General features: G+C 41.8%; 5 protein-coding genes across 8 annotated transcripts; 4 read left to right on the forward strand and 1 right to left on the reverse strand.

Annotated features, from left to right (window-relative positions):
- The first annotated feature begins 494 nt into the window (after positions 1-494).
- On the forward strand, positions 495-2,117 carry LOC122639424 (zinc transporter 11-like). Its single transcript, XM_043832280.1, is given in 3 exon segments — positions 495-1,017; positions 1,372-1,521; positions 1,523-2,117. Coding segments are annotated over 3 exon segments (1,170 nt in total). The 5' UTR covers positions 495-545; the 3' UTR covers positions 2,071-2,117.
- Positions 2,118-24,290: 22,173 nt separating this feature from the next.
- Positions 24,291-29,175, forward strand: LOC122639596 (transcriptional regulator STERILE APETALA). Its single transcript, XM_043832472.1, has 2 exons — positions 24,291-24,560; positions 28,022-29,175. The coding sequence occupies exons 1-2, from the start codon at positions 24,291-24,293 to the stop codon at positions 29,156-29,158; spliced, it is 1,407 nt and encodes a 468-aa protein (XP_043688407.1). The 3' UTR covers positions 29,159-29,175.
- LOC122639595 lies at positions 25,104-52,522 on the forward strand. 3 transcript variants are annotated; one of them, XR_006329540.1, is made up of 8 exons: positions 35,892-36,596; positions 39,690-39,784; positions 39,868-39,990; positions 40,075-40,899; positions 41,637-41,850; positions 42,627-43,212; positions 47,164-47,169; positions 52,511-52,522. XR_006329540.1 is itself a non-coding variant. In XM_043832470.1 (7 exons), the coding sequence occupies exons 2-7, from the start codon at positions 36,302-36,304 to the stop codon at positions 43,145-43,147; spliced, it is 2,073 nt and encodes a 690-aa protein (XP_043688405.1). In that variant the 5' UTR covers positions 25,104-25,114; positions 35,951-36,301; the 3' UTR covers positions 43,148-43,579. The 3 variants fall into 3 exon arrangements, 2 of the variants coding, with proteins under 2 accessions (XP_043688405.1, XP_043688404.1); XM_043832470.1 differs by lacking the exons at positions 47,164-47,169; positions 52,511-52,522 and adding an exon at positions 25,104-25,114 and having other exon boundaries at positions 35,951-36,596; positions 42,627-43,579; XM_043832469.1 differs by lacking the exons at positions 47,164-47,169; positions 52,511-52,522 and having other exon boundaries at positions 42,627-43,579.
- Positions 27,109-58,983, forward strand: LOC122639598 (30S ribosomal protein S10, chloroplastic). Of its 2 annotated transcripts, none has more exons than XM_043832474.1 (4): positions 27,109-27,130; positions 51,652-51,921; positions 52,108-52,167; positions 58,489-58,983. In XM_043832474.1, the coding sequence occupies exons 2-4, from the start codon at positions 51,691-51,693 to the stop codon at positions 58,798-58,800; spliced, it is 603 nt and encodes a 200-aa protein (XP_043688409.1). In that variant the 5' UTR covers positions 27,109-27,130; positions 51,652-51,690; the 3' UTR covers positions 58,801-58,983. The 2 variants fall into 2 exon arrangements, with proteins under 2 accessions (XP_043688409.1, XP_043688410.1); XM_043832475.1 differs by having other exon boundaries at positions 27,125-27,142; positions 51,649-51,921.
- Positions 44,177-46,226, reverse strand: LOC122639597 (pectinesterase QRT1-like). Its single transcript, XM_043832473.1, has 5 exons — positions 45,651-46,226; positions 45,263-45,452; positions 44,921-45,124; positions 44,498-44,733; positions 44,177-44,370 (listed from the first exon to the last, which is right to left on the reverse strand). Exons 1-5 carry the CDS (start codon positions 46,139-46,141, stop codon positions 44,223-44,225), a joined length of 1,269 nt encoding a protein of 422 aa, XP_043688408.1. The 5' UTR covers positions 46,142-46,226; the 3' UTR covers positions 44,177-44,222.
- Positions 58,984-65,407: the final 6,424 nt, after the last annotated feature.

The following is a 65,407-nucleotide window of genomic DNA, read 5'->3' on the forward strand; positions in this document are numbered from 1 at the left end:
TTTTTTTGTAAGAAGCAAGAAATACGTGTTACTGATTTTTTCGCTCGATTTTGATTTAGAATACAGTATGTATAAAGCTAAATCAAACCGAAATCGAAATTGGTTCGATTATATATGGTTTAATTTATTCAGTTTTGTACAATACAATGCATCAATTTGTACGAGACTTGGCTCTACTGTGCCTTGTAGAGTTTAGTCTTGAACAACCGGTTTTGGTTCGAGTTTTTTTTTTTCCGGTTTAAAATTGACACCGTTACATGGGTGTTGCCGTGTTGATTGCAATGTCCTTTTCTACCCTTTTGTCGTACTCGTACAGTCTGTACTATCTTTCTCTCTAATTTTCGGAGACTATAATATGCAATTCTGTACTCTTACCTTCCTCTTTTAAGTTTTTTCTCTCCGTGTTAATCGTGTTTAAAAAGTCTTGTGCAGTACAAACCAGATTTTTACCCCTTTTTTTTTTTTTTTTTACCAGACTCGACCGTCTTCCTCTTCTCTTTCTCTCTAATCTAATCTCTCTATGCATACCTTGTGCAGCTCCTACAATGACACGACCTCTCCTCTCCGTCGCAGTCCTTCTTCTCCTCGTCCTTTCCGCCTATGCCCACGGTGGTCATCACCACGATGACGACGAAGACTCCGGCGTTTCTTCTAATGAGTCTCCGGCGAAACCAGACCTGAGATCGAAATCCCTGATTCTCGTGAAGATATGGTGTTTGATTCTTGTGTTCTTCGCAACATTCGTGGGCGGGATTTCTCCTTACTTTATGAAGTGGAATCAAGGTTTCCTCGTGTTAGGCACGCAGTTTGCCGGCGGAGTGTTCTTGGGGACGGCTTTGATGCACTTCCTCAGTGATTCCGATGGGACCTTTAAGGATCTCGCTCCTACTAAGGATTACCCTTTCGCTTTCCTATTGTCCTGCGTCGGCTATTTGCTTACCATGCTCGCTGATTGCGTCATTTCTCATGTTTATTCCAAACAGGGGAGCCACGGTCATGGTGATGTTGAGCTCCAAGGTGATTTTTTTTTTTTTTTTTTTTTTTTTGGTGTTTAATTAAACGAGTTCTGGTCTGCATGGTCTTGACAAGCTATTAGAATAATTTATGTTTGACTAATAAATTTTAATGTTCTCCCAAAATTTTGGGGAAAACAGTGTTCTTCATTCGCTTGATTGGGTTGATTGATTCTATTCCAGTTTTGTGGTGTTCAAACTTCAAAAACATAATTATTATTGCTTGAGTTTTGTGGGAAAGAGGCATCTGTGACAATAAACAAACACTTTCCTCTGTTCAAAATAATCCTTGTCAAAAAGAAAAAGTTTTGCAGAGTCGTCCAGCTAATGATGACTTCTTATCGATTGCTCTTTGCAGGGGAGGTTCAGTCCGGGAAAAAAAACTTTAACGGCGGGGCCTCGCGGATTCAGGTGAGACATAGTAAAGGGAAGAAGAAGATGGATGAGAATTCTTTTACTGTTCCACTCCTTTTCTTAAAATTTCTCTGCTATTTTTATTGAATTTGGATTATAACGGGTTCAGGTAGATAAGGCCACGGATGCCCAATCGGTGGTGAAAGCGCCAGAGGTTTCGGCAGCCAGCTCGGTAGGGGACAGTGTACTGTTGATAATGGCGTTGTGTTTCCATTCGGTGTTCGAAGGTATCGCCATCGGAGTTGCAGAGACAACAGGGGATGCCTGGAGAGCACTCTGGACTGTTACCCTTCACAAGGTGTTCGCTGCAATTGCTATGGGAATAGCTCTGCTCCGGATTATCCCTAATCGCCCTCTCCTTTCCTGTGCGACATACGCCTTCGCATTCGCGATATCAAGCCCAATCGGAGTAGCCATTGGGATCATAATCGATGCCACTACTCAGGGCGTGGTGGCCGATTGGATCTATGCCATCTCCATGGGATTTGCTTGCGGTGTCTTCATCTATGTCTCCATTAACCATCTTCTCTCCAAGGGTTACTCCCCTCCCACACCTGTTCCAGTGGACACGCCTCATGCTAGGTTTTTCGCCGTACTATTTGGTGTTGGGGTGATTGCAGTTGTCATGATCTGGGATTCGTGAACACTCCAAATCTCTTTGCAATCAAATGGTTGAAACAAATTTGTAAACATAGGAAGTCAATAATTTTGGAAGTTTTATTGATGCATAGGTACTAATTTCAAGCCAAATCAAGAACAAGGTTTTTAATGCAGTCCCAAAAACCCTAAATGGACGGTTCGGAAACACCCAGAATTAGGATCGATCATGCCCAATTCAATCCTGATTGAGCTGTTAGACTTATCCATTTTCAATTTTTGAAACAGTGAGCAAGAATTAAGATTTCCCGTCGCGTGAGTTCTAAGGCTCCCCGGTGAAACCTTTTCCAAGCAAACCTTCACAATTATGGGCCTCGCCAAGTCTCCAACAGCATAACTTGGTTTATTAACCAATTAAAAATGGAGAAAGCGTTCCACCAATTTGATTAGCTGTTGGGGACTTGGCAAGGCCCATAATTGGTTAAAATCAAAATCAAATCGGTTTAATCCAATGTGACAGATCCCAATTTTGGATGTTATAGAGCAGTCGATTCAAGGGTTTTGGGACTGAATCACTTGGTTTTTAAAAATTTTTAGTACCGATTCCGACCAACTCTGATCCAAAACAGCAAAGACCAATTTGACTCCGATTCTTGGAACTCTGTAACTTGGTTTTTAGAGTTTTTAGGACCGATTCCGACTGACTCTGACCAGAATCAGCAGGGACCAATTCGACCCCGATTCCGAGTTAAAATCCTATTTTACAACCGAACTAAAAATCACAGGTATCCTCTGAGGGGGAGGGATTGACAAAGGGTACCTGTTGCGTCAAGAACTGGGGTGGAGCATGCTGTTCTTGCGAAGAAGAAAACAACAATAGAGGACTAGGCCAAGCCGGTTTAGTCGCTCTGATGCCTAAGTCAAAACTCTTTAACAACAGATAATTGTGATTGAATCCAGATGATCATAGAAGGAGGTTACCCAGTTATTTATAGGCGATTGGGAAAGTCCTGCAGGCGATGACGTGATTTAATAGGAAAGGGAGTTCTCTTGGCGTGAGTTTAGGAGACTAGGAGCCCTTTTAGGATTAGGGATAAGTACCCCCAACCCATTACACCCCGTCAGGCTGGATTGGCGCGTTAATTTAGGGCCGTTAAGGCCATCCTGCTTCATTTTCGGGATGTGATTTCATCGCTTTATCCGGATTTGTCATCGTGGCGTAGTCGGGCCTCTGCTAGGATCGGATCGCCATTTATACTAGATCAGTCTTTTTCCCACCTCATCCTTCATGGAACGACCTGGTCGAGTGCTCATACCTTGTTCTCTCCGTCCTCTCCCCTGAGAGGACACACGTGTCTTCCCTCTATTGGGTGTCGATTTTATGATGTATCAGTACCCAAGAATACGAACCTTAAGGCCAGCTCTGTCTGGGTTATTATGGTTGGGCCAAGTTTTAACCTCATACAGGGTATCTCTGAAAAGTTCGCATGTTGCATTAATGATTGCAACTCCTATGGAGGCAGGGTTCTAAAATTGGATCGGCCTTGGATCTGGCTCAGCCGGTTCTATACAGAAAAACCCTAGATACCTGGAATATACCGTTTTCGATTATCTCGAATCCGGGTTTTTAAACCCTATTAGGAGATGATCTGACCAGATGAAATTGCTTTAGCAAGCCCAGCCCACCCCCAACCTCCATTTCCTTTCCAGGTTAAAAAATAGTGACACTGTTTAACTGGAAACATAGAGTCAAACATGATGTGCTTACCAATCAATTGCCCTGCTGAAAGATGGGAAAGGGTGGCACCAATCTCACCTCCAAATGACCAGACACAACACATGTGAGAACTCCACAAAGGGAAAGGGGAGTGTCCAACAAAATAATAGCCCAACCTTTTCAGATTTCAGCAGAGGAATTAGAATTTCACTCCTTCCATTGAGATTAGAGTTACTCATCTACTTAACTTTCCAAACTTTTACATCATCTGTGGTTGACCCAGTTAGGCCACCACCAAGACAGGGGCATGCCTGGGCTAAGCCTGGCAAATATCCTTAGATTGCAAAAACTGGTTCATAATTTAGATAGTTTTATCTCAATAGCAAAGGAGTAGAAAAATTACAATATCCTAGGATAAATCGACCAACATTTAGGTTTTTAACATGAGTCAATTGAGACAGTAAGAAATAGAAAATAGTGTGAAAAAAGAATTTGGGGGGTGTTATGAATACTAAATCTGTACAATTTTCTTCATCAATATTCCTCATATTAACAGAGACTCATGATCGCAATGGATATCGCGAGGCCATTAACAACAATATACCAATTTACCAATTCTCTTCTTCATCAACCTTCCACATTGACTGAAATGATAATGCAATGGACACTGTCAGACAATTACAAGGCAAATTTTGAATACACAATGACAAGACTAGGATTTTGGGTCAATCCAAATTAGAGCTCAACACCAATGCCAAGCCAAAGCTATAAAAATTCCCTATTGTTGCCAACCCTTGATCCTAGAAATGTCAAACAATACCCCACCCCACGGCCAATTAAAATTTCAAATTTGAGTGCTTGCCTGGGTTACAAGGAAGCAGATATCGGTTGGTCATTGTCCAGCAGTGTTATATGGTGTCCCAAACAGCAGCATTCTCTGAATTTGTGCTTCTATGGAAAAGAGCACTGCCACAGCAGAACTTTGAAAAAATGAAGTTTCCCAGTTTCTTATATAATTGACAACAAGAATGATGAATCACACAAGTTTCACATCTACATCATTTGGAACATATCCTACATCTAGCAACAAAATAACCTCAATCTCAGACCTAGAATGATCAGTTCCCCAATCCCCCCTTCCCCCTCCCCCCTCCCAAGGGGGGGAAAAAGAACAGAAAAGATAAATTGCACTAGTAAGGTATCTACTCTTAATCAAATCTATGAGGGAAACAAGACAATATTGCTCTAAATAAGCCACCACACCAACGACAATTTAAATTTTCTTTATGTTGATCATCCTCTAAATAACAAATAAACATTTTTAGTGAACCAAGTTGAAACAAATACTAGCTCAAAAGAGAAGAATGAAGCCAATTAAGGAATAAAAATAAATAAATTGAAGAGATTTGATACATCCAATATTCACCGGGCCAATCAACGACCGCCACGTGTCACAGACGACCCGCTCCATAGCCAAGGGGAACGAACCGGGGTCCCAGCACCCGGGCGTGGCCAGCACCCAGGTGCGGCCACCACTCGGGCGCGGCCTCACCTAGGCGCGGCCACACATCAGGGCGCGGCCACACATCCGGGGAGCGGCCTCACACAGGCGCGGCCACCCCTCGGGCGCGGCCACACATCCGGGGAGCGGCCTCACACAGGCGCGGCCACCACTCGGGCGCGGCCTCACCTAGGCGCGGCCACACATCCAGGCGCGGCCTGCACCCAGGCACAGCATCGTGGGCACGTGAGGTGGGGGCTACCCACCTATGACCCGATCGTATCGCTAAGACTCATGTCACCAGCAGGACTCTAGACCGCCGCTTAGAGGTCACGTCACCCAGACGGATTCAAGCACCAAGGATGTTATCACCACACGCGGGTATCTATCCACCAAGGATCTTGATACCACTAGGACACTCCCTCCCGCGGGGAGATGATCAATCAGGATAGAGCCCCGTTACCCAGGGCCTCTATCCACTCAACGGGACAATCGCCATCAAACTGGGACTCTCCACACCACCATACGCTACTATAAAAGGCAAGGTACACAACCCCATCAGGGGACATCAAAACTCATACTGAATAATCACTATTCATCTATTTGCGCCAGGAGATCTAACTTTGGCATCGAAGAGCCCTAGGCCGGAACCACACCGGTTCTCTCTGTTGACCCCTTGGTCCACTTGCAGGTGACGGCACTCGCAGGACCGCTCGACGATTTCTTGACGCAACAGATTGGCGCCGTCTGTGGGAACGACGCTAGCCATTACAGCTACTAGCTCGCTTCCATATTCATTCAATGGCATGAAGGAAGACTACCACCACCAACAATGGAGCAAGGAATGGATCACCACCCCCAGAGTGCTCTCGCAGAGCCAACGACCAGGACCATGTCCCTCTGGAGGAAGAGATCCCCCTTAATGACCAGTTCGTGGTCGACGAGCCCAATAATGACGAGGCCGACGATGCGGGGGTAGAGGTGACACCTGACCCCAATGCTCCAGCCACTGTGGGTCAGATTAACGACCTGCAACGACAGATCCTCGATGAACAAAGTCTCTTTCAAGAATACTTGACGCAGCGTGCGACGTCTCACCGTCGAAGGACTTCACCATTAGCAAGGGTGGAGTCCGTACCTCGATAAGAGCCGAACCCTAGGAGATCATCCCCCAGGGGCGTGAGATCAGAGAGACTAGCGCGACAGGCAACCCCCACTCCACAGCGGGGGTAGCCTTCCCAGCATCCCAGGAGAACAAGAGACCTCTCGCCACGGTCAGAACGTGGGAGGACGCCAACACCCAGGGCGAGGGTGTCTAGCCCGCAGAGATCGGTCCGGAGGTCTGTGTTCGACGGACGACTAGAAGAAGGTCACATACCACGACGAAGCCGGACCTACAGAGAAGAAAGCCCCTCACCTTCACGACAGGGTTCATCACGGCGTGACCATTCCCCATCCCGCCAACACTTAAGGCGGGAGGGGACATCTAGGAGAGAGCGTGAACGGGGTTGCAGCGAACGTCCGGCCAGGCGTGGGGGGCAGACACGGGACGAGGAGCTCGATCAAAGACTCTGTGACCTGGATGAGAAGCTGGAAGGGTTGAAGAAGCAGACCAAAGGCGAGACGCATTCCATACCTGGACAACACCCCTTCTCGGCAGAGATCATGTCAGCCACACTACCTTCCAGGTTTCGACTACCCACCTTTGAACTCTACAGTGGTCCCACTGACCCCAATGACCACATCAACTACTTTAATGGCATAATGACGCTGTATGGGGGGTCGGACTAGGTCTCCTGTCGGGCATTCCCGGCATCCCTCAAGGGAGCAGCCACATCATGGTTCTCCAGGCTACGACCGAGATCTATAGGCTCGTTCACAGAGCTATGCGAATAGTTCGTCACCCGCTTCCAAAGCAGCGTCAAGCAGAAGAAGACCACCGTCAATCTACTGAACATGGTACAGAATTTTGGGGAATCTCTTAGGGAATACGTTACCAGGTTCACCAAAGAGTCCCTAGAGGTTCGAAACTTGGATGACCAGACACAGCATGCAGCCCTAGCAGGAGGTATTAGGGACCTGGACCTGATCAAGGACCTGGCACGTCATGAGACCAGGACTATGAAAGAGCTCTTGGAGCGGAGCAACGAGTTTGCAAATATGGCTGAGGTACTACAAGCTAGAACGAAAATAATCGAGGCCAAGCCACAGGATAACAAGAGGTCAGCACCTGATGACCGCAAAGAGGGTAAGAGGTCGAGGACAGAGCGCCGACAAGAGAAGAGCGACCGCCTATCCAGGAGGACAGACCGCCGCCCAGAGAGAAGTGAGAGGGCAAGTACCCCCGAGTTCACACCACTGAACACCACCAAGTCCCAGATACTTATGCAGATCCAGGACCGTGACCTACTCCATTGGCCACGACCCATGCTAGCAGGACCAGAGAAGCGGAACCCTAACAAATATTGCCTCTTCCACAAAGAGAATGGGCACGACACAGAGGAGTGCTATCAATTGAAGAGAGAGATAGAACAACTGGTGAGAGCAGGAAGCTTGAACAAGTATGTGAAGGGGAGACGTGACAACCGCTCAGGCCAAGGAGATAGAGGTCGCGACAGAGACAGAGTGGAACCGAGACGAGAAGAAAGAAGAGCAGATCAAGAGAGAGACCGCCCAGAAGAGCGGAGAGATGCAACAGAACCTAGTGGCACCAAGGGACCTCCTATCCTCACCATACTTGGAGGACCGGGGCAAGAGTCCACCAGAAAAGCTAAAGCTCATGCTAGGTTCGTGGGAGTGGCAGAGAAGCCCAGCAAGATAGCCAGGACCGAGGTGGTGATCTCCTTCTCGGATGAAGACCTGGAAGGACTAAACTTCCCGCATGAAGATGCCCTGGTAGTACAGGTGGAGGTAGCCAATCGACCTGTACACAGGGTACTGATAGACACAGGGGCGTCTGTTGACGTACTCTCCTTGGACGCCTATCGACAGTTCGGGTTTAGGGACGACCAGCTCAAACCAGAGCCCACTTATCTCCATGGATTCTCAGGTGCCACCGCCTCCATCAGAGGTACCATAGAACTACCCGTCACCTTCGGGGTACACCCTCAACAAGTAACCATCATGGTGAATTTCATGGTAGTCAAGTCCGTGGTGTCCTTCCATGGCCTCTTAGGGCGACCATCACTGACAACCCTTAGAGGAGTCATATCGCCACTTCACCTAAAGATGAAGTTCCCCACCGAGAATGGGGTAGGCGAAGTCCGAGGAGATCAGAAGAAAGCAAGGGAGTGCTATGCCACCTTCATGAAAAAGAACAATGGCAACACCCGTGGAATGGCACTCTGCCTAGAGAGCATGGTCAGTGACCAGAGAGATGAACTGACAGAGAGAAGGGGAAGGCCAGTGGAAGACCTCATCCCATGGCACCTCAGCCAGGACGACCCCTCCAAGGTCGTTCAGGTTGGCTCACTGCTAAACAAGGAACAGAAAGAAGGGCTTGGACACCTCCTCCAAGCGAACATGGATGTCTTCGCATGGTCAACCTCCGACATGCCGGGAATACCACGTTCCATAGCGGAACACCGACTACATGTCGACCCAACCAGGAAGCCCGTTCAACAGAAGCGGCATAACTTCACCCTCGATCGACAAGCAGCAATTAAGGAGGAGGCCGAGAAGTTAAACCGATCAGGGTTCATCAGAAAGGAGAAGTTCCCAACCTGACTCGCCAACGTGGTCATAGTACCAAAGCCAAATGGGAAGTGGAGGATGTGTGTCGACTATACCGACCTGAACAAGGCATGCCCAAAAGATGAGTACCCACTGCCCAGGATCGACCTACTGATCGACGCCATCGCCGGCCATGAGATGCTGAGTTTCATGGACGCCTACTCCGGATACAACCAGATCCTCATGTATGAGGATGATGAGTCTTACACCGCATTCCGGACGGACAAAGAGAACTACTGCTACAACGTCATGCCGTTCGGGTTAAAGAATGCAGGGGCCACCTATCAGAGGATGGTCAACAAGATGTTAGAGGAGCAGATCGGGCGCAACATGGAGGTATATGTGGATGACATGCTCGTGAAAAGCATCCACGCCAACCAACACCTGATCGACCTAGATGAGGCATTCGCAGTACTGAGGAGGGACCAGATGAAGCTAAACCCTGCAAAGTGCGCCTTCGGCGTAACGTCAGGAAAATTCCTGGGGTTTATGGTCTCAGTCCGTGGAATAGAAGCCAACCCATCCAAGATCAAGGCCATCCAAGAGATGGCACCTCCTCGAACGATCAGGGAAGTGCAGAGGTTGAATGGAAGGGTCGCCGCCCTTTCCAGGTTCGTGTCACGATCAGGTGATAAGTGCTTACCATTCTTCAAAACATTGAAGAACCTCCGAAGCCCTAAAGATTTCAAATGGACGGAAGAGTGCCAGAAGGCGTTTCGAGAATTGAAGGAGTACCTAGAGAGCCCACCACCGCTGGGCGACGTAACCTAACGAAGATTTGCAGCTCTACTGGCCGCCACACCTGTCGCGTCGCCATAGGATCGTCAAGGAAGAAGACAAAGTCCAGAGGCCCATCTATTACATCAGCCATATCCTGATCGATGCAGAGACCAGGTACACTAGGATCGAGAAGGTAGCCTATGCATTGGTAATGACAGCCAGGAAGCTACGACCATACTTCCAAGCCCATACCATCATAGTCCTCACAGACCTACCCCTAAAGAAGATACTGCACAAGCCGGATGTCTCCGGGCGATTGATAGCATGGGCGGTGGAGTTAAGTGAGCATGACATCAGGTTCCAACCAAGGACAGCCATCAAAGGCCAGGCTCTTGCAGATTTCATTGCAGAGTGTACCCTGTCTGAGATCGAGTCAGAAACAGGGGAGCCCAAAGAGAAGGATCACGGATCGTGGGACATGTTCGTGGACGGGTCGAGCAATGAGGCAGGAAGCGACGCGGGTCTCATATTAACCAGCCCCGAGGGATTTTGTATCCAATATGCTCTCCGATTCACCTTCCAAGCATCCAATAATGAAGCAAAGTACGAGGCATTACTAGTTGGACTCCGGGTGGCCAAAGCCATCCAAGTCACACACCTATCCACCCGGAGCGACTCCCAGCTCGTGGTGAATCAGGTGAATGGAGAGTATGAGGCGAAAGATGAGAGGATGGCATCATACCTAGCACGTGCTCAAGCGTTGATCGAGGGTTTCGTGAAGTTTGAGATGGTTCGAGTTCCCAGGGATGAGAACGCCGCCGCTGACGCCCTATCCAGGCTAGCCAATGAGGAACTCTGAAATTTGGCTAGCGCAGTCTATGTTGAGATCCTGCATGAGCCAACGTATAAGGCAAAGCAGGTTAACGAGATCGAGGAGGGACCTAGCTGGATGGACCCTCTACTCAACTACCTCCAGAACGATGTCTTACCAGAAGACAGGGCCGAGGTAAGGAAGATCAGGATGAGAGCTGCAAAGTACACCGTCCTAGATGGGGTCTTGCACAAGCTGGGGCAACAAGCACCACTACTCCGGTGCCTAGGACCCAAGGGGGCGAGTACTCCCTAGCCAAAGTCCATGAGGGGATATGTGGAAGCCACATGGGGACGAGCCCTAGCCTACAAAATCCTCCGCCTGGGACTATATCGGCCACGAATGCAAGAGGAGGCCATCCAATATGCCAAGAAGTGCGAGCAATGTCGGTTGTTCGCCCCAGCATTCCCATCTACCCGCCACCAAGCCGACATCAATCCTCAACCCCATACCTTTTGCCATGTGGGGACTAGACATCTTAGGCAACTTCACCGCAGCACCGGGAAACAGAAAGTACCTGGTCATCGCGATCGACTACTTCACCAAGTGGGTTGAAGCTAAACCCTTGGCCAAGATAATAGAGATAGAGACGGAGAAGTTCGTCCGCGACGACGTCATCTACAAGTTCGGGGTACCACGGATCCTCGTCTCAGATAATGGAAAACAATTCAACAACCCCAAATTCCAAGCATTCTATCACAGCTACAACATCGACTATCGGCCTGTGTCGGTAGCATACCCACAGGCCAATGGTCAGGTGGAGGTCACCAACAGAATGCTACTGGAAGGAGTCAAGAAAAGGCTAGAAGGAGCCAAAGGCAAGTGGGTAAAAGAGCTACCAAGCGTCCTGTGGGAATACCGAACTACAGTACGGACGCCCACAGGAGAGAGCCCATTCCGCCTAGCATATGGCACTGAAGCATTGGCTCCAGTAGAGGTCTGCGCCATGTCCCATAGGGTTCTGCACTTCAATGAACGTACCTATGTCGATGGACTGTGGGCGAACCTAGACTTTATAGATGAGGTCCGCGAGAGAGCACTACTAAGGAACGTCGCCTACCAGCAACGTACTGCCAGGTACTATAATGCCAGGGTCAAGGAAAGGCTATTCCACCGGGGAGATTTAGTACTACGGAGGGCAAGTGCATCACAGCCACAGAAGACAGGGAAGCTGTCACCCAACTAGGAAGGACCCTACATAGTCTCCAAGCAGATACGCCCAAGGACTTACCGCTTGAAGACTCCAGGGGCAAGAAGGTAGACCGTGCACGGAACTCGAACATCCGAAGAAGTACTACCAAGAGAAGCATAGCAAGAGTGGTAGTGATAATGTAGCGATGAGTGAGACGACATCACTGTTTCAAGGTCAATTTGAATTTCATTCAAAATAAAGAGATGTTGCAGGAATACTTGTCTTCTTCTACCACTCAATCGAATCACTACCACTACATTAAGGCGACATGCCCACACTGAGGCTTTATGCCTAAGGCGATATGCCAACACTGAGGCTTCATGCTTAAGGCGACATGCCAACACTGAGGCTTTATGCCTAAAGCAACATGCCAACACTGAGGCTTCATGCCTAAGGTGACATGCCAACACTGAGGCTTTATGCCAACACTGAGGCTTCATGCCTAAGGCGATATGCCAACACTGAGGCTTCATGCCTAAGGCGACATGCCAACACTGAGACTTTATGCATAAGACAACATGCCAACACTGAGGCTTCATGCCTAAGGTGATATGCCAATACTGAGGCTTCATGCCTAAGGCGACATGCCAACACTGAGGCTTTATGCCTAAGGCAACATGCCAACACTGAGGCTTTATGCCTAAGGCGACATGCCAACACTGAGGCTTTATGCCTTGAGGCTTCATGCCTAAGGCGATATGCCAACACTGAGGCTTCATGCCTAAGGCGACATGCCAACACTGAGGCTTTATGCCTAAGGCAACATGCCAACACTGAGGCTTTATGCCTAAGGCGACATGCCAACACTGAGGCTTCATGCCTAAGGCGATATGCCAACACTGAGGCTTCATGCCTAAGGCGATATGCCAATATTGAGGCTTTATGCCTAAGGCAACATGCCAACATCGAAGCTTTATGCCTAAGGCAACATGCCAACATTGAGGCTACATGCCTAAGGCGACATGCCAACACTGAGGCTTTATGCCTAAGGCAACATGCCGACACTGAGGCTTCATGCCTAAGGCGTCATGCCACCACTGAGGCTGTATGCCTAAGGCGTCATGCCAACACTGAGGCTCTACGCCTAAGGCGTTAACCCACTGAGGTCCGAGGATCACCAAGGCATGACGCCACTACCAAAATCCCATGACTATCAAGGGTCAGAGAGTATCAACGCGCAAACAATGACCAGGAGACAATGCAGTCAAAGAAAAGTAAAAGCGATCACATAGAAAAGTCATAGTAGTTACAAACTCAAGTTCAAAAAAGGAAAAAGGTTGAGACGTCTGCAGGATCGGTACGGCCGTAGGGTCAAGGGATCACAGAGTGATGGGTCACCTCTGACCCAGCTGGAGACATCATGTCCTCCTCAAGAGGACGCGCAGCAGCACCCCCTCAGGCAGGACAGCCTCCACCTCTGACACCGGAACGCTCTCCACCACAGCTACACCTGGAAGCGCCGCAGCAAACTCAGAGAACCCCAAAACAGAGAAGTCATAATCGGGGGTCACCTCCAGGACACAAGCGGCTAAGTCTCGGACCCCTCCCTCATAGGTGGGCTGAAGCTGCGCCTGATACAGCGTCGAGAATGCAGGGGATGCCTGGAACTCAGCCACAGCTCGCTCACCTGCAGATGACAGCTCCGCCTCATGCCTTCCCCTCAATGAATGAAGCTCCTCCTCCAAGGTAAGAACCCTAGCCGAGCTCTCGGCCGCACCAGCAGAGGTCGCACGCAGCTCCTCAGACACCTCCAGGAGCTTCCCGGATGCCATCGTAAGCTCCCCCGACACCCTCTGTGCGTCGGCCTCGGCTCTCTCACGGGCATCAATCTGTCCCTGGAGCTCCCTCTCCACGTCACGCAGGGTGCGCTGTATCTGCACCTCATGAGAAGCATGACCCTCCAATCGAAGCACCGCCTCAGTAATACGGTGATGGACCTACAATCAACATGGCAGGCGGTAAAACAATCTAAAAATAAAGGGAGCAATGAACATGACGAGACAAAAAAAGGGATAACTCACCGAAGCCATATCATGGTAGAGGGTCTGAGCCAGACAAGCATCGCTAAGCCTCTACAAGGCCATCCTCGCGGTAGGGAGCCTCCCTTATCCACCCACTCCCGCGACACATCGGCTTCGGCCAAGGTCGAGGCCTCTGGCACGCCCAAGGTGATCACCAGGGACTCACCCAGCATGGGAAGATCAGTGGCAGTACCGCCAGAGGAACTCACACCTTTCCCCTTGGAAAGGGGCAATACAGAAGATCCGGAAGGAGCGACAGAGGGAGGCAGAGGCAGAGGCACAGAACCAGAAAGGCCATCATCATCAGGAGAAGTACGAGGAAGGAGGACACGCACACCACAGCTCGTCACGCGGGCATGTCCTGGTCCACCCTTCCGCTTCGCTCCAACAACCACAGGCGCAGAAGCACCACTAACATCGGTCACTCCAGCAGATGGACCACCCTGAGAAGCGGCCTTCCTCCGCAGATTGCCACGGAGCAAACTGAAGTCCGAACGCGTATCCACTGCATAGACCGCCCAACCAATCAGATGACATATACATTTAAATACCAACATGCCAATCAAGTACAAAAGATAATGCTCTTACCAGGACTCAGCTTCCAGAGAGACAAGAAGGCCTCCGAGTCCAACTCCTGGACGTGGAACGGATTGCGACCCAGGCACAGCTTGAGGGAGTCACCCTCAAAATCACTCAACTCAAGCCCCTGATTGACCCTCTTGAGGTCAATAACTTCCCTAACAGTCCGTAATGGGCATCGGGGGACCGTGGCAAAAAAGAAGCGATCCCTCCAATACTTCACGTGGCTAGTGATCCCCGTGAGAAGCTCCACAGAGGCATAGGGCCCCTTGAGCACGCGGCGAGCAAAGTGATAGCATCCATGGTTCTCCTTCTTCAACAGATAAAAGTGGGAGAAAAGGGGAACAGTGGCGGCACGCCCCAGGCGGGCGAAGAAGACATAGAAACCCAAGATCACCCTCCAAGAGTTGGGCAACACCTGCCCAGGGGTGAGGTGCCAATGCTCTAACACTAACTCGACAAAGCGAGGGATAGGAAGACGAAGGCCCTGGAGAAAAAATGAACGGTAGAGACAGATCTCACCCGCACGGTGAGAGAAGGCATACTCGCCAGCCCAGGAGCACGCAACATGACCTCGGCAGGAATATGGAACTCCTCACGGAGGGAGAGCAAGTCAGAAGGTGACAAGATGCTACCAACAGGGCCTAACCTATCAGCAGGACCGGCGGCTGAGGATGCCGCCCCAGAGGGCCGACAATCCCTACTGGGACCGGAGACACTAGAAGGTCCCACACCTCCATCAGTATCACTAGGGGAGGGTATAGAGGAGGGAGTACCCACAGAAGAAGACGATTCGGGGGAACGCTCCTCTGAAGATCCAACCCCGACTGAAGCAAGACCAAGGTCACCCGGGAACGACATGAAGGACAAGAGGGGAATGAACTACGTACTCGAGAAAGCGATCTCCCCGAAGCTGGCAAGAAAAAATGAAAGGAATGCCACCTGCAAAATATAAATAGCAGATCCATCACATACAAGAGGAAGAAAAGAGAAGAAGAGCGAGGGTCCATCACACCCACGCCGCGGCCACCATAGGCGCAGCCTCACCGGCAAGGCGCGGACCACACCCGCAAGGCGCGGCCACACCTGCGTGGGCCACACCCGCGGCGTGGGCCACACCCGCAAGGCGCGGCCACACCCCAAGGCGCGACCACCCCAAGCGCGACCGCCCCAGCACGGCCACCCCAAGCGCGGCCACCCCTGCGCGGCCACACCCACAGGCGCGGCTACCCAGGCGCGGCCTCACCGAGGCTCCGCCCTACAAAAAAAAAAAAAAAAAAAAAGGAAAAGAAAGAAAAGGGACCGATTTACCTCAGAGAAAAGGCGACCGCGGGGAAAGACAGGCAAACCCCACAAGGAAAGTCTATTCGCAGCAGACCCCTCACTATGTAAAGGCATCTACTCTCTTGGACATCCTATCCCAAGAGAGTGGGGGGCAAATGATACATCCAATATTCACCGGGCCAATCAACGACCGCCACGTGTCACAGACGACCTGCTCCATAGCCAAGGGGAATGAACCGGGGTCCCAGCACCCGGGCGCCTCCAGCACCCAGGTGCGGCCACCACTCGGGCGCGGCCTCACCTAGGCACGGCCACACATCAGGGCGCGGCCTCACCCAGGCGCGACCTCACCCAGGCGCGGCCACCCCTCGGGCGTGGCCACACATCCGGGGCGCGGCCTCACCCAGGCGCGGCCACCACTCGGGGGCGGCCTCACCTAGGCACGGCCACACATCCAGGCGCGGCCTTTACCCAGGCACAGCATCGTGGGCACGTGAGGTGGGGGCTACCCACCTATGACCCGATCGTATCGCTAAGACTCATGTCACCACCAGGACTCTAGACCGCCGCTTAGAGGTCACGTCACCCAGACGGATTCAAGCACCAAGGATGTTATCACCACACGTGGGTATCTATCCACCAAGGATCTTGATACCACTAGGACACTCCCTCCCGAGGGGAGATGATCAATCAGGATAGAGCCCCGTTAGCCAGGGCCTCTATCCACTCAACGGGACAATCGCCATAAAACTGGGACTCTCCACACTGCCATACGCTACTATAAAAGACAAGGTACACAACCCCATCAGGGGACATCAAAACTCAAACTGAATAATCACTATTTATCTGTTTGCGCCAGGAGATCTAACTTTGACATCGAAGAGCCCTAGGCCGGAACCACACCGGTTCTCTCTGTTGACCCCTTGATCCACTTGTAGGTGACGGCACTTTCAGGACCGCTCAACGATTTCTTGACGCAACAAGATTAAAAGCAACATACCCGAACAAAAACCAAGAAGCAGAAAGCCTTCCCGCTACAACAGAAGCGAAGAATAACCCATAAGAATGCTGGGTTTGGGTCGAAAGAGACGGGTTTTTCCTCAAAAGATCCGATAAGAGTAAGACCACACAGTGACTGTCATTCTCAGATAATGGTTTGGAGTCTTTAGAGTACTTCTTTGGACTCTACCCAGGAGAGCTGAATCCATGAGACTCACAGAATTCGCAGTTGAATTGATTTTTGCTGGCGCAGAGAAAGAGAGAGAGAGAGATAGAGTACAGTCTACTCCTGCTGTCTATATAGTTAGAGCATAGACAGGGGCATGGGCGAGCCAAGTTGAGAGTTGCAGACTAGAGACTACTAGACTACTATAGAGTACAGACAAGCATCAGGGAAGAATTATGAACCAATCCTGAACCACGTGAGCAGCACAGGACTACAGGGAATCGGGCGTCAGAGTTTGTAGCCTGATGGCCTACTTGTGAAACCGGTTCAGGGCTCTAACCCACATTGAAAACCTATGCCTCTTTCAGGTTGTTGAACACGTTCTTATAGATCCATTTCTGATTCTGACCAAGGGATTCTAAAATTTGGAATCGGTGAATTGGGCTGATGCGAACTTTGTCCGATTTGAATCGGCTGATCCATGTATATACTCTGGGTTCAGAGTAGATTATGGTAAAGGGCGGGACTTGGGACTTGGTAGTGAAGATGGTTATTGCCTCTAGGGGTGTCAATTGGTCCGGTTCTAGGCCATCGATCCAATTTTTTAACGGTTCTAATTCAAAGATGTCAAGATAAGATTCGGACCAATAAGCTCATCCGTTTTAAATCTGAGATCCAGGACCATTAACTAATGGGTGGTCCGGTTCCAATTTCTAATCGGGTCCAAACATACCATTGTTGAGCAGCCAAATGTTAAACATTTTTTCAATTGGAAAGAGAAATCTCAAACAAACTAGAATCTTTCAAAAGCAATTCATTAACTACTGGTGTGCATCCTCTATGTGCAACAGATATGAAAGAGGTAGAATATTAGAATTTGAGAGGCTAAATGTCTTGTTTAGTCTTGGGTCATGTTCTAATAGCAACTAGACAACAACTTCTAATAACAACTGGATAACAACTGTATGATGAAAGTTACTTTAACATTAATGTTAAAATAGTAAGGATCATCTTTGAACATTTTAAAACAGAAAAAATAGTGCGAGACAAGTTTAAGTGTATGCATTTTTTTCAATTCCAACGGTTCCAGAGACCAAATCATATCCAGACCAATAACCTATCACTAAGACCAGATCCAGACCAACAATCTATTGGGTGGATCGGTTCCGATCCAAAATGACACCCCTAATTGCCTCCCCCCACCCTTGAGGCTTGAGAATTGAGATGTGTTGTTTGGTTGATATGAAAAGGGAATGGCTAAGTCCCACAAATTTTTTTATGGAGGCATTTGATGCTGAATAGCTTTCCATATTTGTCCTTCTGATTGCTCTTTTACTTTTCCTTTTCCGTTTCCTTTTCCTATTCCTAGGGAGGCAACCAAAAGCACATATCAAAAATTTTGAGAATCACTTCCTCTTGCCAATCATATTGGGGAAGTGTTGAATGAAGCAAGTGAATCATGGGAAATAATCTTAGGTGACAATAGGGAGGGACCAGGGTATGGATTTGCTGACTTAGGCAGCCTCAGCTTATAGATTTTTCTCAGAATGGGCATTCGATATTTATCACTTTTGAATAAAGAAGCTTTGAGCAACTCCCCCAACCCAAAAAAAAAAAAAAAACGCACTTATCCATTTTGTTTTGAGGTAAAACATTCATAAATATTATATTAGAAAATAAAATGGAGTAATTAAATTTTAAAAGGATGTTTTCTTAGCAAACAATATAGAGGAGCGCACAGACAAAATGATATCATACATTGAAAGACAGTAAGGTCATTTCATTCTAGGGAGAGAGAGAAACACAAAGATCCTAGCAAATTAGATACTGATTTGGATCCGGCCCATATAGGTCTGGATAAATCAAATTAACCATTGTTTTCTTCAAAAAAAAAATATTGGATTTTGTACATTTTTAACCTTGGTACATACCGATCCAGTGATATGGAATCGGCTAAGAATCGGTTTCAATCTCTACACTCTATCAATACAGATACAATCGATCAATTAGATACCAATTCCTCAAACCATGTACGACAAAAGAAATGCCACATAAAAGAAAAGGCCACCCTTTACCAAAAAAAACGAAAAAGAAAAGGCAGCCCATATCCCCTTTTTTCATTTTTTAAGGGAAAATTTCACAGACACCCCCTAAAAGTATCCAACATCTCAGAAACTTACCATGCTTGGTCAAAATAGCAAACTTCCCCCTGACATAAACAGGGTGACCCCCCCCCCCCAAATAAAATGTCGATTTTACCCTCTTAGTATCACCCAAAGTAGAAAATGTTGATTTTACCCTCTTAGTAATTTTTAGGGAAAAATGACTAGGGAAAGAGCAGATTCTTCCTGTTGGAGCGCAAAGAACAGAACCACCATGGGCGAGGTCATCTTCGGCGATTTCTTCTAGCTTTGTCGAGAATAAAGTCCTGCGATTTCTTCTCCGGCGACAATTACTTGCAGCAACTAATCATCATCCATCTGCAAAAAGGGGAAACAAGAAATCTAAATATACCTCATTCGCATCTCTCAATATCTCTTCTCTATTGTGATTACGGTTCTCATTGAACCTGCAACTACAATTCTCTAATCACAGCAATTGATGGCGGGCATCAAAAGAGGACACACTGTCATAGAGCAAGACGATGGTCTGGCAAGAGAAAGTGATGGAACCAAGAGATGTGTTCTGTTGGCTTCAACGGTGCTTAATCCTTTTCTATCTCTATCATTTATTAACAATGAGGGCAAATACTCTTTGAATTCTCAATTGTTCACGCCTTTTTTAATCCTCCTAATTTATTTTTTTCCAAAGCATTAATTATCTTCATTCCGATATGCGAATTTGATTCAATCTTTAAAACCCTAACTTGGTTTCACTCTGCCGTCTTTGCTTTTAAACAGTCAATCTCTCGTTAGTTTTCCTGTATCTGTTTCAACTTCTATGGATGTTGCAGGAAAAAGAAAGAAGAAGAAGAAGAAGAAGAGGAAGAAGGGATACCTGTGTTACAAATGACAAAACATTAGGGCTGGATGAAGTATTTAATTTTGTCTTCAATAGGAAAGATTGAAGGGGGGAAAACATACATGTGTTAATGTTTTTCCTTCTTCATCTTCCGAGCATGGAGATGGGTCCGGCAATGGCGTCGAAGCTCACTATACTACACAATTCTATCGTCTTCTTCCTTCAGCCCAGCGATGGTAAAAAGATGATGTGTTTTGTTTTCTGGGTAAAAGAGGGTTTTACCCTTAAGGGGTATTATGGTACATTTATCCCTTGTAAGGGTAATTTAGCTATTATGATAAAACTAACAACAACTTAACCCCAAAAGCCTAACGGAGTGGACTTAGTTCAAATATCCTCATAAAATAAGGGTAGTCTGTGCTTTTTTGACCAAGTACGGTAAGTTTATGAGATATTGGATACTTTAGGGGGTGTTTGTGAAATTTTTCATTTTTTTAATTATTTTGTCCTATCCTACTACTTTGCCCAATGAGACTTTTAACTACCACCTACAAAAGAATATACCACTAGGAGCATGTCACCAATCAACCAAGCTAATTTTCAATTAATTGAAGAGTAAATTAAGTAAGGGAAGTGGACTGGGTGTAAATTCCTCTTACCTATTAATTATTTTTTTCCTTTTTCAAATAAATAAAAAAAAATTAAGGGAGAAAGAACGCTGCTAGACTGTGTATGTATGTTATGCTAGCGCCTCCATGTGTTCATCTCTGTCCTCCAACAATAGGGGACAAATATGTCATTTCAAAGGAGAGAGAGATTGAAGCAATAGCATACCGTGTGCAGCTTGGAAGCATTCTTTTCCCATTAATTAGTAATATACTTTTATTGGTAGTTTCTCCACTTAAATCATCTGCAATGTTATAATTTATAAAAGAAAATGTTCTCTTAGGGGTAGGTCACGTCCAGACATACATAGTGCAGATGCATTTACTGTCTCATCCCCCATGAAATATGGAAATCTCACCCTTGATAAGTGGGCGCACTCTCATTGGCTGTTGTGCACGCAAAGTGCCTGTGCTCTCCCACAAAGAAATCTTTCTACCAAATAAAAAAAGAAATCAATCTATCAACCAATAATTAGTTACCAAAAAAAGAAAAAATCTATCAATCAATACTAAAGTTTGATAAGACACCTCAAATTTGGTTGGAAGGAAAATAAAATATTTGAAAAAATGAAAGAAAAAAATAGACTAGTGTTTCTTTATGGAAACAAAAGTGTTTATAAACTATTAGAAGGGCACATTCATACAATTGTCTAGACTACAAGGGGTATAGGAGGCCTTTTTAACAAAATATCTAAGCCAGCTAAGTAGAGTAGGATTTGTAAAATACTAGAAAGAGACATCAGATGTTCGATCCAGAATCTTAAAAAAATAAGTTACTACTTCAAAAGGCCAGGGAGATAGGGATGGAATTGGAAGAAGTCCAGGTAGCACATCATTAAAGCACCAAACTTCTTTCAGCTTCAAACCACTCAAGGCAGCAAAATCTAACCTGTTCAGGATTCCAGTCAACTCTGGTTCCAAAACATGATTGTTTTTACTTCGTCCAGCTGTCAACAAAAGGAGTTTGCCATCTATCAAAAAACCAAAAGTCCATTCAGATTTACCTATGTCTCTGGAATCAAACCCTACGCTTAACAAAACAGAAAAGTCTAATATAGATAAATCAAACCTAGGCATGGGAGAATGGTTAGAAATATCCGAGAATTAGAAGATAATAAGAAATCCACTTTATTGAGGGATGGGGGGGATAATATTCAGATCCAATAACTACTGTTCAATCCTTCACATCTAAGCCAGCTAGTTAGTATATTTATCTTTAGTTTTATCATTCTTTTGTCTTATTGTAAGTTTCTTTTCTTATTTATTCATTCCTTGCAAACTAAATAAAATAAAATAAAATAAAATAAAATCCATTTTTATCCTTAATTTTGAAGTATTTGTTTGCTACCTGATAGTCTTCGCCGGGAGCAGATTTTAGGGACAAGGCTGTCCATAGTTATCGACGGACCATATAAAAGGTCTGGTGGATACTGAAATATTGAAAGAGGTACATCCAAAAGCTCCTTAATCACAGGTCAAGTTTCATTTCAATTAAAGTTGTTCAAATGAAAAAAATAAATCTTTTAAAATTCAAGATTACCAAATGGTTCATGACAATAATTTATTGAATTTAAGTATAAAATTTGACAAAATAAACAATCTAGACCATTCTTTAGATATCCAACCGATATCAACAATCCACATGGCACAATTAAGTAAATCACATAAAAATATTCTATGGACAAAGTTATTCATAAAGCATTTTGCTTTCTTTTGTGTGTCATATTGCTTTTGAGGCTAATGAATCCAAATTTTAATTCACTCTATACATGAATGCCTCAAAACATGCTAATTGAGTTTCATTTTTCAATTAAATTCATATTCTCCTTTGAGCTCCGTTTTGCTTTGAGGCAAAAGAAAAAAATGTTAGGAAAAGTAGCAACACCCATAGTACATAGCTGTGAGATTAGGACAATGATACGAGACTGTATCAGTTTTGAGTTCTTAGTTGATAATGCATTCTAAGAAATTATAACAAACACAGCCTTAAGCTAAAAGATTCCAAATGGTTTTAGCCAATACATTTGAACCAACCAATGCATCTACTTTCTACTCTAAACCAATATTTCAGAAATAAAACTGAGAGAGAGAAATGTGTAGTATATCCGTAAATGTAAGTGGGCCATTTTGTGCATTTGACCTAGCAGCCCTCATGCGTCTAACCTAATTTACTTGTTGAAAGATTTCCTGATGTTCATTTTTTATAGGATCTAAAATGAGAGATTTTTCAAAAATTAATTAATGATATTAAAATAGAAAAAGAACTTTGGCCGGATTGGCCGGGCTCTCATGAGTCTATCTCTCTCCTCCTTTTGTGAAAAGACATTTCTATCCTTTGTTTGGAGGAGGAGGAGAGAGATACACACAGGAAGTAGCGAGGAGGTTGGATGCTCAAGTGAGGTGCATTGATCACTTGAGTGGATAAAAAGATGTCACTGCTCATGTTTTTACAGTTGGATGTTCAAGTGAGTTGCATTGGTTAGTGCACCACACTTGACGGGATAAAAATTCATTCCTCATTCATTACACTTTTTCCATAGCATGGTGTGATGTGCAAATTCCTTCCTATGCTAGCAGCGTGTGAAACCGTAAAGAAAACATCTTTTTCCCTCTCTATAAAATGACCAAAACCAAATTTTATCCCAATAGGTTGATTTTGGTTTGATCCATTGACTAACACTCCTAGTCTTGAGGAAGTCTAGTCACATGGCTTCGGCACATCGTTCAACGAATCGGTCTCGGTTCAACAGTATCGCTAAGGTCAAATTAGTATTAGCCGAGGGTGATACTAATTCTTGGTCGATCTGATACCGATGCATTTGGACTATCCAAGGGTAAAAAGGAAAAAAAAAATCGCAAACAAGGGCAAATCCATCCGATCCGCCATATTAACGGTGATCCAAATCTGATTACTACAACCTTTCTTTTGCAGTCATATTCATAGTGATCCAAATCGAATCCGTCTCCTCTCCGAGGAGCTCAGTACCTAGAGAGTGTTCAGGGGGCATCCAGCCATTGGGCTGTGTCGCACACATCTTGGTGCACACCTAGAGATGTGTGTGATACAACTCAACGATTGGATCCTCCCAAAACATGTTGGACTCCCTGGAGAGGAGCTCAAACCATTCAAATGCGATTACTAAAACCTTACTTTTGCAATGAACACACAAGGGAAGAGATTTTAGTACAGAGTGTGGCTCCTGCGTCAGCAAGGACCAATGAAAAGGCTTGAGCAAGCAACAACAGAATTAAGATTTCGGCCTTTATTAGGGGCAGTTTGGTCATTGCACACCATATGTGTTTAGGCGCAGGACACACACCTGGACAGAGTCTTTTTCCCGAACAGTAAATAGGTAAGGAAAAGCAAGTAATGAAAGCCAGGCCGGGTAGTCAAAGTCAAGTCCTGAGATTTTGGGAAATAGAATAGAAAAAACCCTGAAAGGCCATTGAGTCTTTAGTCCACTTGGCACTTTCGGTTGACGCCTTTTGGATACAGTGATAAAGAGAGAGAAAGATATAAATATAGAACCGAGAGGGGCATTTAAAGTGGAGAGAGAAAGATTCACAAAGTACACGATGGAAAGTAACCCCGAAAAGACCGCTCCTAATTGAATTAATTGATCAAACCGGCGGTTTTTTGGACCCACCCGGCCACCCCTCCTTACCCCCATTCATTCGTGCTCCGCCGTCGTTGCAGGGCGGGAAATACCCCAAAAAAAAAAATATGGAAATTATATATAGGAATTAGGAAGTGTGGAGTGTGTTTTATATCATTGTCTATCGCTGTTCTGATGCTTCCATTTCATTATTATACTTCTTCTTCGTCGTGTCCACTTTTTTTTTTTTTTTAACTTTTTAATGTCGTCTTCAGCATCAACGTCTTCCTCACAATTAGGAAGAGGAGGAAGAAGAAGAAGAGGAAGAAGAGTTGTTGAAGGTAGTGGTGATGGAGACGGTGGACAACGACGTCGAGGAAGACCTTCCTCTTCCTCATCTCCTCAACAACCACCTCCTAATGGATTTTGGCCTGAGCCTTTTGTTGAAGCCCTAGCTTTACAGGTCGCCATCGATGCTGTTCGCACCTCCGGTAGACTCGCTGCTGCTCCCGCCATCGCTAACGTCTTTCAGGTCTGCTTCTTTCCTTTCGATTTTCCTTTTATTTCCTTCTAGAGTGATTAGAGTTTTGCCAACATTTTCTGTTTGATTTGGTGATCTTTGAGCGAGATCTCAACGTGTTCTTGTTTCAAAATGTTGATATATAGATTCTAGAACTAACTAACTTCATCGCATATAGATTAGGTAGTGCAGTGACTTCTTATAGAAGAAGAGGTTGCAGATTCGATCTTCACAAGGAGATTTTCTGTTTTTTGTGCCTTTTTGTGTGTGTGTGTGAGACTTTCTTTTGCATCTGAATCCTGCATCATCATGTCTCTCTTTCTCTCTCTCTCTCTCCTTTTCTGTGAATGATTATGAAAACTGTCTCTTTTGTGATGATTTCCAAATTCAATCATGTTCTACGACTTAAATTTTTTTTTATCATAAAAAAGTTCTTCGTTCAACGATATCACATCGATCGTCATCATCATAGTATTCATCCCAGATTCATCGGAGTTTCTTAGTTTGATCGATGATTACGGAAATCCTGTGGCCTAACTAGGTTTTGTGTTTTTTGTTTTGTGTTAGTGGAAGTCCAAAACTCCAAATCTTAATAAAAATGAGTACATCAGGGAATTCTGAGTACGCCCACCACCTGATTTACTGTTCTTGACGATGATGATAGATGTGATCATGGTGTGGTCCATTGATCCGAAAATAGCAAAATAACAAAAAAGTGGGTTCTAAAACACTGAAATGGTCAAAGGTCAGCCCCCGGACGAGTTAGGGAAAGGGATAAGTACGCTGCCGCATGATTAGGGAAAGAGCTCTCTGTTTGTTATTAGAGATTCTACCCAAAATCAGTACAGTTTGGAGTACAAAGTTTCAAACGTTTGAAGCGCAAACCCCACACTAACCCCAGTCCTCGCGATGGCTACTATTAAGCTAGGTTGGGTGGGCAGGTTCACACTCAGGGTTTACAACCCATATCGGAAGGTCGTGTAGAAGCCCTACTTTTTTCCCAAGGTTCCTATCAGAATTATTTTTTTTTTTGTGGGGGTGGGGGGGAGGGAAATCCTTCGAAATTTGTTTCTTTTTTAGTCCCTTTACTCTGTGAGATAGTCCCTAATAATCTCAGGATCCTATCAGATTTTTCATTTTATGGGGAAGGAGACGAGAGAGGGAGGGGAGAAGATACCTAGATAGTTGTGCCTGTGCTATTGGAAATATCTCACTTCTAACTTTGAAAGTGTTACACACATCGTGAAATTACAATGCATAAAGGAGGGAGAGGGGAAAACTGAAATCCAGCTTTAAGAAGGGGGGGGGGGGAGTTTGTAGCTTTCAGGCCTATTGTGCATAGATAAGATAGATGATAGCTTTCTGTCCATCACTATCCGACACGACCCACGACAGTAAGAGTGCACTGCTCCATGTTCTGCTGGGTCTCTCGACTGCATGATGATGGAAAGACCGAAGGAGGGCTGCCAGACCAAAGCCAATGCCAAAGGATTCCATTCATTACTTACTTTCCCCTCAAGTCCGACCCCTCTTTCTCTCATGTTGTCATCTGAACAATGTCTTTTTTTGTCCTTTTCCGTTTCTCATAGGCATTGATGAAATATAAAATTATATTTCTGTTTCACGGTTGAGACGGTTTTGCTTGGTTTGATTTCGCAGTAGTGTGAGAGCCTGAGGCTGAGAGGGGCCTTTGGGGGCGTTTTCATTTGGCCATAAGGTGCCACCATGACCATGCCATGCCATGCGTGGACCGTCTTGGCTGGTGAGCACTGTTGGAACTCGAGAAAACAATTTCCAATTTTGGTTCTTCTTGTCCTGCTTGTGGGAGTATTGGCCAAAGTCCAAAGATGTTCTAACCTTGCCGACAACGTAACAAACCTAACCTCACACACCGACCCCTTACTTAAAAAAAACCCAAAATAAATTTTAAGTAACTTAGTCAATTTTAGCTGTTTTTTAGATTGTGTTGACAGTACTTCTTGGGGTTCATGGTTTTAGGGCACGGTATTCGGTATTGGATTGGATATTTGGTCATATTCATATCAGCACGGATTTGTCGCATCAGATAAGTTTTTTCTGATTTTCCTTGAAAAAGGGTTTTTCTTTTCACTATTTTACCTTTTGTCCGTATTATTGTATCTTCTACCAAAATAAAAGTCCATATCATTTTTTCGATATGGTATCGGTCAGGTATATCACCTTCAAAACTGTGAAGTATCGGCCATGTCTCAAATCATGTTTGGGTTGGAATCAGGTTTAAAATATACCTTAGCCTTAATTTTTGAAAATGGGAATAAGTCAGAATTAGATCCAAGTCCAATCTAATCCTATTCAATTTTTGAATCCCTGATTATGGTTGTTTTTTTTTCTTATTTATAAATTTGTAGCATACATACAATTTGCAACATTCAAGGTGGAAAAGTGTGGAGTCTCTGGTTTTATCAAAAACAAAAGAAAAAAGTTTGGAGTCTCTGGACTTCCTTGTCTAGGATTAGAAAGCTTGAAAGGCAAGGAAGTGCTTTGTTTTCAACCGGCGATTACTGATTAGAATAGAGAGAGAGAGAGAGAGAGAGAGAGAGAGAGAGAGAGGAAGAGCAAGTGTTGGCAAATGTGCCTACTCTATCATTAGAAGGGATCTAAGTTCTCAGAAAAGCCAAATCTTAATATTTTTATGGGTAGAGGTCAGGATTTTGTCTTCTTTCATTTCATACTTAATACATGTTTCTTACCCACCACCCTAAAATATTTCCCTCAAAAAATGAAAAACAAAATCCGATTGCAACTTGCGAGTCATGATTCATGAATACACTATACGGTCATGAACTCGTGATATCTTTCTCACTGATTGTGTTTGTATCTTTATTATTTTTTAATAATATATATTAATTAATTGGAGATAGCACTTTAGCAGAGCGATTGAAACTTGCACCAACTTGCATTATTTAATTAAATTTTACGTCAGAACGTCAGTCTCTCTTGGCCAGTTCACACATCTTCCTTTTGTACTACAAGACAAAGCAGCAGCGTCACGTACCGTCTAATCCCCCTGATACCCCCCTTGATGCCCACTAGTTTTCCAACTTTTCTTTATTTTCTGATGTAACTGTTTTGTGATGTAACTGTTGAGATCCCCCCTATAATCAATAAAATGGACGGCTGTGATTACGAGATCCTTATTTTGTCTTTTATATATTCCATCTGTGTAGTTAAATGAGAGGTTTGGTTTATGTCGGAATGTGTTTGACAATCTTTGCTTCCTGCACCCCTGCTCCCCAGTCCCCACTTCCTTTCTATGAATCTTTTTCCTCTTGTGTTGGGACACTTTTTTTTTTTTTTTTTTTTTATTTTTATTAGAGAGAAACCATGATATATTACAAGACAAAAGGAACTCACCAAAGGGAACACACTTTTTAGACACAGTCAACGGACACGGCACAGAGATTTGACAAAAGCAAATATCGGTCTCTATGCAGGTGTGCTCTACGTGGCGTGCTGTATCACACTCCAATCATCTGTGGCAGGATCTCAGTCGTCGAATCTGGAGACGTCAGCTTCTACTACGTGAAACGTGGCGTGACGAATTTATTTTTTGGCATCGTACGGCTCACAATTTCCGAATACGAAGGGCGGTGTATACTCGACTGGAGATCGACGACGGTGACTCAGACGGAAACGGCATTGAATTGATCTGCCGACGTCTCGCTCTATCAAATATGTTCCTCGCATGTGGTTTCGTCGACGGCTCCGTCCGTTTATTCGATCTGTCGTCAGGGCTCCACGTCAGTACATATCGATCCCACCATGACGATAGACTCGGCCGTTTCTCACGTGCGGTGTCTGGGATCGTGATCAACGATGATCCGAAGGTCGTGTTCGCAACCATGGACGGGGATGTCCACGTGGCTATAATCGGTGGCGCAGATACACGTCGTGCGCAAGAGGGGAACGTGGTAAACGACGGGGCGTTGGTGGACTTCGCCGGGTGCAGGAGGTGGTGGGTGGGGCTCTACGCTGGGGTCCCAGGCCGGGCGTTCCACGTGTGGGATGGAGTGACTGAGGAGCTACTCTACGTGGGGGGGACGTTGACAGACCCTGAAGCGGTCATGGGATGGCATATGCTTACTGAATGGAGCGAGTCATTGGGAAGAGTCAGGGTGTCGAGCCTGGAATGCGCCGTAGCGTGCACGAGCGTTGGGATTCTGGTTCTAGGGCTGCGAGACCAGCTAGTGTTGGGTAGCGAAGAGTTCGAAGAAGGGCTAATCGTGGATTCGTTCGACGTCAGCGGCGAATTGTGTCTGTTGGTGGACAGCTCGGGCACAGCAAGTGTACGACGGGTGGGTAACATGGAAGAAGTGTATGGGTTTAGGTTGAGGGGGGGTGGTGGTGGTGGTGGTGGTGGTGGTAGGGTTTTAGGGTGTATCAACGGCGGTTATGTGTTCTTGTGCATCGGAGGTACTGTAAGGGTGTGGGACGTGGAGCATGGCCGATCACTGTACCACTTAAGAGAGAGGATACGGGAAGAAGCGAGAGCCTTGATTGCTGATGAGAGATACGTGGCTGCTTGCTCTGGCAACACGCAAATCCATCTCTGGGATTTCGGGGCTCTGTAGACCCTAGTCCGTCTTCCGTAATGAATGTTTTGTTTTCTTCACGAGTAACCATGCATCGTGTCGTGCGGGAAAGACAGAAGGTGGTGGGGTTTGAGGACTGAGGAGAAGAGATTTAGAGTTTTTAACCATGTTTTATTGAGTAGAGAAAGAAATTAAATTAATGGAGTATTGGGATCTGCTCCAGCTTTGAAAGCAGCAGCAGAGGAGGAGGTTAGGAGGTATGGCTAACCTTAACTGTAATCAAGCAGGTCTTCGCAGTCTAAATTGGTTTTTTAAAAACTTTTCTGAACTCTGACGAAAGAAAGGAACGGAAGGGAGTTGGGGTGGTGGCCTGTTCAGGATTAATTTAATTCTATTTATATATGGCTCTGACTTTTGACCAAGGGTTGCATTCTTGCATTGGTAGCGTAGTAGTAGGAGTAGTGTCCTTTGTACTTTGCAGTAAGAAGGAAGAAATGGCGCTTTCATTCTGTACCGTAGTCATCTGTATGGCTTAGCTTTCGGATAGAGACATAAGAGAAAGAAGAGACTATCCACTCTCTAGAAAAGAGAATGAAGTTAGCTGCTGCAGCAACAACTAACAGGACGACCTGGGAAGTTTGCAGTTTTTCTTTGTTTTTTATTTATGTGCAGTTGAACTCTTTAAAGATCTAAACATCTAAAACCTCCCTCAATCTGATTCTGCTTTATTTATGAATATTGATAGAGTCATGTACGTACTCATATGACTCATCTCATGGTCAAAGCATCGAATTAATAGACTGGATTGGTTTTGTCCTTATGTTTGAATTCTGAAGTTGAAAGGCCTCCTTTATCAAAATCTCTTCTCTTCCGAGTGTTACAAAGAGTACTAATTGTTATAAGCGTGAAGTACATTGGTTCGTAGATTATAAGAAAGGTGAAATACTTTATTGGTCGGCAGGTACATTGGTTCGTAGATTATAACAAAGAGTACTAATTGTTATAAACGTGAAATACTTTATTGGTCAGCAGGTACCATTGGATTATTGGCTATAGGAAGTACATGCGGCTAACATGGTTTTTGGGATGGGTTGTATCTGATAGGGTTTAGGGTTTAAGCATAAGGTTGTTTCAACCTCAAGTAATACATCATCTATATCAAGTTTGGAATAAACAGGTTATTGTCTCCCACTATGGTTTTAGGTTAGATGGGTTCTATCTAGTGGGGTCCATCATAGTCTGATTCTATATTCAAATAGAGGGTTTAAGCACAAGGTTGTTTCAACCTCAAGTAATACATCTTGTATATCAAGTTTGGAATAAACAGGTTACTGTCTCCCACTATGGTTTTAGGTTAGATGGGCTCTATCTAGTGGGGCCCACCACAATTTGATTCCATATTCAAATAGACTTGTATTAGAACATATAAAAGTATTATAGAATATACCCAACAGTACTTGTATCAGTACTGGTATCAAAAGTGCCAATTTAAAAAACCTTCCCCCACCCCCCCCGGTGGGATCGTATCAATTCCTAAACAGCTCTACTATTCTATGGTTAGGCACCATGGGCTAGTTAATGGTTTTATTATTGATGTTGTAAATCATTTCATGATTTTACTTCTTCAAGCTGTCTAAGATATTGTAAGTTTTTCAAAATGACAACTGAGTACAAAATATAATTAAAGAAACATCTAGCAAACAAATATGTATATATCAAATAAGCAAGCTCATAGTATTAATGTTATCACTAAACAACTTTATAGAAACAAAACTAAAGGTTCATCAGTTGAACCACTAAACTAAATCCATAAAACTTGCCAATTCTGGAACTGTCTTGTTAGGTAATGCGATGGTCAGGGGTTTTAACAGGATGGTTCCTAGTTTTGATTCCAAATTAACACCCATAGGCTAAGACATGTGCAACCATGTTAAACATATGGGGTATATTCTTTAAGCTAGAATTAGATTCAAAGTAGGAGTGTTTATATATCATATAATAGACGGATGGGTTAAATTAGTTGCATGCTTTCTGATGTACAGTTTTTGTGTTTGCATGTATCCTCGGAAGAGATTACGAGTTTAGAACGCATTTTGAAACCTATTTCGTCTTTATTTTCTCATTTTAAAATGCCTTCTACAGATTATACACAACTTATCACAAGATTGAGTTTCTCTTCACCCACGGTGAAAGCGGAATTCCTTTACCATGGTCAACAGCACCATTAGATTGCATTAGAAAAAGATGAAGGAAAACTTAGTCCTTAATCATATTCCATGAAATTTTTGTTTCTACGTTTTCTCATCCCCCTCCCCTCCCCAGGAAAAAGGAAAGTGAGAAATTTTTGTTCACAAACATGAAACATATATGCCAATTATATGACTGGTCACTGGTGATTTAAACTTTAAAAAGGCATCTAGAATTCCATTTCATTATACTTCTACTACTGATCTGCATTCAGCTGGACAATATACATCAATACCATACAAAGGGGGGAATTAAAATTACAAAAAGATTTTCAGTTATTTATCTCAAAAGCTTAAACCATTAGATAGAGAAGCCTAACTGGTTTATCAAGTCATTTAATGTGTCGTTCATTATTTTAGATTATTCCCCATGAGATGCTTCTCTTTAGGGAATTCTTTTTTCCATCTGAGAGTTCATTTGGCATGACTTTGTGGCTTTGTTGTCGATATCTAACCTCTAGTGTTTTGGTAAGTTTGGGACGAAATTTTGCTGCCACCTAGTTGTAGGAATGTTCTTGCTAATATCCTTTTTGATTCTATTTCTTTGTCTGTGAAAACATTGTTGCAACCCGGGTAGCAGTAAATTTTTTTCTTCAAGTTTGAGTTCAATATGGCCAATCGAGACCATATCTATTTATTGGTTAGAACAATGAGATCAACTATCCCATGACATCGAGATGAACACAGATATAATTCGTATTCGTATCTATTTAAGGGAATGCGGATACAAATATTTCAATTTAAGACTAGATATTGTCTGATCTATTCAGGTCCGATTATAAAAATATGATTAAAAAATAGTTTTATAAATATTATATATAATACAAAATACCTTTATCAAATTTGCTGCACATTACAAGTTATTAAACAATAAATTATTAATAAATAAATAAAAAGATTCATGAGAACATATCTGTAATTTCAGATATGACACTTTAACATCAATCTAGTGGGCCGGGAAGTGGATTCAGCCTTTCCTCTTTTCTTCAGTTCTCCACTGCTAAATATAAACACTCAGACCGCAACGCCACTCTCTTCAAACTCACAACTCCACTCTCTAGTCTCTACTATGGGTTTAAATAAATAGTCGAAAGTTCATAGTCAATTCGTGTTCGTATATGTTTATGGAAATCCAAATATTCGAAAAATCGATCTCCAGAAACTAACTAAATCTGATTGAAAACTAATTGCGTACGGATAGTGATATATCTGATTTGAATTCAATCTGTTTTCATCCCTATTTGTGACTCCTTTGGTACAAGACCCATGCCTTAGTATCACCGATTCATAATGGGCTTTTGCGACGAAAGCAAGAACAACCAGTATACTAACTGGATTGAGTCCAAGCGAGTTTAGGAACTTAGAATTGATGGATTTTGGGAGGGTTAGATATTGCCAGATTGACGATTTTCTGGGTTGAGCCCAACCTCTTATCAGTCAGGCTTTGTTAGAAATTGTACCCGAGAAAGCCCACACCAGAGCCCAAAATAAAAGCGTAAGCCACAAAACCCTTCTAATTGGGCCTACATCCAAGTCCAAAATCCTAAGCATGAAACCTATGACTATTATATACCAAAAGGTCTGTCTGTAGGCTTTGAGATTAGCGTATGGTGTGCATAACGCATTGGTTTCATATCAGATGGTTTAGATCTGAATTGATCATATGAGTATTTTGTAAATTAATATAAAATGAAGTAGTTAAACTTGAACCAACTTCATGTTTAATTAACTACTAGGTGCATGGATTCAAAAAACGGAATCGGATTGGTCGAATGGCCGGTTCCGATCTGAATTGGCCGTGACTGTTTCTGATTCCGGATGTTCTAGAGCGGTTCATTCAGTGGAATCAGAACAGAATCATCTTCAGCCAAATCCGTGGTAAGAGTCGGTGAAGAATCGACTGAGATCAGTCTGACCCTTAGAAACCCTTCTTGGATTGGCCTATTCAAATCGACAAAAATCAGGATCTGGCTAGGTCGATTCAATTCTGATATTTTAAATCATGGCCAAGATAATTCAATATCAATTAGTATCCGTTTGATAACTTTATTGTTGTTTCTGTGTTGAGAAATAGCATAAGAGTTTTTTCCGTTTCTATGCTGACAAACTACTTTTGACCCGCTTGGTAAACTTGTTCTGGAAATGTTTCCAGATGAGTAGGATGTGTGTGAAAAATTCATACACAGAGATCATTCACATCTTCCAATAATTAAGCAAAATATGTTCACATATCCTGTTTAAGAGAAAAATGCTACTATGAATGAATTCAAAACCCCAATTTCCGAACTTTAGATTCCTCAAATCAACAAAATGAAGACATCGATGTTTGTTAAAATCACCTGAGCTTGGTGAAGAACCACCTGTTTTTTCATCCTCCTCTATCTCTCTTTGCACAAGCTCGAGTTCAAGAGGGAGAGCGATAGGAGACAGAACAGTGAAAGATTGGAGCAACAAAAGAGGGTTTGGGAGAGACGACAAAGAGAAAAAAAGGGGGAATATCTGGAATAGGGTTTCATCAGATGGTATGACCGTATGAGAGAGAGAGACCGAGATTACTTACTAAGCTTGAGAAGTTCAATGAGGATCCATGGCACCTCTGGTTTCAGACGCAAGAGCAAGTTGGAGATGAGATTTCTCCTCTAGTTCAGTCACAAGAGGGAACTGGAGATGAAAGATCTTAGCTTTGGTTTCAGTAGCTGGACATGAGACAAGATTCACATCGCAAGAGGCATGGAAACTGTGTTTCAGTCGCTGGAGATGGAGATGGTCATGTGAGATTCAACTCATCGTAAGAAACTTCATCGGGAACGATTTCCCCTTCATCTCTCTCTGGTTTTCCAGTCGACGGGTCGAGTTGCAGATTGAAGAAGCGTCGAGTGAGAAGTGAGAGATGTGTATTGTGAAGTGTTTGTCCAAAATTTCCTCCTTTTTTATCGGGCACACTTTTGTAAATTTTAGCCCAGAAACGTCAGAACATGTATTTGATGTTCTGTCAAAATTCTTCCACAAACCATAAATTTCGATTTCTATTCCCAAAAACACTCAACAAAAACTCTCTGTTATCAAGCGCTTTTTATGGTGTTTTCCTGTTTCTCGTAATAGAAAAACACCAAAAACTGTTTCCCGTAAGGTTATCAAGCGGATTCCACTTGTTCGGGTTTGAGCAGTGTGGTCAAGGTTTTAGAAATATGTATTGGATTGGTTGTATCAGCCGATCTGTATCGGTATTGGCTGACATCGATATCAATATTGGATTGTGACCTTGTATGGATACAAGGTAAAATGGTAAAAATATGGCTCCATATTTAACCTGAGTGTGATGCAAGGTTTAGTGTAAGGGGAATTCGACGAATGGAAGGAAAAAAAATCCTCTGCAAAGCTCCAATCTGGTGGTGCATTGTAGTGTGGGTCTGAGAGCTCGACATTTGGAAGTTGCGACATCCAATGGTGCCGAGCTCAAGAAGAGAGAAACAAAAAAAAAAACTGCATTGCATCGAGCTCGGACCATTGGATGAAGCTACTTCAGTCCTTCCACGTGTTGAGCTCTCATGGTTGCACTACAGCGCACTGCTTGATGCGCACTGTAGAGGATTTTAATCCCGGATGGAATCAGTCTCTGCCAATTCCAATATGATTCCCGATCACTGGAATCACCTTAAGGCCCTTAACCCTAGAAATCATGCCGGGTATCGATGGAGTAAATCGGGCTGCATTGGGATCGGTATTATCCGATTCTGAATCAAATTGGCAAAAGTCAACGATCCAATTCCGATTTAGATCACTGGAATCACCTTAAGGCAATCAACCCTTGAAATCATGCCGGAAATCAATGGAGTAAATCGGGCTGAGTTGGGATCGGTATTAGCCGATTCCGAATCAAACTGTCAATAATCAACGATCCAATTCCGATTCAGATTAGTACCAATCTTGATTTTTGTTTGGTGATTGACGTGAGTTTGGTCGAGAAATTGTGAGATTTAACGTTTAGCGAAAAAAGGAATCTCTGATGCTAAAGAATTGTGTAAAGGGGGATCGATAATACAATTGTTTGTTTTTATAGATTTCTTGTATTATTTTTCTCTTCTAATAAGTTCTAATCCCTTGGATTATTTTTCTGTTTCTCTCCGAAGCTCTCGTTCCCTCTCTCTCTCTCTCTCTTTCATAACAGTTCTCATGGGATGTGAAGTTCCAAAGCTCAGCAGCACTTCCGACTCAATTAATGGCTTCTCAATGTTTTCCTTTTCTCTCTCCTCCTACTCCTCCTCCTCTGTCATCCATCTTCTTCCTCTAGCTTCGCGTGCGAAGAAGAAAAGGAAGCCCTCTCCTTTGCTCTAACAAAACCTCTTAGACTCGAATTCTTTCTTCCCACAGTTCCCTATTTTTGAACTGTGGTACCCATTTTATTTCCTCGATCTCCACTGCAACAAACGCCGCAAAGTTGTTTCCTTTGTGCTGGTAGGGCTGTCAAGCTAAACTCAGTTCTCTCTCTCTATTTTCTGACTGGGAACTGTTTGGGGCTTGATTTTATTGCCTTAAATGTCTGTTTCTATAACTTTGTACTGATCTTAATTGGAAGTGTCGCTAGTTAGTCCTTTATTACAATGGATTCTTCTAGTTTAATCAGGTAGTCCAGAGAATTAGTTCGATTTCTTAGGTTATTCCGGACTAGGACCAATTTTCATTTATCCTTCCTCCTTTGATCCGTCTCCGCACTCCCCCTCTCCAAAGTTTCATTCTTTCTGCTAATTTCTTCCTTCTCTTAGTTTCCTGGAGAAAAAAAAGGGGATCCTGATTCTATTCCCTTTGCGCCTGATTCCAGCCTTTTAGGCTGGGTTTTGACATCTGATCGCTTTTTTTGTTGATATATGAGGGTCAGGTTTCTGTGGGATTTGCATTGTTCTGGTGGTCGGTCTTTTGGCGCAAGCTTTCCGTAAAGATGTCTACAGATGTTCATAGCTTCGTTGAATGGAAAGAAGAGTTTGTTTCTCAGGAACGCGGTAATCGTATAGTTTACTATTTCTTGAAGGATGCTGCCGGGGATTCCGTCCTTGCCGTTGTTGGTACAGAGAGGAGCCTTAGGCACATGGTTTATGTAGTTGCAGAAGACTTCTTACAGGCATATGGGTCTGAGAAATCCATCAATGTAAGCTTCAAGTGGAGATCAAGGAGAGAGGTTGTTGACTGGCTCACGTCCATGCTCATGAAGCATCAAACTTCGCATGATGATCCAAGTATGTACTGCGTGACACAGTTTTATTGGAACTAAAAACTTTCCGTTTTTTTGGTTTTCTTTTTTGTTTGTTAAGTTCCATGGGCTCTAGCATTTCGCGATTTGTCCTTCACTTGAGCCATTGCTTAGTTGTGAATTACGTTTTTTCTGCACCAAAATTTTTGTTTACGTTTTTTCTTTCACTAGGTAAATTTTATTTTGTGAATTTTACCTGGAAGGCTTGTATATGTACTCAGAACAGAGCAAAAAAAAAAGTCCTGTCTAAATAGGTAGTTAACAGTTAAACCATATTATGAGGCTCTCAGCTGAAAACTTCTTTATTGAAATCAACAGACGACTCCCAAAGAAGTGGAAGTATTCCTAGGCAGTTGTAGAAAACAGTACTTTGTGACGAATGAAATATTATATTGTCAATATAAGTTTAAATACAAGAGAGATGGAGAAGATTTCTCCATGATGAAAGCTCGTCAGTATCCTAATACAAGGCAACTAAATATGTACATCAATGAAAGAATCTAAACAAATAAGGAAAGAGAACAATGGAAGATTTGTACACGTGAAAAACATGTTCAACACTCCCCTTCAATTCATTGATTGCTCCGTACGAATTTACAATGGAAAAACTAATAGCTTTCATCACGGAGAAATCTTCTCCATCTCTCTTGTATTTAAACTTACATTGACAATAGAATATTTCATTAGGCTACAGTCACAAAATACTGTTTCCTATAGCAGTTGTTCTAAATCCTTATAATGCACAGCTTCTCCTCCAACAAACCCCCTACCTCAACCCCCACACCCCCCCCCCCAAAAAAATAATATTATATATATATAATAATAATAATAATAAAAGAAAGAAGCTGTTGCCTCGGTTGGCGATGTATCCTTTTGATCCGTTACCTTCCTTGTTGATGCGGATAAGTCACCTGTAGAGCTTATTTTAGTGAAAATAAGCCTTGGGTTGGGTTATATATGTATTGAGCCTTTTATTCCATGTTTTTCATTGTAATGGGCCTAAAATGTGGGTACAAGGTACGCATACAGGATTAGGCTTAGTAGTATAACTTATTTTCATTCCTAGTTCAAGTAGGAATAGCTTGTTATTCATTATGTTTTTTATTTCAGCAACATTGTAATACTCCTATTCATACTAGGAGTTGGTTCTCAGTTTCATAGTTTGATTAGGAGTTTATATTTCAGTCTATATAAGCAATGTAAGGCTGCAGAGCCAGATATGATTGAATGAATTGAAGTTATTGAGTGCTGTTTAGCCTTAAGAATCTGTGAGAGACAGTGTGAGTGGGATACCATAGACCTGAGATAGGTTTTCTTCTTCCTCCTTCTCTGTTTACCGCTAACTACTGCTGTGTTTGCTTCTCTGATCGATATCACTAGTTGCTGAAATTGTTTGCTGCCAGATTTCAAGAAGGTTGTTTTCCTATTATATATTCAATCCCGAACATAAAGAAGGGGGTTTAATTCTTGAAATAAGACCTAAATAAACTAAAGAATAAAGTGGGGACAGTTTAGGAATAAGAGAAAATAAATAAATAACAAAAAGGGACGAAAAGAAGGATTGTGGGGTGGGGCCTAGGGGTTACCGAACGGAGTCCTATTTAGAGTCTACTACTCCAAAGAGGGAAACGGCAGAGGTGAAATGACTTCGAAGGAGGACGACTCGCTGCGGGAAGCTCCGAAATCAGGTATTTTTTTTTGTTTGTTTCGATTCTCTGCTTCTCGCTTCTCTTCTCGACTTTTTTTTTTGGGGTTTTCTATCTCTCGCTTCCTTTTTTGTTTCTGGTTGCTGGCGGAGCACGAGGCCGAGGGGGGAATTGATTGAACCTGAGGGAGAGAGAAAAGAAAAAGGGCGGTGAGGAGGGTCGTCGCCGGGGGCCTCAGTGGGGCTAGGTTTCAGTGAGGGGTAGTGGGTTGGGGAAAAGAAAACAGGGACGATGTAGGGTTTTCTTTTTTTTTTTTTGACTTCTCTGTCATGCAACAGAAACGACTTTTTTTTTAACTAAACCCTGTTGAATGAAATCACAGGTGTGGGGAAGAATAAGAGGGTGGGGCTGCCTGTAGAATCGAAAACGGTGGGTTGGCTTTCAGTTGGAATCGACGCCACAGGAAAAGGGTTAGGGAAGGAGATGGATCCTTCGGCTCTGATACCAAATTGGTGGAAGGGCCCGTGGGGGGAAGGGAATATCTGAGAAGAAATCAGATTCGCAGGGGGAGAGGGGGAAGAAGAAGATCACACAAGCACTTTTGACCATGCAGGCACTCGCAAACAATTTATTATTCCATTCTATTCAATTTATCTCCCAACGATGGGGAATTACATCATATATAAAGAGAAATAAAAGACTCCTAAAAATAACGACTAACTCTCTAATTAGGAAATTTATTCAAAGAAGGAAACTAAGAACAATTGAGAAACCAAATATCCTACTTATCTAACTTCTAAAATAAACTAAAAGACATTATTTCCCCAAATAACATAAATTCCTAAAATCCTAGGAGAACCAAAAACTCAAACAGGCCCCGGTTCAACTTCCTCTGGATACCCAACTGGGTTTGTGTCGGTCCAAGGTAGTATGTCTGCATCAAAGGGGTTATTATCCTTCTTGTCAACTATTGTTTTCTAGAATTTGGTGTTATTCTGAGGGATTTGAGTTCTCAGTCAGTTTTCGAGTTTCTATCTGAGTGGGGTTTTGACTTGGGATCCTATCTAGGACGGTTTGAGAGTTGTTTCAACCTATCCCTTCCCCATCACTTGTGTTCGAATTAAGTGAGGCCAACCCTTATTATTCTCCTTATATGATTCCTATTTTGACTTTTGAGAACCAAAGACCAGCCCCTTGTTATTTTCCTACGATGATATATAATTTGACCCTTGAGAATTGAAGAACGAATCATTCCTTCTGATGACATGGAATTTAGAGATGGCTGACTGCATTTACCTGACAATGTCATGTTGTGCATTTTACTGAATGTATGTTATGCCATGATTTAACAGTTGATAATATTTCTTCAACAACCCTTGCACTTTGGTGCTGAAGTGAAGGATTGCTCAGGAACCTTTCCTTTTTTATGACAGAATTACCAATGTTTGATTCATCACAAGCTATTGGATCTACTGAATTCCTTACAACTGGACTTGATGCCCCAGGAATCCGTCTTCCAGATCGTGCGGTATATTACTATGTTTAATTCCCTGAATCCCCATCACATTCTCTTGTTTCATGCTTTTATGATTATGCCACCTTCCATTTCAGAGCCGTATTGCAAGGAAGTTAAAGGGTCACAATACAGATATTGTATGGTCTGGTGTTGCTTGGACTTGTGGTAAACAGCTCAAGCACTACCCAGCATTTTGCAGGAATGGAACCACCATAGCTGTAAGCATTGGTACATTGCTGCATTCTTTTCAGATTTCAATGGCACTTTAATCCTCAAAGTCCTATTTCTTCTCTGATATCCAGATTCATTCTTTTGTTCTCGTCATGGCTGAAGAAGAAAATCACTATCTCGCTCACTTGGAAGATATGTATGAAGACAAGAAGGGACAGAAGAAGGTGAAAGTACGATGGTTTCACCATAATCAAGAGGTCAAGGGTGTGGTTCCTCTGCCAAATCCACATCCTAGAGAGGTTTTCTTCACACCTTATGCCCAGGTCATCAGTGCAGAGTGTGTTGATGGTCCTACAACAATTCTAACTCCTGAGCACTATGAAAAATGCTTGGCTGCTCTTCCAGAATCTTCCTCACCTAGAATCCATCTTTGCTTTAGGCAGTTTAGAAGCAACAGAATTAAGCCCTTTGATCTGAGTAAATTGCGAGGCTATTTTCACCAAATCATCCTCTCATGTATAGATCCCAATCCCCTCGCCAAGCATAACCTTACCTGTAATAGCATGATTGGAGAAGAGGAGGAAAAGTTTAGCCAAGGAGGCCCTGTGAGACAGGGAGCTAAGAGAACACGGAGTTGCAGGGGGCGTCAGAAGATTGTGTCAAATTGTTCTGTTGCCAGAATTTCAGGTCCAGGGAAGCAGGTAGCACCATGCCTACCAGCACATCAGAACTTGAAATTTAGATTGTCCTGTAGGATGACACCGGCTGTTAAGTCTGTTGGTCCGCAAGCCCAGCTTACCACACCTTTTAAGGTCCATGAAAAGATAGAGCTGCTTTGCCAAGATAGTGGTATCCGAGGCTGCTGGTTTAGGTGTACTGTCTTGCGAGAATCTCGAAAACAGCTGAAGGTCAAATATGATGATTTGCAGAATGAGGATGGATGTGGAAACCTTGAGGTATGTTTGGGAACCTAACTCCTTAAATGTTTGTCTTACTTGGTTGTTTAGAAGAGTAGTAGGGCAAGAGAGTTTTCCGACTATCTGCAGTTCCTTTATCCTATATCATACTTGGTCAGCCCAATCAGAAATCTGTTTGTTGTTCAGTCTGTGGGTTGCCTCTAGTTGACCACCAGCATGAAAATTGTATTAGTGAGAGCAGTCTGCATTTGCCATTTGTTGTTTCAGCTGTGCTTATCAGCTTATAGGCTAAAATGAGGCAGCTTATCCTTTTTAATTGGCCGTTTTGGTCATCTTGTAATAGTGATAATTACTTGTTTCTTTCATGGGAAGCCATAATTTTAGCATGTAGTCAAAAGTCTCTTTAACAAAAAATTCTAGATGTTGGAACTGTCCTATATCTAATGGTTATTTCCATCCTTTGCTTAACCAAAAGTGACACTTATACATGCTTAACTTTACGCGCTTATCCAGAAGCGCTAAACTGTTGGGTAAGCAATGTCTAAGCGCTGGATTGACCATTCCTTTCAAGAGTGAAAAGCCAACTTACTAGCCCATAAAACACATTGTTGATGTGATTTGGGTGACAAATGGTTGGAGAGGTCACTTAGTGATTGAACAGTCGGTGCATTGGCTGACACTAACACTACCAATGGCCTTTGTTTAAACTTGTGCTGTCATGATTTACCCACACTTCCTGCAGAAAAGTTTGATGACGTGGTTTCTTCAATATCCAGGAATGGATCCCTGCTTTCAGACTTGCAGCACCTGATAAACTGGGCATGCGATGCTCTGGTCGCCTTAGAATTCGACCGCGTGCTCCTGAGTATCCAGTGGACATTCCATTTGAGATTGGAGCTCCAGTGGATGCATGGTGGTGTGATGGCTGGTGGGAAGGGGTGGTAACTGGCATTAACAGCACAGATGGTAGCCTTCAGGTTTACTTCCCTGGTATGTTCCTTTTTCACCAATTTTTGTTTTATGCTTTTTTGATTTATTGTTTTCGACTTGTCTTCTGCTTAGTGGGCGAGCCTTGGTGCAACGGTAAGTTGTGCTATTGCAACCAGCAGGTTGTGGGTTCGAAACATGGAAACAGCCTCTCCGCAAAGCAGGTAAGGCTGCATACATTTGCCCCTCCCAAACCCTTCAGTAGCGGGAGCCTCATGCAATGGGACTCCTTTTTTTTTTTGTCTTCTGCTTATGTTATTGATGTTTCTCCTCCTTTCTGAGAGATTGATTTCCATATTGAGGTCATGAACTCATGACTGTCTTTGTAGGTCTCAAAATGAATGCACTGTGTGTGTGTGTGTGGGGGGGGGGGGGGTGTTGTGGATGATGGATGAAATAAACAGACACTCTGAATGTATGATGCTGGGATACTCCTGCATGATTCACTAAATGGCGGAAAAGAACACCATTTTAATAATTTGGACATTCAGCCTTCTGTTTCACCAATACACTTCAGTGCTTTATTCTCTCCATGCAACACGCAGGGGTTATCCCTGTAGCACGTCCCAGAAGATCCACCCTCTGGTATATGATGGACTGGAGCCCCCGGTCTCATGAGCCATGAACCTCTTCCACATAATATGTGATCCCCAACTCATTGTGTTCCTGACTGAATTGGTGGGCCACTTTCTTGAACAGGGTGTAAACATGTAATGGCTTTTATTTGAAAGTTACTTGTTAGCATTAAGACTAAGCTTTACTTTTCTTCTATATCTCAGGTGAAGATTTTTTCTCGACTTTCCAGAGGAGGAGTCTAAGGAGTTCTAAGGATTGGGTGGGGAACCGATGGGTTAATATTGAGGTGAAGCCAGATATACTGTCCATCATATCTGCAGCAGTCAGCCCTGGCACAAAGCTCTCCTCGTGCTCCACTATGGCAAAGGGGAGTGAGTCTGGTGGTTCTGCAATATCAGATCGTGAAGGCCCCTCTGCTTGTCGACTTGAGACAGTTGAAGAGGACAATCAAGAAGTAGCTGTTTCAGCCGGATCTGATGGAATGCTTGAGAATGTTGAGTGGGTGAACTACAGGAAACAACCATGTGTTGAAGATGAAGCTAAGAGAGATGATGCTGATGATGATTATTATGATGATGATGATGGTGAGTATGGTCATGATGATGATGATGATGATGGTGATGAAGACGATGACGGTCATGCCAGTGAGGACAGGGTAGGGGAAGAATTTGACCATACTGGCCAGAAATGTGAAGCAATAGAACTAATGGAAGTTGCTGTGTAAGATAGAGAATGACGCTTTGTTCTACAATGATAGTGATGATTGCTGGTGAACGCAAGAGACTGGAAGTCGGGATTACGATTTCTGTAAATAAGCTTAGAGAGGTGACATGCAGTATTTATAGGGTCATTCATTTCCATTTCAGCTTTGGATATTGGCCAGTGTACAGAAAGAAAATGTTACAGGAATTTGGTAGATTTCTGTTATATTAAGGCAGATTAGAATGTTATTAGGATTGAGGACCAGTGAGGGAGAGGCCCCTTCTTTCTGAGGAGTATGTTATTGCTGGATTTGAACAGTGCTTAGGAGCTAGCAGCAAGGCACCATCAGGAACCTAAACTGTTATTTTGCCTTCACTAGTTAATGGTTATATACTAGTATACATAAATAGTTGAATGCTATGTTTGGAATGAATCTTATGCTACTTCGGTAGTTTCACAATTTATGGCTTTTCTTTGCACCCAAAAAAAAATATGGCTTTTCTAGAAAATTTGTTTTGCTGGTTCCTGCAAATTGCTTTGCTAAATTTATCTGCTGAGACAAGTACAGGGACTTGTGCAACTTCTGTGAATACCCAATGTACCTAGTTCACTGTTCTGTAACCCATTCCACTGGATCATCAGTTAACAGAACCTGGGGATGATTCATGAGGGCTCTGGTTGGTTGCTAGGGACTTCATATGATGGTGTAATCAACTCAAAAAGATATCAAAATTGATTATTAAATATAACTTGCAACCAATCCGAGCGTGAAATGTAAATTCCAACCCATCCAACAATCATAATCATCTTATATTCCACTCTGTTGCATCAAAGAATCTGAAGTCAATGAAATTCATCTAATTTGATGTCTTGCTGCCTTTACAACTGCCCAAATCATCAAAACCTATTCTACACCACCGATTGTTACAGCTAACATACTATCACAAACCATTTGACTATATCTCGTTCAGGTTCATAGCAACATAAGCAACAGAGAGAAATGCTCCAAAAACAGTGTATTTTGCCCATTAGAGCTTAATTGTTTTAGCCAGTTTTGAACAAATGAATCATGAGTGAGTGATAAGCATAGATGAATACTATAGTTTCAGCCATTGATCACCATCTATGTAAGTCCTATCCAGAAAAGGCCTTGCTTGCTCATAATTGAATGTCTTTAACCATGGCACGCGTCCCCTTGAATTGGCTCCTTCACCCCTACATTTGTATTCACCAAATTGCACAGTCCTGCAAATTCATAGTTAAATTTCCACCCAATAAATAACCTACAGACAGTCTCCCTATAGTGTTTCTGATGGCTGTATTAGGAAGCTGAGAGCATCTTAAAAATCAGATCATGAGATTAGGTTCTTACCTTCTCCTTGATGGGTCTCCCCAGTCACTCCATCCCAAGGGATTTATAATGCCATCCAAATCACAGTAGGAATAGACAGCTCTTGAATATGTACCCCAAGCTCTTCCCAAGTAAATACTCCCAGTCCCCTTAACCCTACAATTTACGAAAGAGAATCCTGCTTTCTCATTCTCAAAATTTCTATGAGAAGCTGCAATTGCTCCGAATTGTTTAGCTGTTGAATGTAATGTACAATCCTGCTTCACTCAAGAAACATCATTCTAGTATCAGAATCTCAAATAGCTTATTAAAACAAGTAAAACAAAAGTTTCCATGAATCTTGTTAGTTGTATTAGTTTGAGGGGGTTTGAAATGGTTTAGTATTTGAATTCAGCATTATTGCCAACGATATAAATTGTAAATGCCAGACTTGAATCTTTTAACCTGATAGAGTGATCTTGCTTCACCAAATATGAAATCAACTGTTCCTTGAATGTAACATTGGTAAAAATAATGAGTTCCTCGATCATCCAAGAGTGTGTCTTGTGATCCCAAAACCCTGATCCTAAAGAACATGGATTTGTCTCCCGAGACTCTCAGTGCAACTGCTTGGTTCCCTTCCTTTCCAGGCTCCGCAACCACAGTATTCTGCAACAACCCCAGTAAATTAGTATATCAATCTTAAACACTACACAGGAAAAACAGATTCTATTTTTGGGTTTTCTTGTCATTGTTGAATTGTAGATCCAAGAAAGCATAAAAAAGTTTTGGACACTTTCTAGTTACCTCAAAAGTGATTTCTGTTGCACAGAAGTAATCAGATTCTACAGCGACTGTAGCAGTATCATAGGTCCCAATCTCTTGCCCGTTTGGTTTTTTATCAGAAGCTTTAGTATTCCAAGAGATCACAGTTTGAGACCTCTGTTTCCCAATGAATGAAATGTAAGGCTTGGTTCTTGGAACAAACACTCTTTCTCTGCAACATAAAAATCGGTTACGACAGGGAAGTAAGTGATTACTACCTATAAATCAAAGCTCTTTCGGTTCTAGCATAAGTAACCAAGTAATGAACAGAGTGAGGTTCCATTAAGAAGAAAAAAGAGTAGAACTGAAGTCACAACTAATTAAACAGTTTTAAACCCACCAAAAATAACACTAATTATCCAAAACTGACCTGTAAACACCTGAAAGTATCAAAATTTTCACTCTCTTTGTATTATAATCATGAACCATATCAATGGCACCCTGAACTGTAACTGAATCACCTCTCCCATCTTTAGATACCACAATCACTCGACTACTGTTATCTCCATCGTTCAAATTCATCTTTCCTCGAGGCTGTTCCACCTTTAAATCCTCCCAAGTAATGAAGTTACTGGGGTAAGATCCATGGGATGAACAGAAATCCAACTGGGTACCCAAGAGAAACAAAAAAACGACCAGTGCAAGACTGGAAATTGAAGAAGAAGAAGAAGTCATGGAGTTGTTCTTGATGATTTCCCAAATTTCCCTTATGGGGTGTCTCTGGTTTTTGCCGTTTGCCAAGTAACAAAGATGAAAGTTGAAGAGGTGTGGAAATGGTGAATGTAATAAATGGAGGAGCGTGGCTAAGTGACTCTTGTGTTCATCTGGAGGCTTAACGGTTGAGAGAAGGAAGCAAAGCATTATAAGGAGGGAAATGAAACAATCAGGAAATGTGAATTGAGACTTTTATGTGTTGTGAAGAGGAAAAGAAAAGGTGAGTCATGACAAGGGTACCAATTGCAAATAATAGTAAGGTAAGGTGGTCTCTAATGGAAGATCGAGTTTTTATTTTATTTTATTTTGAATTTTTTATTTAAAGCATCATGGGTGGAAGTAGTAGCAGAAAGAAGATGTAAAGAGAGGGAAGGAGAGGAGGTGGAGGTGGTGGTGGTGGTTGATGAGTAGTTAAATTTGAAAAATCAAACAACGGTTATGCATGCTTCAGCTGAAACTGAAAAGAATTAACGACCTTCTTTTTCATTTGGTGTGGAAGAGAAGGGCCATAGGGGTAGTATAGGAATTTTTCACTAAAGCGGATCAACAAAGAAGCCCACATAAGTAGAGCCCATAAATCATCCATAATGATCAGCAAGTAAAAGAAACTTAAATTCCCATTCCCATAAATCCAAAAGAAATAAAAGAAAAAAAGGGAAATGAAAATTTTGTGTGTTAGGGGAGTGGGGTTGGATCCCAATCTGATGGGGCATATCGATTTTAGTATTGGTCGAGATCGATATCGATCCCAATACTGATATTTATAACCATAGGTGGATGGGTGATGGCTACGATGAAAAAGTCGCACTAAAAGTAGGGAGTTTATATACATTGGATGGCGACATTAGTAATTTAATTGCACCCATACTCCTCTTTTCCCCCTCTCACCGCTCTTGCTTCTTCCCCAGATGCAGTTCAAAATGAAAATGACGTACTTAAACTTAAATTAAGGGTTAGAGATGATAACTTAACTTAGAGTCGCATTATGCATGGTAATTAATCCTTTCACTCAAATATGAGATTCACTCACCATAAGAGAACCTCGAACTCCAATTAGGACAACGAGAATCACTCACCTCAATCTTAACTACTCATGAGAAATCAAGTAGTTCATTCATGAAATACACTCTCTTTAGTTGCAAAAGGAAACCTACTAGTTGTTACTTTAGACCGGTGTGTAATGTGTAATCTCCATTTCTGGCATATATAATGAAAATGAGAGATTTTTCATGAAATTTCTCATGTCACATTAATGGTGGCATAGAAAATGATATCATCTACACAAAACCCATATGGTGAGAAAGAAGGAAAAAATGAAAATAGCTTGGGGAAAGCCCACGTTTTGTGACGTTTTGTGTAGCGTGTTGGAGCAGAGCAATAAGTAACTGTCCTGTTTACATGCTCGAGCATATGTAACATTCAATCATTGTAGCTTGCTTTCTTCCTCTCAACCATAGTTATAATTAGGGGCTTTTAGGGCAGCTGTGTATGGGGAAGGGCTCGTCAAGCTAAAGGGTTAAAGAAGCCATTCCATACCTCTAGGGTTCTTTACTCGGTTGTACTCAAACTGTGACTGAACACCCCGGCCCGTAGGGCAATGTTATACAGACATTAAGGGTGTCAATTGGTCAGTTTGGTTTGATCTTGATCGGATTGAACCGGTATTGGATTGGTAATGAGCTAAACTAAAACTAAACCGTAAAATCGATGTTCAGTTTCCATATAATTCATTTTATCGGATTGGGTTAATGGACTCTTATTGGATTGATATTGGTTCAGTTTTTCATATGTATATAATGGTTTTTATCTCCATTTTTTGGGTTCAGTTCGTTTTTTCGGTCAGTCCAATTCTGTTTTGGTTTCGATTTCTACTGGATTCATAAAACTCCAAACTGATAATAAGGGTTTGACTCAATTTGGATTGACTCCTTTGGTAATTCGGTTTTCTTTGGCATTTTGAGGATTCTAGTGATGATAATGGTGTTGGAATGGGTTATCAGATTGATTGATGTTTTCTTGCTGGGTGCTAACCTCTTACTTTTTTTTTAGGGAAAAAGAAGGATGTCTGGCTGCATAGTGCCAACACCCAGACACAAGAATGCGAATTGACCATCCTATCTATCCCTGTTGGATGCCACTGTGTGCTTTCATTGACCTGCATTAATGCAAGGGCCACGTAGCCTGGTAGCAATCTCTCTCCGTTTATTTTACTTTATGGGTGTTGTTCTCTGTGCCGCAGCGCAGGCTGCGTCCAGGCATATGAGGGTGGGAATCACATGGGGATGGATGCAATGACCACCCTGCCTCCCTGAGTGGCAGGCTCATGTGCCTGAGCGTAGACTGCGTTGTGACACACAAAATATTCTCCCTTTTTTTTATATATATATGAGTATATGACAAAAGCTTTGCTTTTCTTGTTCTTACTTGTTGTCTTTAGATGTATGTCACAAGGGATAGTGGAGGATAGGATTTCCACGGTATAGAAATGTCAATGGCTTCCTTATGAAGTGTCAGATCAGAGGTCATAGTGCCCTGGACCATTGGCAAATGAGGGCATTGTGCTTAATCATGTCCCCGACTTCCAAACCACAGATAGGAGAGCTGCACACTCTTTTGCATTGCATTTGAACAAAGTCATATCTGTAGAGATGGAGTTTAGGTTCAAAACCACAAATAGGAGAGCTCCACATTCTCTTTTGCGTTACAGCATTTGAACAAAAGCTATCCATACTTTTTTTTTTTTTTTGGGGTTAAAAAAAGCTATACATACAGATGGAGTTAGGGTTCAAAACCAAAAATAAGAGAGCTCCACATTATCTTTTGCATCGTAATTTGAAAAAAGTTCATCCGCAGAGATGGAGTTAGGGTTCAGAGTTCGCATATAAGACAGATAAGAACTTATATTCCCACGGGTTGTCAAGTGGTAATTCTAATGTTTGAGTAGAAATTATTTTGGTTTGTATTTCGCAGTCTAATTCAATCAAATACTCTTTCATGTATTTCGTAAGTAATTTTTTATAAAATAAAAAAAAAAAGCACTGGCATGCAGCATTTCCATATTTGTCCAATTCCAACCACTACTATACATTCTCTTACAATCCAAAATTTTCAAAACTCGGTTTTGCCACTTGTCGACATTGTTTGGATTGAAATTTTACAACAAAAGACCTTGGTTCTACCTATTCATAATTTATAAGATCAAGCTTTCCTTCATCCAAGGGGAAGAGAGAATCACTTCACCAATGGTGATGTGACACTAGAGTCTAATCATTGATTCCCATTTCCTATTGTTCATGGTCGATAGATATACCCTATTGATTATTGATTAGCTCAAAAGCTTTCTTCGCCTCTATATAAGCAATCCATCTTTGCCCATGATTCTTCCGGAGACCTTCAAAAAAGAAAATCTTAAATTAGTACAACGATGAAACTATTAAAATGTCTACAAACCCTTGATGACTCCGGACGTAAAAAACCCAGAGGTTTTGCTTTGAACAGTGAAACACGTCTCTCACATCATTAGTAATTTATCAAAGCAAACACCAACCAAAACACGAATAGAAACAAAAACAGAGCAAGACGATAAAGAGATTTAATGTGGTTCACACACTAGTATGGTGTGCTACGTCCACGGGCGAAGGCGAAGCTGTTTCACTATGTAAATCGGAGAAAATTACAATCGAGATCCCTCAAGAACACCCAAAATGGCGTTGCTGCTCTCTCCCAGAAACCCTAAATCGAAAACCCCAAATCTCACTCTCTTTACGTCAAAACGGGTAAAGAATATAATTACTCCTCCATCGGGTCGCCACAAAAAATGTCGGAGCGGGTCATTCTTCGAAATGGGTCAAAAAATTCGAGGCATACATAACACAATTAATGAAACAAGGGCATGAATTTTTCTTTAGTGGTAGCATAGAGTCGAACAAGATGAATGAACACTTCAAATTAGTAGGCCAAACCCCTAAAACCAAAAATTACCCAGATCTGAAGAGCCTACTAATCCAGTAAAGAGTTGAGGCCAACCCAACATTAATCCAAATAGTCTGGCTTTGAAATATAGGAGTTATTTTTACAATGCTGATAGCCGCCACACCAATCCATCGAGCAGTGTTATGTGTGTCTCAAATTCATATATTTGTTTCGAAGATTGACCCACTCCAACATATTTTGGTGAGAACTGTAAGTGAGATTTCAGGTTTTTCGACTTAGGGTTTCTGGGTGAGAGCTTATAGCATCGTTTTGGGTGTTCTTGATAGATTTCCACATTGTAACTTTCTTCCATTGCATAGTGAAACATTTTCAGCATCACCAGTGGACGTAGCACATCATGTTGGCTCTGTTTGATTGCAAGGGGAATCAAAAGGAAGGGAAGGAAAGGGAAAATTTTCAAACCTGAAAAATAAACTTTTGTAATCATTACCCATGTGATTGTATAAACTACTTCAATTTCTTACCATATTCAGTAATGATACATTTTATATGTAATATTTATTTTACATTTTAAACCAAAGGGAATTGGATGCAAAATAAAGTGGAATTTAATAACCAAATATGGAATGATTTGGAGTTAATGATATTGTCACATGGGGTAATAATTACAAAAAGTTCTTTTTTAAGTATAAAAATTTCACTTCCCTTCCCTCTAATTCCCTTTGCAACCAAACAAAGCCATTGATGTGTGAACCGCGCAAAATCTCTGTGTCATCTTGCTTTGGTTTTTGTTTTCTATTCATGTTTGTTGGTGTTTGTTTTCACAATCATTTATGTATATAATTTCAAAATTCAAACATAATAAACTATGTTGAGGATAGTGGGTAGCGTAGCTAGAGGTTAATACAGTGGAGCCTAGCCCCAAGGAGGTTTAAAGTTTGAGATGTCCTCTTCCTCATCTAGTTTAGGAATCCCCCTCCCCTTCTGAAAAACAAACTATGCCATATGTGAAAATCAAAGTTTAAAATATCATAAAATGAATTTCCCCCAATTAGCTCAAAGAGAAAAAAAAAAAAAAACATTTCCAACAGTAATTTAAATCTAAATAGGCTGAACCACACACAAAAAAAAAATCTAAATAGGCGAGTAAAAATATCTATGTAAGAGAAAAGATTTTATGTTTTTGGTATTTTTGGTCTACAAGAAATTAAAAGAAAAAAATGAACAAAAAAAATAGGAAAAAGAACGCTACCTAATTCTTGTGCTAGACACAAGAGCGCGTAAAATTACCGTCCTGCCACATGAAAGCAAAAATGACATCGATGTTGATGTCTCCGTGTATGCTTTCATTGGCCCCCATGTTGGTGTAGGCGTTACATGATCAAACATCGATCTCTTGCTCTAAAAAAATTTAGGGTTTAAGAACGTTAACAGGCTGTGCTCTCGACGTGATCTAACGTCTAGACACAATAACTGCCTTGAAAATGACCGCCTTACCCCCCATGAAAAGACAAAAATCTCATGGGACAAGGTGTTCATTTTTAAGGCGATTGTATTTTCCCCCTTTTTATTTTCTATCCATTTCCTACGAGCCAAACATATCCTTAATGTTGCCCGCGAAGACGAGGATGATGACATATATGCACATCTTATGGATAACCCCCCGGTAAACAGAGCGGAGCGACCCTGTGACACTGTCCACACTCTCCACAGAGGAAAAGAGGGAAGGGAGGGGGTTCTGATCTTCTCTTGTCGGAGCTCCAATGGCGGTCTCTTCAATCTCTTCGGTTCTTCCCCTTCCCCCCATCAGCAACTCCACAATGTCTTCGAAACCAAAACAGTTGGCTTTCTCTCTACCCCAAAATATCTTAAAACTGCAAGTCCTAAAATCTAAGCACTCATTTAGGGCTTTTGCCGTTCCGGAGCTTCTTGAATCTGAAGAATTACTAGAACCACCACCAACAGAAACCACACTAGGACCCGATACCTTTACGGTTCGTATTTTTGTGCATTGCTCTTCTGCTTTATTTTCCTAATTGGGTTAACCAACGTGCTGGATGCTTGGGAAGTAACTCGGATTTTACTCATTCTATGGTTTACTTTTAGTCGAAAACTTGGGATAACGTTATAGAAGCTTTTTTTTTATATATATATATATATTTTTTTGTTTTTATTTTCAGGTGGAGGGATTCGAAACCCCTGGGTCTTCTGCTCTCGCCATTGGTTCTGATGTCGACAAGGTACTTAGTCTTTCTCCTTCCCATCTTATGACATTGAAGTGCTGACTATGATGTCCATTCATTTATCCTTGGCGTCCATTTAGTAATATTAAAATAATTCGGTACTTGATTCTTCTGTTAATTAATTAGTTTTCTTGCATCATTGGAGCTACTGAAGTAGTTTGATAAAACAAGGGTTAGGTTTTGGTTTGATATCGATTGAAAATTCTTGTATCTCATTTATTAGATATTCTTATTGTCAAGGTAGCTTGTTAACTAGTTGCATACCTAATTAAAAAAAAAAAATGATATTGATAGGAAATTTTTGTATTTGATATATTACATAAACTTCCAGGCAAAGCAGCTCGTTAAATAGTTGCATACTTGATTGTGAAGAAAACAACTAACATGGAACACAAACATGGTGAACTTGATGGATCCAGTAGGTCATTTGGGTTTCTCAATGGAAATTTTGGTTTGCAACTCAACATGGCACCTTTCAATTCGCTTTTCCTTCCATGAGTCTTATGAGTTACAACTTGCATGGATATGAAGCCAGTCTAACAGTACTGATTCAGTGTATGCTATTCTCAGTATTTTCTTTGTCTATTTACACTGTACTCTGTAGTTAGTTTTGATATGGTTATGAAAGGGATCCATTAACATTGTGGTATGAGTGTGTTTTAGACAAGATAGGATGAGTTTTATGGAACTTGGGATAGCTGCCTAACTTCCATATGAATGTAGTTATTAATTCAAGATAGATTTATTATTGGAAGAGATTAGGAGTCTTTACGAGTCAAATCGAAGTCAAATAGATGTCTAAATTAGGGTTTTATGTTATACATTTGGAATGGGATGCTGCCTTTCTTGAGCGTTGGTTTAACTCTCTGAGTTATTCATGTTGAATAGTTTAATGTTCCTTTTCTTTCTTCATCTAAATTTTCTGCAAATCTTGTTCACTGCTAAAAGTTCATTCGAGTTTCTATCATATCGAAGTTATTCATTGACTCTTTTCATCCAAGTAAGATTCTAATCTTATTTTTTATTTGGAACTATTTTACTTAAATTACAACTATATATGGGAATTAGAAATCAAATCTAGGTTCAGCCCTTGAAATTTGGACTATTCCCTATTCCTGATTTCTGTTTTGTTATCAGATGCTGTATTTTATACACTACATTCGGTAGCTTTCCTGAGAAGATTGAGAAGGGAAATCCATTCCCATTATTTTTAAAATGTGTGTTTGGTTGTCTCCCACATTATGGAGAAGTCATGCTTCAGGAAGTCTATTCTGTAAATGTATTCTACAAAAAAGGTGGGACACTATTGGGAAAGGAAAGTCAAGGAAGGTCTTTCCTTGATAAACCAAACAACATTGATACTTGATTGGTTGGACCAGCCTGATAGGCTTTGGAGACCCAAACCAGATGGGACTGGTCCAACAAGGGTTGGAAGTAGTTGGTTTAATTATTTAGTAGTTTATTTATTTTAAGTCTTTTATTTGTTAGAGTTACATACGTAGGATATGTTTCAGTTTCAAATTACAAGTAGGTTTCTTGATTTTGTTTATTTAAGTAATGTAATCCAACATTGGAGAGAGAGATTGAATAGATTGAATAGAAGTTTATTGGGTTTTGTTCCGTGAGAGTATGTGACTGTGTGAACTGTTTCCCCTCCCTTGCAATTTTCCCTTCTCCTATCCGATCCCCCACCAATATGGTATCAAAGCAACAACAACAGAATCGGACCCGAGGTATTGGGAATTGGGATAGTCACTACTTGGGGTGAGATGAGTGAAGCCATGAATCAAAGATTCTTGCCTTCTGACAACAAGCAGCTCATGTACCTCAGGTTTGCACAGTTGAAACAGGAAAACCTAACAGTTGAGGAGTTTGTTGCCAGATTTTATTATTATGCCATTCGATCTAATTTTGAGTGGGATGAAAAAGTATTGGTGGCACAGTTTTGCAATGGTTTGCACCCTCAGATTAGTGCTGCACTTGCATCCAATCGACTACCTACAATGGAGGATATTGTACAGGTGGCATATCAGGTAGAAGAAAGTTTGAAACAGCCTTACAGTCAATGGAATTTTCTAGATACTTTTCTTAGGGGTAACAGTTACAGTCAGCAACAGGTTTTCTCCCCAGGAAAATTCATTCAGCAAACCATAGGCTACTGGTTCATCTATGGCATCTTCACGGCCTAACTGGACATATTCTCTACCTTGGCGTGATTCTGATATGGTATCTTCACGCCCTAGCCGACCATATTCTCCCCCTCGGTGTGATTCTAACATGGTATCTTCATGCCCTAGCCGACCATATTCTCCGCCTCGGCGTGGTTCCGATAGACTTCCTGTGATGCAAAAGGCTGCCCATCAGTGCTCCACGTGCAAAGGATATAGATATTTCAGTGCTTAGTGTTCCAACCGCTTGGTAACTTATGTAGATAAGGACTCTTTTATACCTTGTGGTCCAGAAGAGCACTTTGGTGCTGAGACAGTTGATTTAGCACTGGAGCGTGTACCAGGTGAAGTCAACGACAATGACAGTGATGGGGAGCGACATCCTTGTTATGTTCTTCGTTCTGTTTTAACCACTCACAAAGTCACTGAGGATGAAGATTGGTGCAGCAGTAGTATCTTTTAGACCCATGGAAAATGCTATGGCTAGTTATGTAGTCTGGTGATCAATGGAGGTAGTTGCACTAATGTAGTCTCTGAAGACGCTGTTCATAAGCTGGTATTGCAGACAGAGTCACATCCAACAAGGGGTAAACAACACTAATCTTAAGGTTAGAGATAAGTGTTAACTAACCTACTCTATTGGTGGATTCGTGGATACAGTACAATGTGACATCCTCCTTATGAAGGTGTGTCATATTCTTCTTGGTCGATCGTGGTTGTTTGATAAGAAGGCACAACATTATGAGTATGCAAATACCTAATCTTTCAAGCACGACAACAAAACCATGAAGTTTCTTCCCGCTAAGGATCTCCCTGACATTAAACTCAAAAAAGTAGCGGGATCGTTCGTCCTCCAGCTGTTGCTTCAAACAGCCTCCTTGATCCTTTTCCAAACTCGATGGAGTCGAGTTCTTTTCGAAGGAGGAGAATTGATGCAGTATCACACTATCACTTGTCTGGTTGGACCAGCATGATAGGCTTTGGAGACCCAAACCCAGATGGAACCGGTCCAACTCGGGATTTTGGCCCAACAAGGGTTGGAAGTAGTTAGTTCAATTATTTAGTAGTTTTATTTATTTTAATTATTTTATTTGTTAGAGTTGCATACGTAGGATATGTTTCAATTTCATATAACAAGTGGGACTCTTGATTTTGTTTATTTAAGCAATGTAATCCAACATTGGAGAGAGAGAGATTGAATAGAAGTTTATTCGGTTTTGTTCCGTGAGAGTGTTTGATTGTGTGAACTCTTTCCCTATCCCTGCAACTTTGAAATCCTATCTCAGGGTTTTCCCTTCCCCTATCCCCCCCCCCCCTGCGCCAAACATTGTAAAGGAAATCCCTTCCCTCTACTTTTCCTTTCCATCACCTGTCTTTCTTCCCAAAAACCTTCTGAGGAATGCAAGCAAACACAGCATTATTGATTCAGAATCTTCTACTCAGAATTCCATGTTGGCCATGCCTTGTTTATTGGTCTGAATCTAATGTTTGAATTATCCCATTCTGCTCTATTAATTGATCCCGTTAGCCTCAGGCCCTCAGGTTTATTAATCTGCCAGCATTAGATGCAATTTTTAAAGTCTTTAGGAGAAATCCAATGTGGACCTTTCAGACACATTGTTGTCATCTTGAAGAGATTTCCATCCACAATCCTGGTAAAATTCTAAAATTCAAAGGTGGTCATTTTACTGATTTTTTAAAATTAATTATTTATTTGAGAGAAAGCAATTGCAGAACAACAGAACCAGTTTTGAAGGAAATAAGGAATTAGAGGCTAACAGGTGTATGAGCACAGATTATTTGAGGAAATTCTTGGAGCAGAAATAGGGTTGTTAAGAATGAAAGGATCTGTGGGTCAGAAGGAGTGCTTAATAGGAACAAGATTTGCCAAAGTACCTCTAGATACCTTTGTAATAAGATGTCCTTTTGTAATTTTATGAAAATTAGGGTAGACTCTAGAGCTATATATTGGGTCCTCTAGTAGTGGAGGGGTTTCTACTCACAAATAAACGGGGTTAGTTTTCTCTTGAATCATATTCAGACATTAAGGAGGAGTTCTCATTTGAGAGTGCTGCAATTGAGACAAAGCTTAAAACCTTGTTCATTGTATATTTTCGAAAGTTTCATGTGTAACTGGCGCTCCTGTTGTTTTTCTTTTTAATAAATATATTTTTACATTTTTAATACTACCTTCTTTTTCATTATACATTTTTAAGGAAATCTGGAACTGTTAATTGAGATTATTTTTCATGAATGTTGCTGCTTGTTGATGAAGAAGAATCACTCTGAATCTCATGATCAGTGCTTCTTTTTCTGGATCTAGAAATTGGTTTTCTAATTGTTTCACTCTGGACTAGAAATACTATGGTTGGATGTTTATATGGGTTATGATTTTGGATATTTATGGCCTCATATATTGGATCTTACCGATGAGTCCATCAAATGAAATTTTATGCTTTGTGTTTTTCATGACAACAGTAAAGTTGCTCTATTGCAACCATCAGGTTGCGGGTTCAAAATATGGAAGCAGCCTCTCCGCAAAGCGGGGGTAAGGCTGTGTACATTTACCCCTCCCAGACCCTGCAGTAGCGGGAGTCTCGTGCACTGGGACGCTCTCATCTTTTTTTTTATGGATAACCACATTTTATTTGAGGAGAGAGCCCAGAAATTAAATACAGCTTCATGAAAATGGACAGAACGGAAATACAACAGAAGCGTACAACAAACCAAGCAGCACCCAAAAGGGACCTTACTGCACAATGTTACTGCTACTATACCAAGCAGCTTTTGTGACTTCATCAGCAATGCATTACTTGAATGTGGTTCACAGATGAACTAGATTTTCATTGATTTTCATCATAGATCCTCAGGACTGATCTTTTCAAACTAGGTGTTGTAGGTCCAAGGACTGCCTCTGATTCTCCCGTCCATTTTTTGATTACTTAGTACGTCCTATTCTGTTTTCCATAATGAGTGGTTCAGCGAGCACTGCTCTTTCTAATTCCAGACCCGTCAGGGTGCTCAACTCTGCTTCAGTTAAGCTTGTGACTCCGATAGGTGGAGTGAAATATAAGAGCACTTCTGAATTTTAATTTCTAATAATTCATCCAACCCCATCCTAGCCTGGGTTCCTTGGTGATTCCCTATCAGAATCAAGTTTGAATCTCCCTAATGCCAGATGTACCCAAGCTCTGATTTTCAAGTTCCCCTAGAGTCTTGAATGATTTATGCTATGGCTATCCCTGGTAATGAAATATGTCGGAATATAATTATGCAATCCCTGATAATGGAATATGTTAGATTATCTTTGAAAATATCCAAGGTGAAAAAGCTCACCAAGCTACACAAGCTCTCATTGTCTTAATTTGTAAACAGCTTCTGTAAGTATTCCTAAATATTTGGTTATTTCTCTCCCTGCAAATGCTCCACACTCCTTGCCAGAAGCATATATCACTGAAGCAATCTTCCTCTTTGACTAAGGTCAGGTGGATGCCGGGCTTCTAAGGAAGTCCCTAATTTCAAAAAGGTTGGATGCATCGCTTCTGAAGGCTGACCTCCCAAAGCAGAGTTTGGAGGAGATTGGACTTCCCAAATGATATTAAATGGAGGGATGAGGGAAAGCTGGTCTGTTAGCCGTTACTGAGATTTTTATTTTTTTTTTTTTCATTTTGGGGGGGTGGGGCGGTGGCTTAAAATTTTAAAATATTTTCAGCTTCACTTAGTTTTTTAACCTGATTGTTATGTGGATTCTTTACTGGTATCTTTTATTTCTGTGACACGTATGAGGTTTGGCAATAGATTTTTAGTAGAGGAGATTTTGATGTAAGGCTGACTTCAACTAATTTGGCAACTGTGGCATGGTTTCTATATGTTGGTAATTTTGATGTAAGGCTGACTTCAACTAATTTAGCAACTGTAGCACGGTATTCTATATGTTGGTAACTTGCAGACTTAAAAGGGCGTCTTGTAATTTTGCTGTGTTCTCTAGCAACGTGTTAAAGCACTAAGTGGTGTTTATTGTGATTGGTAAGGCAATTGTCACTAGCAAATATCATGTTAATAATATTCTAAATCTTACATTTTTTGTTCTTACTGTGGGTTTTACATTGCTGCCATGATAATTAACTGAGGTTTTTCCATCTGTTTTCAGATGGCACCAAAGCAGAAAATTAGAATTAAACTGAGATCTTACTGGGTGCACTTGATTGAGGATTCCTGCAAGCAGATAATGGATGCTGCAAGGACAACTAATGCCAAGACCGTGGGGCCTGTGCCTCTGCCTACCAAGAAGCGAATCTATTGTGTGCTCAAGTCCCCTCATGTCCACAAAGATGCGAGGTTCCATTTTGAGATCCGGACCCACCAGCGTCTTATTGATATTATCTACCCAACTGCGCAAACAATAGACTCATTGATGCAGCTCGACCTCCCTGCAGGGGTGGATGTTGAGGTGAAACTATGACCCGACACTGCAGCAGCAGAAGTGAAAATAGGTATTTCTATTCTGTTTGATTTCTTTACTGTTTAAAGTCTCATGTGGTCAGGTATAAAGCTTTCTGGAATTTTGTAATTTGTACCATGCGGTTTGACAATACCTGTAGGGTAAGAAAGTTTAGTGTAATGAAAAATTAAATCAATTGTCTGTCCCTTTATTTTTACCTGAAAATGACATTTTCATATTCAGATAACAAATTATATAAGAGGAATAATGTCAACAATGGACTGTACTGAAATCTATTATGAAGCATAATGCTCTTAAGTTTGAGAGGAATGGTGTAAACCCAAGAAGTTTCTGAGAATGAAAATAAGAGGACCATCTCTTGAAAGGACGCATTGCAGGTGCTCAAAACCACTTGTCGAGGGCTGCCGGTGTCCCCCCCCCCCCCTTCCCCCCCTCCTTTCCCCCTCTTTTTTTTAATTGTATTGTTTGTTCTCAATCAGAGTTGGGAGAGTGCACAATAATATTTAGAGTGGTGGTATACGTTGATGGACACACACGAGATGTGTACTAATACAAAAGCGGGTATTTGATTGAATTAGACTTATGAAATTTGACATTTGGTTAATCTAGACCATGCCCTCTCTATCCAATGGTTGGAATTAATATATCTCCCATGTTGCAAAATAGATGCCTTGCCCTTCCTTTGATCTCAAATTTGTTTTAGCAATCGTCTCTATCACGTGTTACTTTATTTGGTCTGAAAGAAATCGGTGTTGGGTATCCATATCCCCCCCCCCCCCCCCAATCCCTCTATCCATAATCAACAATGTCAACCAATGGATTGGAGAACTACACCTTATACCCCATGCACCCAAGACTGACCCAGAACCTCATCTTAATCCTCTTCAGGCCTTACTCACCATTGGGGAAATACTTGATCTTACTAATGCTGATTCCTTGACTATTATCTGTGATAGCAGTTTCCTAAAAGACTCGGGGGATGCAGGATGGACGGCTATCCTCATTCAAAACGAACAATTTTATCTGCTTGTTCTGCTTTTGGTCATGCAGGCTCAGCACAGGAAGCGGAAGCAAAAAGATTGCTACTGGGACTATAACAACTAGGATCGTGGCATGGTGCTACTCTCACCATTTGGACTGATTGCACGAAACTTATTTAATGGCTCATACAACCTACCATGCAATGGCCGTGGGAAGTTTTTACTGTTTTGTGGGACATTAATTAAGAATATTTTGACTGCTTTTCTTAATTTATGTATCTCTAAACAGAATAGATGCTTTATCTAGCGTGCTCATGATCTGGCCATCAAAGCCAGACGTCTAGGAAGAATATGTATGTCTAATATTTTCTCTTCTCTAGTTAATATAATTACAATTTTATCAAAAAAAAAAAAAAAAGCTTTATGACATTTGGAAAAGTAGTAGATGATAAGCCTTTGTAGTATTAAATTAATTTTTTGATTTTTTAATAATCAAAAATTTAATTTTTTTTAAAAAATCTCTTAAAAAAAACGTAAGATATTTGTATTTTTTCCCGTATATTTGGAATCAATTTTTAAAGGATGAAAAAAAAAAAAAAAAACCTGTTTAAAATGTATTATATGATCAAGATTCAAGACCAGTTACCCTAGAAATTGTCCAAAAATCCGAGATGAGCAGACCATGACACCCTAGGTCTTCCTTTACCCTAAGTCCCCAACGGTTTAGAACATGGGAAGTGGGAACGATTAAAGGTGTACCTGTTTGTGTTTGGAGATCAGCGGATGTGGATAATATAGTGTTTGATTCAATAGTAGAAGTGGCATCTTCTCTACTTGGCTTTTAGGGATTTTATGTTGTAGGTGGTATGCTCCCTCCTACACCAACAAAAACAAAATGGTTAAAGTCTATTATTATCATGTGACTCTTTGTTGACAATTAGTGGAGAAATTAGTCAATACTTCCCGATGAATTAGTGAGATGTTGCAGATGGACTGTGAGATGTTGTGGTTAATACAAATATACACCACATATGGCTTAAAATTTAAAATTTAATGGACAAGTGCCGTGGGGCAAGGATTCAAAAACTCAGAATTAGGGTCCGGATTGGTTCCAGTCGACTCCGATCTGGATGGAATCGGCTAAATTCTGCCTTAACCCTACTTGTCGGATGTGGGTTGGCCGGAATTGGGATTAGTCCCAGTCGATTCAGCCAATTTGATCTCAATTCTTGAATCTATAGGGATGCTCCAATTCATGGCATGTCACCACTACCCCATTGTGGGCAGCAACGATGTACCTTTAGTGATTGGAGGATATCTAACTACTCATGGAATAAAATTGAATGAAGTAAAAAAAAGGGGAAAATGAGAAAGACTCATCTAGCTTCAAAACTTGTGAAGAATGTAGGGATATTGGAGCATGCTAGGCTCAGGTTTGGAAGAGTCTCTCTCTCTCTCTTTTTCTTAGGGAATCTTACTAGAAATTGTGAGTGATTCTAAGATGCTTTAAAACCTCTAAGAAGCCTCTTCTTTAAAGCCTAGAATATTACCCACATCCAAAATAGTATTCCTCGTCCAAACTCTTAGAAATCTCCTTAATCCTAAGAAGATAATTAAGATAGATAATAGTTAAAAAATGAAGGTTGACTCCATATCAAATAATCAAGACTAAAGGTGTGGTGGATTCCAACTCCCATGGTGGTCTACATTAAATTCTACAACATAGAATCCGACGTCGGAATGGAATTTGCCGGTATTTAATAAACTATAGTTGGCATAGGCGCCCGATCAGCCAACTAGCCAACAACACCGGTGGATTCTCATTGCATGTGGGCTCGATCTAGTAAGTACACTTGATTGATTTGGGCTGGCCATATGGGTTTGGGTCTAGTTCAAATATGACCCTACACTATAGCCGAGCTTGGTTTTTGGGTTTGAGTCAGATCTCACATATATGACAAAGCCATATATTTTACTATTATTTATCAAATAATTCCTCCTCACATTAAAAGACCTCATTGCCTATACGTTATCATTTTATCAAACCTTATCTGTTCGCTCCCTTGTGCTGCTTGCTCAGAAAGTCTTCTCCATTTTATTTTATCTTTTTTTTTTTTTTTTTTTTTTATTATTATTATTGATGTCATCTTGAATGATTTTTTTGAGAAACATATTTTTTCTACAAAATTTTCAATTAAGAAGAGGTACCAGGGGGTACAGAAAGATTACAAAAACAAACAAAAAAAAAAAAGTTGCCAATTTGGTATGGGAATCAATATTTTTGACTTTGTTTCTTCCAAATTAATCATTTAAAATAAAGGATACCATGGAGCCGCGGAGTGAAGAAGAGCCAGATTCTTTTTTTCTTTTTTTCGGGGTATGAAGAGGATGAAGAGCCAATTACTTATTTAGTCTAACTTGGACTGTTCCACAATTCCACATTGAGGTTAGGGTCAAGGCCAAGGCCAGGGCCAGGGCCAAGGGGTGTGTTATATGATGAATTGGAGGTAGGTACAGAGTCCACCTCGTGTGTGTACAATAAGTTATTATTATTATTTTGATAATAAGGATTCTTATTCATTGCGTGTTAAACACGTAGTGCATGAGTTACAAAATTCCGTCAATCATGGAGATAAGCTTGATCAAATTATCGTACATGCTGTGGATAGGGCCTTCCGAGCTAAGGAGTCCGCTAAATTACTTAATTCATCGTAATAGTGAGTATGTATTTCTAATCCATATGAGTATTAAATACCAACAATACTGATATATATCCATGATCCATGCTTTTGAATTAAATTAATTTATACCCTACCGAGTGTGGACCCCACATATCTTTTTCTCAACAATGACCTTTCCCTGTATTGGACGGATGGTTGCATTTTCAGTGCTCAAAGGGCCGCCGCCGTCTCAAGTAATCCAAACTACTTTTTGTTTTGATTTGACGGGAAAGAAAAGATGGAGAAAAATAATCATAAACCTACAAAAACTGGGCCACCTTTGACCGGATCAGACAAATCCACAATAAATTTGTCCAAGTTATTCATCGCGGGGTGGGAAAACACATCGAAAGGATATTTTGAGAATATACAAAACCCTATAGGGTTTATAAAACCTATAATTATGGGTCAACCATCTTCGTGGAGGAAAATTTTTTCCAATAAATTATTAATATCTTTGTGTTATTTGTGTTGTATGCGTGTGTTTTAGGCCACTTTAAATTATCCATACGATGGTAGAGTGTAGTTTCCCACCAATGAGAATGTGGGAAATCAAATCATTTAATTGAAAGTCTTAATGAAGAGAAAGAATATGGGTTCTAATGGTAGGAACATGCGACCAGATAATGTTCTTTTTCCCATAACCAGGTAATGTTAAGGAACATGTGACCGTACTATTTTACTATAACTTGTTTTTTCCTAGTTAAGGAATTAAATTTTTACTTTGATATTTGTAGATAGGAGAGAGTAAGGCTACAATAAGTTCGGGTTGGGTCAGACATTTCAAAGCCCTAACCCAATCGTTAGTCCCTTTAGTTGGGTCTAGGCCCGATTTGGCCCTAACTCATGACCTAAAAAATCTAACTCTGACCCGCCCTCAGGGTTGGGTTGGATTGACCTTGATTGACTACGATCATGGGGAGGGGGAAGGGAGATATAGGAGTTGGGTGAGGCCGGGAAGAAGAAGGTTGTGCTAGTGTTGAGGCAGGTCAAGCCAGGCTCAGCCCAAGGCCTCAAACCTGGCTTGGCCTGACCTTGATCACTTAGGGCTAGAAATTCCTAACCCTAATCCTCCTTAAGGGCCAAGGTATCTCAGCCCAGACCTTGTTCGTGCTTAAGACGAAGTAGATCAAAATTTAATTTTTATAAAGTGTTTGGATTAAATGCAAAATCTTTGTGGGTTATATAAATTTTTGGGTGATATTTCACCTAAAACTACACCAGCAATTCAAATACCCCTGAAAATATAAATTTAAACGATGGGAAGAGTTAGTGTGACCAATCACATCTATGTTGGGGAGAGACCTGTTTTGGGTTTCTTTTTCTGTTTCCTTTCTAGGGATAAAGACACTAGAATTCCTCTTTCATTTATAAAAATTAAAACAAAACAAAAAAAAACACTAAATCTAAAACTAGGTAATTAATTCATGTGCAACCTGAAAGCTGCATCATTGTGAAGGGAAATACAATCAAGTTGATCTTGAACTTCTCTATCAAGTTTGAATACAGAAAACTTTGTTTAAAAACTCAATGGCTACTCTCAGTTTCCTCAGCTTTGGATGTGATTTCCATGGAGGAGATGATGATCTTCTGCCTTGTCTTTGTCACCTTTCACAGCCACACAAACTTGTATGATATGTTTATAGATTAGATATTGCACCATCTGATGTTGATCTTTACCAAATTCCATATCTAACTGGGAAGACATTCCACACCTAGATGTACACTCTCATGCACGCCCTAACGTAAAATTCTTACAACATTCACCACAGTTCCAGGCTCGTAAGAATGGCTTTCTCCTTCTCCAATTGTCAAGAGAGGTTGAATTTCTGTTCTAGTTGTCTAAAATTGAATTTCGTAATAAATGTTGGAAAAGTTTCCAAATCTCTTTCTTATTTGTCTACTATACGAGTAGAGAAAGATAAGATCCCAAGTAACTGTTGAAGGGCAAGGGTGACTAAGACCTTTTGAATGGAATTTAGATCTATAGCGATGAGACAATATTATTGCTAAAGTCTTGTTTTCTTGTAGCACTTTCGATAGAAGCTGCACTCTTTGGGTCTAAAAAACATAAAATTGCATCCTTCATTTGGAAAGCCAACTTGTGAGGACCTGGCTCTTGTCCGGCCGTAGTGGGAGCTGGATGGTCTACTTGGAAACCACCCCAAAAAGAGGGGAGGTCCATTTCTCATGTAGGGTTCAAGTGGGATCTATCTGTGAAATGACCACATCACCCTTATTTTTGTTGTCGTTTAGCGGGGCTGGAGCCGGGCAAGACGCTCCAACTCCCGCCACTGACTGGTCAGAATTAGGGGTGTCAATGGGTCGGGTTGGGCCGGGCCTGCCTAAACCCTGACCCGACCCTAGAGGCCTTAACCCTGACCCGACCCTGACCCGACCCTGTCAGGGTCAAGAAACTCTCAACCCTGACCCGACCACGCCAGGGTCGGGTCGAACAGGCTCGAGGTTGGTTACGATTTATGGCACCGTCCACGTGTCTCATTAGAACATGTTTTTGTAACATAGGATCTCAACCTATGGGACAGCTAATAAATATGTTGAAAAAAATGGCGTGTGTATAAACTCTCTCTCTACAATTGTAACGATGTCCCCTTAATAGGCCTGGAAGCTTATAGGGGCTACAACTAAATAACAATCATGTCAGTGACTCTTTTTATAGTCCTGATCAAAATAGTAGATGATCTACTCTTTTTATGGGTTCCCACTTCATGATGATGACAAAGCTAGTAGTTATCTATGTACAATTCTTTTCTGTTTTTTTTTTTTTGTCAAGAAAATACTTATATTAAGTATATATATATATATATATATATATATATATATATATATATATATATATATATATATATATATATATATATGTAATATTATATACCTATAATTAAT

Source organism: Telopea speciosissima, chromosome 9 (genome assembly GCF_018873765.1).
Source record: "Telopea speciosissima isolate NSW1024214 ecotype Mountain lineage chromosome 9, Tspe_v1, whole genome shotgun sequence".
Taxonomy (NCBI): domain Eukaryota; kingdom Viridiplantae; phylum Streptophyta; class Magnoliopsida; order Proteales; family Proteaceae; genus Telopea; species Telopea speciosissima.

Bases quoted from the DNA above. Each gene is read 5' to 3' on its own strand.
- LOC122639596 (XM_043832472.1), top strand. From the start codon at position 24,291: ATGTCGTCTTCAGCATCAACGTCTTCCTCACAATTAGGAAGAGGAGGA. The intron at 24,561-28,021 runs GTCTGCTTCTTT...GTCTCTATGCAG, and splicing joins CCATCGCTAACGTCTTTCAG to GTGTGCTCTACGTGGCGTGC.
- LOC122639595 (XM_043832470.1), top strand. From the start codon at position 36,302: ATGTCTACAGATGTTCATAGCTTCGTTGAATGGAAAGAAGAGTTTGTT. The intron at 36,597-39,689 runs GTATGTACTGCG...TTTTTATGACAG, and splicing joins AACTTCGCATGATGATCCAA to AATTACCAATGTTTGATTCA. The intron at 39,785-39,867 runs GTATATTACTAT...CTTCCATTTCAG, and splicing joins TCCGTCTTCCAGATCGTGCG to AGCCGTATTGCAAGGAAGTT.
- LOC122639597 (XM_043832473.1), bottom strand. From the start codon at position 46,141: ATGCTTTGCTTCCTTCTCTCAACCGTTAAGCCTCCAGATGAACACAAG. The intron at 45,453-45,650 runs GTCAGTTTTGGA...TTTATGTTGCAG, and splicing joins ATACTTTCAGGTGTTTACAG to AGAAAGAGTGTTTGTTCCAA. The intron at 44,371-44,497 runs GTAAGAACCTAA...ATGAATTTGCAG, and splicing joins GGAGACCCATCAAGGAGAAG to GACTGTGCAATTTGGTGAAT.
- LOC122639598 (XM_043832474.1), top strand. From the start codon at position 51,691: ATGGCGGTCTCTTCAATCTCTTCGGTTCTTCCCCTTCCCCCCATCAGC. The intron at 51,922-52,107 runs GTTCGTATTTTT...TTTTATTTTCAG, and splicing joins TAGGACCCGATACCTTTACG to GTGGAGGGATTCGAAACCCC. The intron at 52,168-58,488 runs GTACTTAGTCTT...ATCTGTTTTCAG, and splicing joins TTGGTTCTGATGTCGACAAG to ATGGCACCAAAGCAGAAAAT.